The 72,089-nt window shown below is 44.0% G+C and overlaps 1 protein-coding gene across 1 annotated transcript; it reads right to left on the bottom strand.

Moving 5' to 3' along the window:
- Positions 1-43,586: 43,586 nt before the first annotated feature.
- On the bottom strand, positions 43,587-68,115 carry EAPP (E2F associated phosphoprotein). The gene is made up of 7 exons (XM_082275337.1): positions 68,016-68,115; positions 64,145-64,266; positions 61,790-61,971; positions 58,529-58,624; positions 47,200-47,320; positions 45,210-45,323; positions 43,587-44,121 (listed from the first exon to the last, which is right to left on the bottom strand). The coding sequence occupies exons 2-7, from the start codon at positions 64,216-64,218 to the stop codon at positions 43,845-43,847; spliced, it is 864 nt and encodes a 287-aa protein (XP_082131463.1). The 5' UTR covers positions 64,219-64,266; positions 68,016-68,115; the 3' UTR covers positions 43,587-43,844.
- Positions 68,116-72,089: the final 3,974 nt, after the last annotated feature.

Here is a 72,089-nt window from a genome sequence, read left to right as displayed (position 1 = left end):
CACACAATGGGAGGGCTTGGGGCGCACTGCTCTGCGCCCCGGGTCCACCCTCTTCTGAAGCCTATTAGAGCCTCTTGCTCTAATCAGGTGACAAAAAAAAAAAAATCACATTGAACTCCATGTGTCCGTTGCCCCGCATGCAGATTAGGGGGCCGGACGCATGGATAGGGGGGCGGCGCCCCTGCGCCCCCAACACACCGGCCGCCACTGGTTGAGAGCACACTCACTGTTGCAGACAGCTCCTGGTCCAGGCTATGGGTCAGTAGTTGGTGGGACCGGCTTTTGATCATGTGGTCACATGACCGTCAATCCTCCCTGCCCTCTCAGGTGTTTCAAATTGTTTAATAGGAGGCCAGGGGCAGGCAGGAAGGGGTTAAAGTAATAAGCCCCAAGCACAAAAGCATAAGCATGTGCATAAGGTGTCCAACACTGAAAATTGAAATCCAGTCACCCAAAGGACAGTAGCAAGTTGTGCCCCCCCCCCCCCTACCTTTACTTGACATTCTCACGTACAATTGCACAATGCAGGACTGCTGGCACTGGATGGTACATGATGATGCCAGTGAGGTTGAGACAATATATAACGGGTGAAAAATTTCAACTTCATTGCATCACTAAACCAGAAAGGAAGTCATTTGCGCAAGAAATAAGGTAATTCTTTCTGTTTATTCCTTAACTATTAGACAAAACAAGCAATAAAGCCCTGTTAATCATGGGGTCCAATCTACTATTATTTTATAGGGTAACTCCACATTCACAAGAAAAAAAAAATAGCAAACCAAACAAATTATAACATAAACAATTGCTACACACAATTGCCATATTGTAATTTAATGTTTTAAAAAACGACCTTTCATTTTCAATCTACAGTGCTGTAATTTTATGTAAAATGCAATGCAATATGGCTACCCGCTGTTCTCACTCCCCAGATGTATCGTTTCCTGCTTGCGTGATTGGCTTACTGATTTTTCTAGAAGTCTGCACTAAGATACAGATTTTGGACATCCCCTGCAACATAAATGTCTTGTTTGGTGGGATACTCCTGTAGCACACCCTCCGTAGGGACTGCTGATGAACTTCGATTCCCCCACTCCTGCACAGCAAATCTTTAAAAGCACCTAGTCAGAACAGTCTGTGCCATTGTTTTATTAGAGGGTTAATAACTTGGAAAGGGATGGGAGGCTATGGGATGCCCACTTGACTTCAACAAAACTTCAGCAAACTTTAGAGACATCTCCTACATACATCTATATACAGTCTCCTTTACTCTTCTCCTGCACATTGACTTGCTGGCTCCAGCTGAATCACTCTGATTTATCTGACAGGCTCCCAATCAGATTAGCAATAGCCCATTACAGACAGGAATTTGTAGCCCCCTCTTTGTATAGCGCAGTTGAAGTGAAACAGCTTGGAACTTCTCCTCTGTGGCCACTGATCCCTTTACCACCTCTTCAGGCACTGCCAACCCACCTGGCTGCAGCTGCCCCTTTTACTAGCCCTCCAGGCTAACTCTCCACACCAGTCCTCCAGACAGACTCTTCAACAGCCCACTCGGCTGACTCTCAGGAGATCTCTAGGGAAGGGCTACATGTGGCAGTCCCCCCCCCTGCCCCCCCCCCCTTGTAAGTCTCCACAGTGTTGATCTACTTACTCTGTCCTCTCTTGCTCCTATGCCTCCAGGAAAGCTTCCTCCCTTTGTGTTTTTGGCAGAATGCTTACAGCACCCGAGCCCTGCCCCAAGACAGGACCCCCCCCCCCCCCCAAGACTAGGGAGTTCACCTCAAAGACCACCGACAGCCTCCTCAACACTGTATCTCTATCTTCCACCTGACCCTACTGCCAGCCTACCTCTAAGTATTGGCTGAGGCTCCATAAATATTCAAGGCAGCTTCTACTAACCTCCACCCACTAATTCTAAAAGATTCTCCAAATGTCTGGACCAGGGGGAGGCACCAGAGAGCTGCCAGGATGAGTTACCCAGCCCTGAACTTTAGTAAACCCTGACCCGGATTCCTTTGCTCAGATTTAGCCCTGAACTAAACTATATTTTTTCTACTTTCACTTCTAGCACACACTAGACAGGGGTGTCAAACTCAATTTCATCACAGGCTGCTTTAGCTGTATGGTTGCCCTCAAAGGGTCAGTTGTATCGGGATGCACTTTGTACAGAGTGCAAGGTTCAGGAGTGCATTATGTGCAGAGTTCAGGACTACGCTATGTACAGAGTGCAGAGTTCCAGAGTGCACTACGTACAGAGTGCATAGTTAAGGAGAGTGTTATGTATAGAGTGCAGGGTTCAGGAGTGTACTAGGTACAGAGTTCAGGAGGGCGTTATGTTCAGAATGCAGAGTTCAGGAGAGCGCTACGTACAGAGTGCATAGTTCAGGAGGGGGTTATGTACAGAGTGCAGGGTTCAGGAGTGCATTATGTGCAGAGTTCAGGACTATGCTATGTACAGAGTACAAGGTTCAGGAGAGCGCTACGTACAGAGTGCAGGGTTCAGGAGGGCGTTAAGTACAGAGTGCAGGGTCCAGAGGTGCGTTATATACAGAGTTCAGCGTTCAGGGGTGTGCTGTGTACAGAGTGCAGGGTCCAGGGGTGCGTTATGTACAGAGTGCAGTGTTCAGAGAGCTGATGAGGGCTAAACTGTCCCTTGTAAACACAGAAGGCTTCTGTATTTACAAGTGACAGCAGGAAGTTGGAGCGGAGGGTGAGAGCCGGAGGTGGCAAAATGGAGTTTTGGCCATGTTCCAGCTGCAAAACTGGGTGTGAGGGCAACATGACAAGGCCTGGAGGGCCGCAATCGGCCCGCGGGCCTTGTATTTGACATATGTGCACTAGAGGATGCTACGCTCCCAAAGGGAAATCACTTGAAAAGGGATGCAGACCCTGCCACTTTCCTCATCGGAACCCTGCAAGTCACGTGCAACAGCTGATTGAGAATTATAAAACCACTCCAATTAGATTCACTTCACACATGAACAGACAAACAAACAACAATATCTTTGGAAAAAAAAAAAAAAAAGGTAGGAATCTGCAATAAAGTTTTTTAAAATCCCTGAAATGTACAAAGATCACCCAGAAGAGAATGTTTTTTTTTTCTCAACAAAAGTGCTTACTTTTTATTGGCTGACTTGACTTTAACAGGCTCCGTCACTTAGAGTAATAAAGCCAGGGCCGGATTAACATAGGGGCTATTGGAGCTGCAGCACCAGGCCACTCGCTTGAGATAGGCCCACCCAGCCAGCAGCATGAGCCTGATTTCTCCTGTCTATAAACGTCAATGGGACAGGAGAAGCTGTTTGTAAATGTAGGGGTGGCTGACTGCACCGGTGTTGGCTCAGACGGATTATTACAGTGTCACAGAGCACAGTTCCCCCTGCACAAATGGAAGAGGAGAGAGGCTGGATTGGCTCTAACTTCTCCCGCCCCTCTCCCTCTGTGCCCACCCACACCAGTCTGTACAGTGAAGTGAAGGAGCCGTGTGGGCAGGAATATATACACAGAGCAGCCGACAGATACAACATGAATAAGATATGTGTGAGTGACACGCCTCCAGGAACCATCCATTAGTAAGCTCAGTGACTGGACTCCTCCCCTTGCCTCCTTTCTTCTCTCCCTCCCCCTCTTTTTTAACTTTTTCCTCCAGCTTTAGCTTTTAAAACTGCAGCCAAAGTGTTTAGAATTGTGTCATCAGTCTATGGTAGTGCTTAGTCCTTTGTGTGTTTAAGTGGGTTCACACTGGTTTGCCCCATTGCGTGTGTATCCACAGTTTTCCTGCGTTTAAGCCACAGTCTTATTGGTTCCTTTTAGGTTGCATGTTTTTTCTGTATTTTCTGAAAGCACAACAAAATTCCTGCATCCTGCACCTTTGGTACACTTTCAGAAAATGCAGCAAAAACTTGCAACCTAATAGAAATCAATAGGATTGCAGCTAAAACTGCAGGTAAAGCGCAGGAAACTGCGGATACACAAACAATGCGGCCAAACTGCAGCACACTAGTGTGAACCCAAAGGCTTGTACACACTTGCAGCAGGCACTGTCACTAAACTGAAAAGTGACAGGCAGTGAGGAGGTGATATAATACCCCTTTACTGCATGTTTTTACCCCCCAAATGCCAATTCATGCAGGTAATAGTATGGTTTTTGACCTTCTACTAAAGTATAACTAAATGCAATTTTTTTTTTCTAGTTTGTTAATAGAGTGGAGAGGGATTAGATCCTCCTTCAGGTTTCCATCACTGCCTATGTCCCTGTTATGGAGATTTACCCTGTTTGTCTCTATTTGTCCTGTTTACTGTTATCATCAAATGTGGAAGTAAATGAAAACCCTAAACTTTGGGTGTCCCCAGAGCAGGAATAGAGGGGAAATCATCCAATGGGGATACTAGTTCTGGTGAGAACCAGGGATCCCCTTACTTTGGAGGGATTTTCTCTCACTTCCTGTTTGGCTATGGGGCAGGAATTGAAGAGAAATCTCCTCAATGGGACACAGATTGGAAAAAAAGCTGACAAGGGGTATGAGCCTTGTTTCAGACTATTGCAAACACAGACATCGCATGCGATTTGCACCACATTGCTATGCAGATCACATGGGATGTCTGTGCAATGCGAATTCAGCCATACATTTTGTATGGCTAAACTCCCATTGCATTCCCAAGAAAATGCCGCAGGAACCTTTTTTTTTCCCCACACTGGAATCGGATCCCATGCGATCCAATTCCTGTCCAAATTCACAGTTTGCGCTGCGATCTGCAAACCAATCTGGGGGTGTAATTACCTTTGTTTTGACACCAGCAGCTGTTCGCAGAGCGGAGTGTGAACTGCCTGCGGGGAGATGCGATGCAGGAACCCGCACAGGAATGGCGGTGGCTCCCGCATCGCAGTAGTGTAAACCCAGGCTAACCCCTCCTTACTCTATCCAAAATAAAAATAAAAGCTTTCTCTTTGGTTACACTTTAAACCCAGAGACTGGTGGCCTTTTAATATTAGTAGGAATTGTATTGCACATAATATCAGAGATATACAGAGCTTCAGTTTTGGGTGGAGTAATATTTTATTTTCAGTGCCGCACTATATTACATTATTGTTTGATACACAGGATTTAAAATGTCCTTTTAATAGGGTTTACATCTCCCCTACCCTCCTCCTCCCTGTCTCTCTCCCATCTTCTCCCTTATGGCACAATAATAATGGGTATTATGTGGGTACAATGACGTTGGCATGAGTGTGCAGTGTATATAGCGACTAAGATTCTGTTTAAAGTGGAGTTCCACCCAAAAGTGGAACTTCTGCTTTAACCACTTGCCGACTGCCTAACGCCGATCTACGTCGGCAGTCAGCCCCTCACAGGCAAAGTGACGTAGGGCTACGTCACTAGCTTGTGAGGGTCTAGGGAGCGAGCGCGCGCCCCCGGAGGCACGCTCCCGCGTGGTCACGGACCCCCCCGCGCGTGTGACCGGCGTACCCGATGTCCGCCGGGGACTCTGCGATCGGCGGGGGAGAGGGAGAAAGTCAGGCGGCTTGTGTAAACAAGCTGCCTGTCATTCTCCCCTGTGTATGAAGGATGATCATACGGTTCTACTATGTAGAACCGTTGATCACTCTTCATACATCTGAAGCCACAGCCAATCACAGTAGAAAGCACGCCCCTAGGGACACACATAGCCCCTCCCTTTCAAAAAAAGTTAACCCCTTCACTGCCAGTGTATTTTTACAGTAACAGTGCATATGTATAGCACTGATTACTGTAGAAATGTCACTGGTAACCCCAAAAGTGTCAAAAATGTCAGTCAAGGGTCCGATCTGTCCGCCGCAATGTCGCAGTACCGCAAAAAAAAAAAAAAAATCGCAGATCGCCGCCATTACGCGTTAAAAAAAAAACAACAAAAATCTTTCCCTTTGTTAGTAAACGCGATAACTTTTGCGCAAACCAATCAAAATACGCTTTTTGCAGTTTTTTTTTACCAAACATAGGTAGCATAAAACAAATTGGCCGAAAATGTTAAAAAATTTTGATTTTTACATTTTTTTTTGGGGGAATTTCATATAAAAAATGAGGCTATTTTTGCAAAATTCACGCTCTTTTTTTGTTTATAGCGCGTGATCAAAAAAATCGCACAGGTGATCAAATACCACCAAAAGAAAGCTCTGTTTGTGGGAAAAAAAGGACGCCAAATTTGTTTAGATACAGCGTCGCACGACCGCGCAATTGTCCGTTAAAGTCACGCAGTGCCGAATCGCAAAATACCCCCTGGTCAGGAAGGGGTTAAAATCTTCCGGGGCTTAAGTGGTTAAGGCCTCCTGACACCCTGATATGCCAAATTTGGCATGTCCTTTTTTTGGAGGATGCGGGTACCTAGATTTGACAGGTACCCACTCTCACTTCCTTAGCAAAAAATTGTTTGCTTTTTTATTTTATTTCCATAAAAAGGCCCACCAAAATCTTCAGCACCAGGCCCATGATGCTCTTAATCTGGCCCAGAATAAAGCAAGAATAAAAATGACAGCCGAGGAACTAATAACCTAAAAACTAAGGCTAGCCATACATGTTCAATTTTCTTGTACAATTTTCTGTTAAGCCCCATACACACGTACCGATCGTCGGCCGAAAAGCTTCGGCCGACGACCGATCTGCCGATTGTAGGCTTGTTAGTATGATGCCTCCGACAGCCGACAGCGCACATTCGGCCGAAAAGAATCTGTCATGCAAGCATGAAAATTTTTGTATGCCGACACCAGAGCGGCCGATTGTTCGCCAGTCAGTACAGATTTTCGGCCGACAGACCGCAGATTTGCAAGACTGGGCATGCTCAGAAAAGGAAAAACACAGGGAAAGTTAACCATTACATGACATCACTTCTGCAGTCGGCTGTAGTCGGCGGACAAAATTCTTGTGCAGTCTTTTGCACTTTTCAACAGACACCGACAGCCCTGGACAAAAGACGGCCGATCGTTCGCCGACGATCGGTACGTGTGTACGGGGCTTTAGATTTACCAAAAAACATATAATATGAGGTCAAAACTAAACAACACTTTCAATTGTATACAATTAGACAGGCTTTGTACTACATAGTTGAAGGTAAATTTTAAGAAACTTGTACAAAAAAATTGTAAGAAAATTGTACAATGTATGGCCAGCGTAAGTCACAGGTGGCAGCTTCTTTTTCTACTAGGATCTTGCCGGGATCATGTTTGTACATTTTATTGGACACTTTGTGAGCAGATTGTAACAATGACCGATGACTCCCAGTACAAGAAGTCCGATTGTGTGTTTGTGATACAAAGAGTGCAGAATTTCTGCCCATACACTATCTCCCCAAGCAGACACAATCCTAGCAAAAGCACTACCATAAACATCATAAACTAATGAAGGAAGAGAAAGGTTTATTAAGATTGTTTTTCTCCGATCCTTGAAAAATATGGAAATAAAGTAGACTTTATCAGAATGCAGATGGCAGAACGCAGCAGCTTCTAACTGGCAATAATTAAAATCTAATTAAGCAGATCTGTACTTGTTAGGCCTCCCGCCTGCTTTGTGGGGAGGCCGTCATTGTCTTCAAACTGTGGTGCTGATTAGCGGCAATAGCCTCTCATTGAAATTAATTTGAGTTCCTGAGCTTAATTTTGTTCTGTGGAATGACAGGGAGAACAAACACTGTAATGTTTGCCGGCTCACAATCAACAATTGGGAACTTGCAGACAGCACTCTTTATCAGGTGCATTGCTGACTGGATGGACCTGGACAAGTGGCTGTAATTGTACTACTCCGCACTCCAGTGTCTGCGTACTTCTATGCACATCAACTCAAGGACAAGAGATGTGAGGCGGCATTGGCAGAGTGTCATCATATAAAATAACCAGCTGTTACAGGAAACATATATGAACTGAATTTATTCTTTACTTACCTTCTCTTTATAGACTCTCCAACACAACTTGATCCAAATGCTCTGCTAACCTTCACCCTCCCTGATTACAGTCACCTGGGTCTGATCAGTGAACCCTGTCAAGGGCTTTCTAGTAATGGCAGGTAACTATAGAGATAGACAGAGGTTCAGGAGGGAAATATTCTCTATCTTAAAGCGGTTGTAAACCCTAAAACATAAAAAAAAAAAAAAAAAACCTGCAAGACAAAGGCATAATGAGCTAGTATGCATCGCATACTAGCCCATTATGTATTACTTACCTGAGAACGAAGCCCCGACACGGACCCCCGGACATCGCTGCGGGCGCTTCCATGATCCCTCGCCGTCTCTTCCGGGTTCGGCGGCTCCGGCGCGGTGATTGGCCAGAAGAGACGGCTCCGGCGCGATGATTGGCCGGAGCCGCGATGACGTCACTCCCGCGCATGCGCGCGGGAGTGATTTTTCCGGCAAGCTCCCGGCAAGTTAATTGAAGGTCCCCCCGGACCTTCAGAGCGCATGCGCCGCTCGCGCGAGCGGCTGCATGCACTGTAAATATCTCCTAAACCGTGCCGGTTTAGGAGATATTATTTGTACCTGCAGGTAAGCCTTATTATAGGCTTACCTGTAGGTTAAAGTGCCAAAAAGCGGGATACTACCGCTTTAAGGAATGGGTCTGCTTTTATGACAGCATGCATTTTTAACTTGCGCTGTGATATGGCGCAATTCGTTTTTTTAACATGCATTGCTGTGTATTATAACTACTTAAGGACCGGAAAGGTTTTACCCCCTTAAAGACCAGGCCATTTTTTGCATTACTTTAACTGACAATTGCATGGTCGTGCGACACTGTATCCAAATAAAATTGCCCTTTTTTTCCCCACAAATAGAGTTTTCTTTTGGTGGTATTTGATCACCTCTGCGGTTTTTATTTTTTTGCGCTATAAACAAAAAAGAGCGACAATTCTGAAAAAAAAAAAAACTATATTTTTTACTTTCTGCTATAAAACATTCCCAATAAAAAAAAAATTAAAATCCAATTTTTTCATCAGTTTAGGCCAATATGTGTTCTGCCACATATGTTTGGTAAAAAAAAAAATCCTAATGAGCGCAAAAGTTATAGCGTCTACAAACTAGGGGATAGCTTTAGGTCATTTTTCTTTATTTTTTTACTAGTAATCAGCAATTTTTAGCGGGACTGCGACATTGTGGTGGACAGATCGGACACCTGACACTTTTGAGGGGACTAGTGACATTACTACAGTAATCAGTGCTAAAAATATACACTGTTACTAATGTTACTAAGTGCTAATGACACTGGCAGAGAAGGGGTTAACACCAGGGGAGATCAAAGGGTTAAATTGGTCCCTAGGGGATGCTTTCTAACTGTGTGGGGGATGGACTCACTAGATGAACATAGAGATCTGTGTTCCTAAATAGCAGGAACACAGGATTCCTGTGTTCATCTGTGACAGAACGGCGGTCTGCCATGTTTACATCGGCAGTCCGCCGTTCTGTCTCTATAGGGAGTGATCACGGGTGGTCAGTGGACATCGCTTTCGCCGGACCTACTGATTGGCTCCCCCTCTGGCCAATCAGCGCACGTGCACCCCCTCACTGTCTTAAACAAAATGAGGTACAGGTACGTTGCTTCACGTACTAGAGCCGACCTGCCGCAGTAAAAGTGCGGCAGCTGGTCAGCAAGAGATTACACACTGTTTTTTTTTTTTTTAACCTAATCCTTTTACCCTGCACTGCAGCTTGTCAAAGTAGGATGCAGAACACAAAAATGCTACATGTTCTATTTTCATTCAGTGAACATTAATGTACTGCACATTGGTGTGAACTGAAGCCATAGAACATAAGACAATTTTACTTGTCCTTGCATTGGATCAGACTCTTAGCTCTGGTTCACACCAGTGCTGCTTTGAAATCGCATTACTTCAGCGTGATTTCAAATCTGAAGATCAGTGCAATTTGCATCTCCTACTTCATTGCGGCTTGCGACTTCGTTTAACAGAAGTCTATGCAAATTGCAGTGGAATCAGAATAAAAGCAGCGCAGCAACTTTTTTCAAAGTAAGAATGTTCAACTCTAGGTCAATAATCTAGATTTACAGATGTTTATTCCCAGCATATCTGACTATTTATGACTTGGCCATTTACGACAGGGTCTCATCAGCAGTCCTTTGAAGACCCTGCAAAGTAAGTTTATGATGCTTCTATATTGTCTGCTGTTTCCAAATGTGTCTTAAAGCAGAACTTTACCCTAAAATAGAAAGTTCTGCTTTTAAAAGTCCTCCCCTCTCCTCTAACATTATTGGCAGTTTATTTTTATTTTTTTGGGGGGGAAGGGAGGCGAGTGGGTACTGTGATGGCAGTCACTTTGGTTGGGGGGCCTGTGGAACACAGCTTACCTTAGAGAGGTTGGGAAATCCCTCCCTCAGCCTCTTAGGCCCCTCTTATGTGTAAGTCACCCTGTGTCTATTAGGGGCACAGGGTGACCAAGGAAACGATGGACAACTACTTAATGGACACTGAGAATATGGTTTGGATTACTTCAAATGGGACAGTAATATTTATGAACCATATTTCTCAAGAAATATGTGAAGACTATTCCTGGTCTGTTTGATTCTGAATCATTGAAAGAGCTAATCACATTGGCCTCTGTTCCATGTTCTTCAATGTAAGAGATGGACGGTCTGTTTTTGGTGGTCTCCTGCTATTGTCTGTTTAACAAGGTGTGATGTGTTTTATACATAGGATAATGTGTAATGTATTTTGTTTTAGCCTTGTTGCAGTGCTATAACTGTTGAGTTTTTTAACATGTTAATTATAACATTGTCTAGATGTGGATTACCATTCTCCTATTGTTTACGTCCAAATGGCTAGGTAATTAGTTCAGATTAATGATATTTACACAATTTCATCTGCATAGGATAATGTAATCAGGCACCTGACCTGGTGGGGTAATCTGTTCAGGAGGGGGATGTCCTCCTGTGGGGTATATATTGTGTGTGAGTTTGTTCAATAAAGGTTCCAGATCTGATACAAGCTAAGTTCCGGCTAGTTTTGTATGAGGCGCTGTAATATCTGATATCTATGTTCAAGACTGAAGAAAGCGGTATTCCGACGGAAGCCCACAAGCACATTGTGGGGTCGCGGTTCCGTTACAGGTACCTCGTTTTGGCAGGTACTCACTCTCACTTCAGCTGGAATTCCATTGAAAGTTCTGTTTACTGTGGGCAGCCATGGTTGTTACACAGGTTGAACTTCAAACATGTCTGCCCTTGTTTATCCCCATTACATGGTGAATTGATTAGACTAGTTTAGAGAAGATAAGGATTTTTTGTCCTTTCTTTTCAGCTTAGGGGCAGCGACAAAGACAATTCTGCACGTTCATTTATTTCTGGCAAGATCAGCAGGTATTTTCAGTACTTGCTGAAAATATCCTTAGCCAGAAAAAAAAGAAAACGAATGGAGCCAACACATCTAAGGACTGGCAAGCTGCAATATTTTTAATTTTTTTTGTTCAAACTGACAATACATAATACATTCCTTTTGAAATTCTGACATGCCAATTAATGCTGCTCATTCAAGTTCCATAATTTTTCACATAGGTTTTTTTTACATTATAGGTTAGGATATTTTGGCACCTTATTCCTACTGGCATCCAACTGTGATCAGCACTCTTTAGACTTCAGGGAATACAGTGAGGAATAATACATTTCTGAATACTGTAATTTAATAGTTTGTCATTTTTCAGAGCTTAGTTATTGAACAGTAATGAGAAGGTAGTTGCACTACATCAACAATCAAGGACTGACATTGTCTACTTACAATGAAAATCGTGTATCAAGGACTTATCGAATGTATTACAGACAGCATCCCTGATATGTATGAGAGATGCTTGGTGCCCCACTTGAACTAAGCAGGATAATTATTGGTCTACAATTGTCAAGTTTACACAATGAGGATAATAGGGAAGTGCAAAACATTTCAATAACAATAAGCATCGCATTTCAGTGACAATATCTGCCAGCCGAAATGTGTTAACAAAGGAATGGCGGTCCCTTATAGATATTTTAGTCTCAAGGTAACAGAATGTCACAATGATCAGCGCTAACTTCTCTTTAGCTACAACAGTAGACTGTAACATACAAGGATAGGACTTCAGAATGCCACATTACTGTAAATACTTGTTCAAAAGTCGGAATTTGGAGACTTGTGATGTGTGAATGAAGAGATTTATATTGCAATAGTTCTCCTCTTAAGCTAGGATATAGAAATTATGTATCACTTTATATTGTGATTGACATCTGAGATGTTGGGTCAAGTCAAACAATTCAGCTAAAACCAAAGTTGTAGCAAAAACTCAATTTTGTTATATATCCTTTAGTTATGAATAGAATAGAACAGTCGGGGGCAAACAAGATATCAAAATACAGACATCTGTACATCAACAGTGGAAATCTATACAGTATATCCTTTGTGCATCTTGTGGATTCATTGGTGTAATAAAACACCTTTGAATATTACAATTCAATAGGCCCATACACACGTAGCGATTGGCGGCCGAACGATTGGCCGTCTTTTGTCCAGTGCTGTCCTGTCGGTTGAAAAGTGCTAAAGACTGCACACAAATTTTGTCGGCCAACAACAGCTGACTGCAGAAGTGATGTCATGTGATGGTTAACTTTCCGTGTGTTTTTTCTTCTCTGAGCATGCCCAGTCTTGCTCATCTGCTGTTAGTCGGCCGAATTCTGTACTGACTGGCGAACAATCGGCCGTTCTGGTGACGGCCAACAAAAATTTTATAGCCTGCACACCCGATTCTGTGCGGCCAAAAAGTCGCAGTCGGTTGTCGGAAGCATCATACTAACAAGCCGACAATCGTCCGATCATTCGAGCCGAATATTTACGGCCGACATTCGCTACGTGTGTACGGGCCTATAGTTTATTAAAAGTAGCTTGTGGTGGCCTGGCTATGCTTGTGGTATTTCAAAAGAAACACATAGGCTTTCCTACAAACTACATAAAAACACAATAAATCTTACTAAATAAATTAAACTGAAAAAGAGCAGCTAAAACATTTCTGCGAAATCACTAAAAACAGATCAACAAATCAAATAATCAGTGTAGTGCTCCTTTACCAAAAAAAAAAAAGAAATAATAATTTATGTAACGACCCTCATTGTTTTTCATAATCATTAAAGTGAGCACATCAAGTGCAATCTTTTGTTAAACAAAAATTGTGGAATTCCCTTTAAGAACCGTATTTACAGTATAGAAACCCAACAATTGTATCTCACTGGACTTTTTTAAAGATCGCTTTTTTTTTTTTTTTTTGACAGGTGATGTGTACAAAAGGCAGGGACTTAATCAACGCAAACCTATGACCCGCACTTACTGGGAATTCCTCATTCATGGGTGTTTAGCGGGTTACCCACATCTGTCAGCAAAGGGTATACATACGCTGTGTAGTGCATGCAGCTCCAGAATCTAAAGGCGTCACAAAACTGTTATTGCTCGATCTTGTATGGCTGGACGCTAGTTGAACCTACCTTTGAAAAAGTCCAGTGGGACACAATGCGTCAGCAAGGCGGGACCAGTGACATCATCATACTGAAGGGATCTGAAGGGATCAGTCTATCTGAAGGCTTGAGATTGATCTGATTGCTGGAGGTACTGATATAGGCAAATGGAAACAGGGACATCAGTGGCGTACCTAGAGCATTTGGCACCCGGGGCGGATCCTATATCTGGCACCCCCCCCCCCCCCAACTTTAAAATGTAAAAACACCCACAGAAATTTGTAATGTTTTCAAGAATATTTATTGCACAAATTTCACAGCCCCCCATCACAGTGCCCCTTGCCGTCTGCCCCCTCCCCCGTCTCTCTAATCGCAGTTCCTCCTTTTGCACTCTCTGCCTCCCCTGCACAGTCCTACCTTCAGCATAAATAGATAGAGACTGCAGACATGGTACAGGAGATGGTCAGAGACTGCAGACGTGGTACAGGAGATGGTCAGAGACTACAGACTTGATACAGGAGATGGTCAGAGACTACAGACATGATACAGGAGATGCTCAGAGACTACAGACATAATACAGGAGATGGTCAGAGACTGCAGACATGATACAGGAGATGGTCAGAGACTGAGGACATGATACAGGAGATGGTCAGAGACTGAGGACATGATACAGGAGATGGTCAGATATTGCAGACATGATACAGGAGATGATCAGAGACTGCGGACATGATACAAGAGATGGTCAGAGACTGCAGACATGATACAGGAGATGCTCAGTCAGAGACTGCAGACATGATACAGTATATGGTCAGAGACTGCAGACATGATACAGGAGATGGTCAGAGACTGAGGACATGATACAGGAGATGGTCAGAGACTGCAGACATGATACAAGAGATGGTCAGAGACTGCAGACATGATACAGGAGATGGTCAGAGACTGAGGACATGATACAGGAGATGGTCAGAGATTGCAGACATGATACAGGAGATGGTCAGAGACTGCGGACATGATGCAAGAGATGGTCAGAGACTGCAGACATGATACAGGAGATGGTCAGAGACTGCGGACATGATACAGGAGATGCTCAGAGACTGCAGTCATGATACAGGAGATGGTCAGAGACTGCAGACATGATACAGGAGATGGTCAGAGACTGAGGACATGATACAGGAGATGGTCGGAGACTGAGGACATAATACAGGAGATAGTCAGAAACTGAGGACATGATACAGGAGATGGTCAGAGACTGAGGACATGATACAGAAGATGCTCAGAGACTGCAGACATGATACAGGAGATGGTCAGAGACTGCAGACATGATACAAGAGATGGTCAGAGACTGCAGACATGATACAGGAGATGGTCAGAGACTGCAGACATGATACAGGAGATGGTCAGAGACTGCAGACATGATACAGGAGATGGTCAGAGACTGCAGTCATGATACAGGAGATGGTCAGAGACTGAGGACATGATACAGGAGATGGTCAGAGACTGAGGACATGATACAGGAGATGGTCAGAGACTGAGGACATGATACAGGAGATGGTCAGAGACTGCAGTCATGATACAGGAGATGGTCAGGGACTGCAGACATGATTCAGGAGATGGTCAGAGACTGAGGACATGATACAGGAGATGGTCAGAAACTGAGGACATGATACAGGAGATGGTCAGAGACTGAGGACATGATACAGGAGATGGTCAGAGACTGCAGACATGATACAGGAGATGGTCAGAGACTGCAGACATAATACAAGAGATGGTCAGAGACTGCAGACATGATACAGGAGATGGTCAGAGACTGAGGACATGATACAGGAGATGGTCAGAGACTGCAGTCATGATACAGGAGATGGTCAGAGACTGAGGACATGATACAGGAGATGGTCAGAGACTGCAGACATGATACAGGAGATGGTCAGAGACTGCAGACATGATACAGGAGTTGGTCAGAGACTGAGGACATGATAGAAGATAGAAGAGCACTAGGAGGGCCAGAGAGCACAGGCGAAGCAGAGAGCACTGGAGGAGCTGAAGGGCACGGTGGGGGGGGGGCTGGAGAGAATTAAGAGGGGGTTTGGAAAGCATTGCAGGGTTGGTTGGAAGGCGCAGGGGGTGGAGAGCACGGGGGGGGGGGACAGGGAGCACTTGGGGGTGGGCAGGGAAAACCAGGGAGGTGGAGAGCACTGGGGGGACAGGGAGCACTTGGGGGGTGGGCAGAGAAGACCAGGGGGGTGGAGAGCACTGGGGGGGGGACAGGTAGCACTTGAGGGGTGGGCAGGGAAAACCAGGCAGGTGGAGAGCACTGGGGGGGGGGCAGGTAGCACTTGAGGGGTGGGCAGGGAAAACCAGGCAGGTGGACAGCACTGGGGGGGGGACAGGTAGCACTTGGGGGGTGGGCAGAGAAGACCAGGGGGGTGGAGAGCACTGGGGGGGGGACAGGTAGCACTTGAGGGGTGGGCAGGGAAAACCAGGCAGGTGGAGAGCACTGGGGGGGGGGGACAGGTAGCACTTGAGGGGTGGGCAGGGAAAACCAGGCAGGTGGACAGCACTGGGGGGGGGGACAGGTAGCACTTGGGGGGTGGGCAGAGAAAACCAGGGGGGGTGGAGAGCATTGGGGGGGGACAGGTAGCACTTGAGGGGTGGGCAGGGAAAACCAGGCAGGTGGACAGCACTGGGGGGGGGACAGGTAGCACTTGGGGGGTGGGCAGAGAAAACCAGGGGGTGGAGAGCATTGGGGGGGGACAGGTAGCACTTGAGGGGTGGGCAGGGAAAACCAGGGGGGTGGAGGGCACTGAAGGGGACAGGGAGCTAGGGAAAGATGAATTCCTCATATGCAGCTGCCCCATCCCCCTCCTATCCAGCACACACACTTCGGAACTCACCTTCTTCCAGCCGAGGCTGAGGCTGAGGCTCCGCCCCTTCTTCCCGCCTAAGCCCCGCCCCCTTCTCCAGCCGCGGCTCCGCCCCTTATTCCCGCCGCCGTTCCGCCCCCCCCCCCCGCAGCGCTGACTGAAGGAGCTGCCTTCACAGTGATACGGAACACGCCGGGCAGGGCACAACACCGGCTGACACCCCCCAGTGCGTGGCACCCGGGGCGGGCCGCCCCCCCTCTTGGTACGCCACTGAGGGACATTTATACTTTATTTTTGAATAAATGAATGATACACACTATATGTCTTTCCTGTCTTCATGAGATTAACTCTGGATGGTGAAAATGGCCAGAGGAGGGATGATGAGAAGATTTCAGGAGCCGGATTGCAATACAACATATACAGCCCTGGCCAAAAGTTTTGAGAATGATACAAATATTAATTTTCTGTCTCCTGCCTCATTTTCTTATGATGGCAATTTGCATATAAACCAGAATGTTATTAAGAGTAATCAGATGAATTGCAATTAATTGCAAAGTCCCTCTTTGCCATGAAAATTAACTTAACCACTTCAATACAGGGCACTTTCACCTCCTTCCTGCCAAGGCCAATTTTCAGCTTTTAGCGCTGTTGCATTTTGAATGACAATTGCACGGTCATGCAACACTGTACCTAAACCAAATTTATATCATTTTTCCCACAAATAGAGCTTTCTTTTGTTGGTATTTGATCACCGCAAGTTTTTTTGTTTTTTTTTGCTACACAAATAAAAAAAGACGGAAAAGTTAAAAAAAAAAAAAAAAAAATTTTTTTTTTTTTGTTTATGTTATAAAATGTTGTAAATAGATATGTTTTTTCCTGCACTGATGAGGAGGCACTGGTGGGATGGCACTGATGGGGTGGCACTAATATGCAGCACTGATAGGTGGCACTGGTGGGCAATAATGGGCACTGGTAGTTTACAATGATGGGCACTGGTGGGCAGAGATGTATAGTAACGAAGTAGAACTACTTAAGTACTGTACTTAAGTACCGAAATGCAGTATCTGTACTTTCCTAGAGTAGAATTTTTTTCTCCTACTTCTACTTTTACTTCACTACATTTTTTCGATGATTTCGATACTTCTACTCAAGTATTTTTTTTTTTGTGCTGCATAGTTACTCGTTACTTTTAAAAAAATTACCACTGCCAGAACAGTAGATGGCAGGTTGCATAAAGCTCAAAAAAATGTGTATAATGTCATTTGTAAATCAGCGCATACGAAAATAAAGGCTGTGTATAATAAAAGCTGCTATACCAAATCTTTCCAATAAAAAGAAAATATGAAACAAACAAATAAATGGTGCTACAGCGCTTAAAGTGCATCAAGAAACTACTAACAAACACAGGTTAATCATTTGAATAAATCATTTGAAATAATAAAAAACAATATGATGTTCAAACTTTTGACTTCTTTCTTTAATAACTACATAACACAGTACTTGTACTTCTACTTTCAGTACTTGAGTAGAATTTTTTTTTTCAAAACTACTGGTACTTTTTACTTTTTGTACTTAAGTAGCAAATTTTTTGAAAAAACTACTTGCAATACTTAAGTAAAAAAAATGTTGAATACTTTAGTACTTCTACTTAAGTAACTTTTTCTGCGAGCACTTCCACTTCTACTCAAGTCACTTTTTGATCGAGCACTTGTACTTTTACTCAAGTAGAAATTTCGAGTACTTTATACAAGTCTGCTGGTGGGCGGCACTGATAGATGGCAATCATGGGCAGCTCTGATGGGGAGATCACTGAAAGGGTCCCTGAGCCCTAAATGCCATCCCTGGTGGTCATGGGTGGGCATTCCTGGTGGTCATGGGTGGGCATCCCTGGTGGGCATCCCTGGTGGATCTAGTGGCACCCCCCCCCCCCCAAAGGTCTGCAATGGTAATCAATGCTCTGATTACCAGCACAGACCCACCCCCGTCAGGAGAGCCGCAGATCGCAACTAAATCCCTGTTTTTAACGCATACTGTTAGACAGGTCAATTCGGTTGGTCGCTGGCTGGTTGGTAAGTTGTGACTGGAAATCCCCTTGCTTTTTTGATCGCAGATCGGCTCTCCTCTACTCGTGCCTGTCAGGCACAAACTGAGGAAAGCTGATCAACGGCACATAGGATCACAGGTCTCTGTGATCATTTCACAAGTCCCTCCCCATCAGTTAGAAAACACTCCCCTAGGCTCACAAATAACCCTTTGATCACCCCTAGTTTAACCCCCTTTCCTGCCAGTGTCATTATTACAGTAACAGTGCATATTTTTAGCACTGATTACTGCAGTAATGTCACTGGTCCTCCCAAAAGTGTCAAAAATGTCAGTTAGGGGGCCAATCTGTCTGCCGCAATGTCGCAGTCCCGCTAAAAATCGCAGATCGCTGCCATTACTAGTAAAAAAAAAAAAAAAAAATTACATAAATAAATCTTTCTCCTAGTTTGAAGACGCAATAACTTTTGTGCAAACCAATCACAATATGCTTATTGCATTTTTTTTTTAATGAAAAATATGTAGCAGAATACAAATTGGCCTAAAAGGATGAAAAATTTAGATTTTTACATTTTCTGTGGGAATGTTATATAGCAGAATGTGAAAAATATTGTTTTTTTTCAGAACTGTCACTCTTTTTGTTTTTAGCGCAAAAAATAAAAATCGCAGAGGTGATCAAATACCACCAAAAGAAAGCACTATTTGTGGGAAAAAAAGGACATCAAATTTATTTCGGTACAGTGTGCAATTTTCAGTTAAAATAACGCAGTGCCGAATCGCAAAAAAATGGACTGGTCATTAAGAGGGCAAATCCTTCCGGTCCAGAACTGGTTCAATGGTTATCTGCAAGGAAACACGTGCAGTCATCATTGCTTTGCACAAAAAGGGATTCACAGGCAAGGATATTACTGCTACCAAGATTGCACCAAAATAAACCATTTATCTGATAAAGAATCGTAGAGCATGACTCAGTTGGAGGTAACGAAAAAACATATGGGAGGGGAGGTCAAACTCCTGTTTGAGATGGTCAAAGGTTTTGATGGCTCCCTGATGTAACACATGTGAGAGCAAATATATGCCCCTAGAGACTCAAGCAATCGGATCTGGTACCTGCAGGAGTTCAGGCAACAATCTGTTAAACCAAAGTGTGGTATCGTTATGTGGGGCGGTACACTCCATTCTAGTTAGTGCCAGGTCCCAGACTCTCTTATATTGGTATTGAAGACACGTGCAACATGGGGGGTTGGGAGACCCAACCAGACCCCTCAAAAAGGGTGAGGGGTGAGGGACAGGGAGTCAGCGCAAACCAACATATGGCACCTCTGTCTATCCTGTTTGTCAATGTGGTAAAAGTGGGACAACTGAGCAGCTAAGTAGTACAAGGGGAGGTCCGGAACCACCAAACCACCCAAGTAGGAAGAAAGCTTGAGTGTTTTTGAGGAAAGTTTGCACCTGCCAGTGCCCCATATAAATGAGTGCCATATGGACTCCATAACCTTAAAGTATCGCAGGGGTATGTAAACCGGACAGTGCCATAAGACATATGGTACCTTGGGAAGAAGAATCATTTTGATAAGCCCTATGAGACCCATGACACCCAAGGGTAGCCTGGCCCAGACTTGAGTTTTGGCCTTAAAAAGAGCAATAAGGGGTTCCATATTTAAGGAGATAAAGTCCAAGAGCACTCTAGATACGTGAATGCCCTCTAGATACGTGAATGCCCAAGTATTTAACGGCACTGACCCTAAGCAATGGCATGGAGACCTGCTCCATTGTAGATGGAAAAATGTCAATGGGAAGAATTTGGGACTTATCCCAATTAATACGTAGACCAGAGAAATGGCCAGAGTGTTTGATAACATGAAGTGCGGTAGCGAGGGAAGGACCAGCATCAGCGAGATACAGAAGCATATCGTCTGAGTAAAGCCCAACCTTTTCTATCAGGGGACCAACATAAAGACCTATATGAGGGTTGGAACAGTGCCTCTGCCAGAGGTTCAACTGCAAGTGCATAAAACAGAGGGGATATGGGGCACTCCTGGCGTGTCCCCCTGGACAGGGGAAAGACGCCAGAGGTTCAGCCATTCGCCAGCACCAGCGCTCGAGGGGCATTATACAGGATGGTCAGCCATTTGATGAAATGTGAGCCAAACCCAAATTTACGTATACATTGCCATAAATATTGCCACTCGACAGAATCGAAGGCCTTGGCCGCATCAAACGTAACGACCACTCTGGAACCAACCCGATCATGAGCGGTCTGTAAGTTCATAAAAAGACGTCTGGTGCTGTACGCCATGTTCTTAGTTGGCATAAAGCCCGTTTGATCTGGATGAATCCGTGAGAGAATCACCTTGTTAAGGCGAAGTGCAAGAACTTTGGCTAAGATTTTGACATCAGTTTGAAGAAGGGATATGGGTCTGTAAGATTCAGGCTGGAGCAGGTCCTTCCCAGGCTTAGGGATCAATACAATTAGGGCCTCACGCATGGAATCAGGCAGAACCTCTGCTTCGAAGACCGCCTGGTACAGGGCCAGTAATCTAGGTACGAGAACATGAGAAAAGTGGGTATAAAATTCAATGGATAGGCCATCCAGGCCAGGGGCCTTGCAATGTGCAAATCTAGTCAGGGCCAGTTGGATCTTATCAGTAGTGACATGGCCACCTGCCCCCCCCCCCCCCCCGACAGTTCTGGGAGAGAGAGGCCATCTAGAAGCGCGGTCAGCTCATGTGGTTCATAGTCAACCCTGGATAAGTAAGTTTCGTGAAAAAAATTAGCAAACATGCGCGCAATAGTCTCAGCAGTGGTAACAACAGTGCCATCAGGAGCAGCCAGCGTAAAAACAACTGGTGGGTAGGTATCCAGATGGGCTAGATACGCCATCAGCCTGCCCGGTCGCTCCCCATGTTCAAAGATCTTCTGCTTGGCAAAAAAACATTTTATGCCTAGCCCATTCATAACTGAGTTGCTCCGCTATTCTCGTCTGAAGTCTCAGCCTAGCGAGGGCTTCCGGAGAAGGCGCCTTAGCGTTCTGATCCTCCAGAGAAGACAGCTCATTTTGTATTTTATTATATCTTTTCATGTGACAACACTGAAGAACTTACACTTTGCTACAATGTAAAGTAGTGAGTGTACAGCTTGTATAACAGTGTAAATTTGCTGTCCCCTCAAAATAATTCAACACACAGCCATTAATGTCTACACCGCTGCCAACAAAAGTGATTTTACCCCTAAGTATAAAAGTCCAAATTGGGCCCAAAGTGTCAATATTTTGTGTGGCCACCATTTATTTTCCAGCACTGCCTTAACCCTCTTGAACATGGAGTTCACTAGAACTTCACAGTTTACCACTGGAGTCCTCTTCCACTCTTCCATGATGACATCACGGAGCTGGTGGATGTTAGAGACCTTGCGTTCCTCTGCCTTCTGTTTGAGGATGCCCCACAGATGTTCAATAGGGTTTACCATAAAAAGATTTTTCACCAGTTCATGCGCTGACCAGTTAGTCCTTCAGAGTTGGCTGGTAGGTAGTCATATTAAAACAAATAACGTAATTTTTGTAAAATCTTACCTGTAAAATTCCTTTCTCTGAGTCCTCCGACAGTCGCCGCCTCTTCATATTCGTCACAATGGGGGTAATTGACCTTTTCTCCGTAGGAGTAGCTAGGCAACAGAATATGTCAATATTAAAGCTTTTAACATATCCCACCCCCAGGGGGTGGTCCCCTCAGTCAATACCCTCCTACTTCCTGTATCCATACCTCAGTTTTAGTAGAATAGCAGTAGAGTATATAACCAAACCCCAAAAGAGGGGCGGGGGCGGCGACTGTCGGAGGACTCAGAGAAAGGAATTTTACAGGTAAGATTTTACAAAAATTTCGTTTTCCCTTACGTCCTCCGACAGTCGCTGCCTCTTCATATTCGTCACAATGGGGACGTCCCAAAGCAGTGCAAACATGAGGGGTGGGAAACGCAGCCGCGCCCAAGGCAACACAGTCTCCACATCAGAGAAAGGAACCTTACCAAAGGAAGGAAACCAGCTGGGAAGCATGAAAAAAACTTGCTCAACAGGAGCAACAACCCAGGAAAAAACAAATAACCTAGGGATAAAAAACATATCCCAACAGCCAAGGGTCCAAAACAAAGGACCCTAAGGAACCGCTGCACTAAGAACCTTGCGGCCAAAGGAAGCATCTGCCGATGCCTGAACATCCACCTTGTAGAATTTTGTGATTGTGTGAACGGTCGACCAAGTCGCCGCCTTACACACCTGGGCCACAGAAGCCCCATGACGACAGGCCCAAGACGTACTCAGAGATCTGGTAGAGTGCGCCTTCACAGGCATAGGAGGAACTTTCCCCTTCAAAGCATAGGCCTGTTCAACAGTCTGTCTGATCCATTTGGCGATGGTAGAAGCCGACGCCGCCATGCCCTTCCGAGGTCCCTCAGGAAGGACAAACAAAGAATCCGACTTGCGAAAAGATTCAGTCGCTTTTAGGTAAACCCTAAGCGCCCGAACAACATCCAAGGAATGCAAATCCACCTCCTTCGGATGTTTAGGCTTCGCGCAGAGCGAAGGCAAGACAATGTCCTCATTGAGGTGAATATCCGAAATCCTCTTCGGAAGAAAAGAAGGGTTAGGTCGCAAGACCACCTTATCCAAGTGAATGACCAGATACGGAGACCTGCAGGACAAAGCTGCCAGCTCCGACACTCTGCGAGCCTGATCTTCCTGATCTGTTCGAAAGGAGCACGTTGCAACACGGACAAGTCCCAAGGAGGCAGAGGTTCCCTCCTAGGAGGGACCAAGTGCTGCACCCCCTGAACAAAGGTGCTAACCAAGGGGTTAGATGCCACAGGACGTTGAAAAAGAACGGCCAGCGCAGAAATCTGACCCTTGATCGTAGCCAGCGCCAAACGCTGGTCAACACCCGTTTGAAGGAAGGACAACACCCTAGACACCGAGTATGTGCGAGGGGAATACCCCCCGGACTCACACCAGGCAAAATAGGCCTTCCAAGTACGGTAATAGACCTTCCCCGAGGAAGGATCAAAGTGTGAATGACCTCAGGGGAGAGACCCCTATCCCTCAGGACCTCGGTTTCAACAGCCAGGCCGTCAAAGCCAGCGACTGTAAAGCAGGATGGAATATCGGTCCTTGAGACAGGAGATCTTCTCGCAGAGGCAGACGCCACGGAGCGTCGACCGCCAGATTCACGAGGTCTGCGTACCAGGACCGGCGAGGCCAGCCCGGCGCCACAAGAATCACTGTGTGCGGTTCCGAGGTCAACCTGCGAAGGAACCTGGACAGCAGTTGAATCGGTGGAAATGCATACATCAGCCGATACCGATGCCACGGAGCTACCATTGCGTCTGACGCGTCTGCCCGAGGATCGCGCGTCCTTGCCACGAACCTTTCCACCTTGGTGTTCAGACGAGACGCGAACAGGTCTACCTCTGGAAGACCCCACTTCGTGCACAACATCTGGAAGACATCCGGGTGGAGGGACCATTCCCCCTGGTCCAGGGACTGGCGACTCAGATAATCCGCCTGCCAGTTCTCCACCCCCGGAATGTGAACCGCCGATATCGCCGGGACGTGTGTCTCGGCCCAAGACAGAATGTCGGCCACCTCCCGAGCCGCTCGGGCACTCCTGGTGCCCCCTTGGTGGTTGATGTAGGCCACCGCCATGGCATTGTCCGTCTGCACCCGAACCGGACGGCCCTGCAGCCTGTCCGTCCAACGTCGAAGGCAGAGATTTATCGCTCGCAATTCCAGAATGTTGATCGGAAGGGAGGATTCCTCCTCCGACCAAGTTCCCTGGGCGGACAGAACGCCCAGAACACCACCCCAGCCCGACAGGCTGGCATCCGTGGTGACCACCGTCCATGAAAGAGGACGAAAAGACTTGCCCCCCGACACCGCCGGGGACTGGAGCCACCACAGAAGATCCCTTCTGGTGCGATGGCTCAACGAAATCTGGAGATCCAGAGATTGCGGGCGCCCGTCCCACCTGGACAGGATCTCCGCTTGGAGACCCCGCGTGTGAAACTGGGCGAAGGGAATCGCCTCGAAGGTCGAGACCATCAATCCCAGACATCGCATGCACGTCCGGAGGGACGAGCACGGAACGTCCCTGAGGGACCTGACCTCCTCCTGAAGAGTCCTGAGTTTGTCGTCCGGTAGGAAGACCTTCGCCTGGACCAAGTCCAGAATCATTCCTGATAAACTCCACAGACACGACGTGGTTCTGCACTCAGTACTTTATTTTCTCATCCACACTAACTAAACAGGAAGGGGAAATACATCATAGAATAGGAGGGAACACTGAAAAAGATGCAGTAACCGAAATGACCACAACATGGCAGTATATTAAACAACTATATCCCTTGTACATGAAGTTAACAATCTCACTCTCTTCTTAAGATAAAAAAAAAAGAACGGGTGAGTTTGACATAAAACATTGTCACACAAAAATGATTTTCAGAACACAGTAGCATTCAAGTGAGTTTGCGTATTTAAACAAACAAAATAAAAATACCAAGATATATGCTCAATGGACCAGATTTTACAGTTTCCATACACCCTCATACAGCGCTTTAAGAAGCATAAGAGAGGAAGCACCTTTTTTTGTCAAACAGTCAGCAAGTTGTGACTTGGCTGTTGACCAACGCACTTCTTTGATTTTATTAGCATGTATGAGCTCTTTGACACCGCTTATTTCTAATCTTAGTCTCTTCTCTGTGACCTGTTTTGTAGACTTAAGAGCGTCAAACAGGGAATGGTTATCAGTAACACAGATAAGAGGAAGAGCATTAAGATCAGCTTTACCAGTAGTGAGTTCAGAGTAGAGCATAGCCAAGAACATAGCATTGTCAATACCATCTGACATGGCAAGGGTTTCTCCTGCCAGTGTGCTTCTTACCACACGTCTAATTTTTTTAGATTGCCAAAACAGTGGGGAGAACTTTCCTGATTTTTCCATGAGGGCAATTAGAGCCCCGCCCTGTGTACCTCCATCTGGAAGATTGCCCAGTGAAGCATCACTGAATACTACCAAACTCAAATCGTCACTGTTACCCAAGTATTGAAACTTAAGTGTTACCTTCTCTGACTTAAGTTTACGGATCACTTTGTTCACTTCATGTATGGACTGAACAGTAGCATTCTTAATGTTGGATGCTAGGCTATATGTGTCAAACATAACATCTGGTCTTGTTTGTTTAGCAACCCACAGAACCTGTCCTATTTTGGATCTGAGTTGTTCTCTTTCTTTCTCATTCAGTGGGGCCTCTCTCTGTACAGCACGTGTTGCCTGCAAATGAATTGGTTGTAGGTTTTCAATATAACTGTGCTGATGCACCTGTACTACACCACCCACAGTAGCAATGTTCATCCCCACATATGAAAAACTCTCACACTCTTCACGACCCACGTGAAATGCAGATTTAAGCACAGGGATGACATTGGTTACAATATGCTCTGAACCTGCCCAAAAAAAATCATCCACATGGCATGCCAGTACTCCTGTTACCTCAAACTGCTCATTCTGCCAATAAAACACTGCAGGATCAACCCGTGACATTTTACCCCCACTTTTCAGCATGAGTTCTTTGACCTTGTTGTACCAGTAGAGGGAAGCATCTGCAAGTCCATACACACATTTCTTTAGTTTCCACAACACATTGTCCACGCTCGCTTCTGGTGGGGGACGAATGTAAATGTCTCTTGAGAGTTCCATTCCCTGCAAAAAAGCAGACTTAATATCCATAGAGTTCACTTGCCATTTGTTTTGACAAATAACAGCTAACAGGAGCCTGAGTGATTCTGATGCACATGTGGGAGAATCTTTCTGTAATTCATGCATATTGACTTCTTCAAAACCTCTTGCCACAAGGCGGGCTTTGGGAACAACACCACTAGAAGTTTCCTTTAACGTACAGACCCATCTAGTAGAGATACATTTCTGACCTTTGTCTGTGACTTCTTCGTAAACATTATTATTTTGCCAGTTGTCAATCTCTTGCTGTTTAGCAGCATCAAAAGAGATGTCTTTGGTAATAAGTACATCGCCATCGGTGTTCTCACATTCAGTGAGAAGATCATCAACTTGTGACATGTCTAAAGCTTCCTTTTGACCCTCGTTGCCATTTGGTTCTAGATACTGCACATTGTACCAGTTTCTATATTGCCCTTTTGCTTTCCCTGCTCTGCCTAAAACTCTGGCCGTGTGTTTTGTCTCATCATTTCTGTTTGTAAATGTCACTGTCTGACCTGTTTTCAGTTTGACACCCGTGGAACCCACTGTATTAGTAGCTTCCCTCTCATTATTTTGTCTCACATCTTCTCTATCATCTGTTTCTGTGTTTTCATGGATTTGCACTTCTCTATTAACACTCATTTCATCATCTGAATTCTCTGACACATCAGTGTGTATTACATTTTCTTTTTCTGTACTATCTCCAGGAATATCAGGTAGTACAAGTGTATCCCCATCCTGTGCATTAACTTTATTCAGCCTGGACTGGTGTACTCTGACAAGGATACCACCATGTCTGACAAACACTACAGAGCCATCTTGACCGATAACTACAGCAGGACCTTTCCACTCTGTACTGTCTGCTCGTTTGTAGTAAACTCTGTCTCCTGTCTAATACTTTTCATCTGTAGGCCTAAGCTGCTTTCGTAAAGCTCTTTTTATTCTTTCTGAGCATTCCACCTCTGTGAATGCTCTTCTGGAAGCATGCAATGCTGCTAGGTGCTGTCCTACTCTAGTACTCATAGAAGTGCCTTCTAGAGCAGGCAGTTTATTAACCAAAATGGAGGGAAGATTAGGACTGTGACCAAACACCAGCTGGTGTGAACTATAACCATGCACATTAATCATACTGTTCTTGGCCATTAAAGCCCAGTCTAGAGCAGTCTGCCAGCCACACCCATTTTCCCTTTTCACCTTCAGGAGGATCTCAGTCAGAGTCATGTTGTGTCTCTCCAGCAGCCCGTTGCTCCAAGGACTGTATGCCGCTGTGGTCTTCATCTCAATGTTGAATTTTTCTGCCATCTCTCTTATCTCCTCATTATTGAACTCACCACCGTTGTCAGTGTATATCCGTTTTGGGGCACCATGAACACTTATCCACGAGTGAATGAAAGAGTTGACAATTTCAGAGGCTTTCTTTGTTCTCACAATGTTTCCACCGCTGAAGCGTGTGAAATGGTCGATGATGTGGAGGTACCATATGCCAGGTTCCAGCTCATGTAAATCCATTGCCACCGTCTCATTGTACTCTGAGGCTAAAGGCAAACCCACAGCAGGCCTGGGCTTGGTCCTGCTATATCTTTGACATACCTCACAGTCACGGATAATCTCTTGCAGAATAACTGGATAGTCTTTGTCAGTATTTCCAGAGCTGAGGATAAGCCTCTGCAGCCGGTCTGCAGAGGCATGGCCAAACTGTTTGTGAAGCTTCAGGAGAATTTTACGCTTCTCTTTTGTAGACATCTCTGCTGTGATGACAAGAACTTCACTTTCATTGGTGTCCACTTCAGTATTACCATCTCTAATGTCGACACAGTAGTGTCCCGAACTAGTGAGCTCAAGAGGCACTGGTTGCTTGAACATGACAACTTTGTCATTCTCCATGTCTAAAACAGTTCCTGCTCTCTTTAGAGCCATTTTGCTCATCAGTAAAGGGATATCAACAGGAACAACTTCCGTTTCAATGTGACATTTTGTTGGTCCGATCTTAGCGGGAAGCTTTACCTTTCTGTAGGAGTGTACCACCTGACCATCACCAAATCTGAAAGGTCTACAGCTTGAAGATTCTGTTTGCATCAGTTTGTTTATTTGGCTTTGGCTCAGGTCTTTCATGTAACTATCCAGCCACTTTTCACCACAAACAGTACGTGTGCATGCTGTGTCAATGATAGCTGATCCCAGTGATTCAGTTAGGAAGATCTCCGAGTCCGTCATAACTTTTGTAAACAGTGTAATGTTACACTCTTCGACATTTTCATCTTCTGCTAGCTTTACTTCATTTCTCTGATGAGGACAGTCTTTGGCCCAATGGTACGTGCTCTGACAAATTACGCATTTTGTTCGCTTACCATATTTGTTGAGCGGGTTTGTACCTTGCTGTGGCTGCCACTGTCTATTCTGTGACTGGCTGTTGTTCCGTCTGAATTTACCTGGTGGCCTCTGCTCCGTGAAAAACGCCGCATCTTCAGTCAAGCTGCCTCCACTTGCTCCACTGGTTTTTCCTCCGAAAATCCGTTTTAACGCTGACTTCATGGATGCAAATGTTAAATCCGTGCACGCTGTAAGTGCTAGCTGCCTACTCTTCTCTTCAAGACAAGCCGTGTCCAGTAGTTTAAACGCTAACACAGCGTCAGGCAAGGTCATGTTGTATTTCTTCATGCGGTTGTATCTCTGCTCAAAGTCTATGATGTAGTCTGCCATGGACATCGCGCTGTCTTTCGAAATCAAATCGAAATGAGAGTACGCTTCATAAGCGCGGTCTTTTTCTTCTCTCAAGAATACAGAGTCCAGCTTAGCTAACAAGGTTTCCATACCATTGTCTTCATTCAGATCGCTCGCGGGTATTTCCAAAGTGGTCTCTCTGGCTCGCCCCTCGAGCCCTAACACCACCGCTAGTGCCTGCTTCTTCTTGTCCAAATCCGTAACAAGTTTCCAAATACTAATTTCATTTTTCCAGCACTCGTATGGTCTGATTTCGTCAAACTTAGGTGGTACTCTATAGTTGGAAACCATCCTCTGCTACCAATGATAAACTCCACAGACACGACGTGGTTCTGCACTCAGTACTTTATTTTCTCATCCACACTAACTAAACAGGAAGGGGAAATACATCATAGAATAGGAGGGAACACTGAAAAAGATGCAGTAACCGAAATGACCACAAGATGGCAGTATATTAAACAACTATATCCCTTGTACATGAAGTTAACAATTCCCAGGTAGGGAAGACGAACCGACGGAAACAGCGTCGATTTTGGAAAATTTATCGTCCAACCAAACTCCTGCAGAGTCTGCATCGTGACGGACAGGTCCTTCACCAGACCCTGGCTGGTCGCAGACCGAACTAGAATGTCGTCCAGATACCCCAGGACAGAGATGCCCTGGGTTCTCAACAAGGCCAGAACTGGTGCAAGCACCTTGGTGAACACCCGTGGAGCCGAAGCGAGACCAAAAGGCAGCGCCACGAATTGGTAATGATCCTCCGCAATGGCGAATCGAAGGTACCTCTGGTGACCCTCGAAAATCGGGATGTGAAGGTACGCATCCTTCAAGTCGATGGAAGCCATGAATTCCCCTGGAAATAGGGCAGCCACCACCGACCGCAGGGATTCCATGCGGAACTTGCGAACCCGCACAAAGCGGTTCAGAGCCTTTAAGTCCAGAATTGGACGCACCTTGCCCTCCTTCCTGGGCACAGTGAACAGATTGGAATAGAACCCCCGAAATCTGTCCCGATGAGGCACCAGGACCACCACTCCCTGAGCCCGCAGGTCCCGCACCGCCAGGTGCAGATCCCGCAAACGCTCCGAAGACAGTTGAAGATTTGAGGGAAAAAATCTGCTCTCCGGCCGAGAGAGAAACTCGATCTTGTAACCAGACCGAACGATTTCCTGAACCCACCTGTCCCGAACACGGGCCAGCCAGGGTTGAAGAAAACCGAGCAAGCGTCCCCCCACCCCAGAACTGGGTGGGGGCGCCCCTTCAGGCCGCATTGTTATGGGCAGCGGATCCAGACTGACCGGACTTCTGCTTACCTGTCCACGTCTTCTTTTGGCTCTTACCACCCGTGATCCCCTTTATCAGTGTATCCAAGGAATCGCCAAAAAGGCGAGATCCATTATAGGGTAGATTAGCTAAGGTTTTGCGCGAAGATTGGTCCACAGACCAACACTTCAGCCAAATCAGGCGGCGAGACAACACGCCACACTGTGTACACGTGCAGCCAACGGTACTATATCCAAGTCCGCATCACACAAATACATGACACCCTGATGGATTTGATCCACCATATCCAGAGTCGCCCGTGGGGCAGAGTCAGCCACCAGGACGTGCCAAAGCACCTGCGTCCAATTCGCGACAGCCTGAGCTGCCATAAGTGAAGCAAAAATAGCTTTTAGCATAGAACCGGTAACCGAATAAGTATGACGGCCAAGAGACTCCAGCCTCCTGTCCGTGGCATCCCGGAACACCGGGGTGTCCTCAGCAGGGATCGCAGTGGACTTATTCAAAACCGCCACCGCGTGATCCACCGGAGGCGGCACACACCAACGTTCATCAGTAGTGGGTGTGAAAGGATAACGCAGCTTGAACCTACTTGGTACAGCAAAAGGCTTGCGTAAATTGCGCCATTGTTCACTAACAGCGCGCTGAAAATGTTCAGTGCAAGGAAAAACCTGCGATGTCTTGCGTCTTCGCTGCGACCCATAAGAGGCCAGGACAGCAGGAGGACATGGTTCATCCTGCAAACGCAGTGTTTGTTTGATAGAAGCAACCAAGTCATCCATGAGTGCAAGCTCTTTAGACGAGCCAGGGGGAGAATTATCAACCCCTTCAACCTCAGCCTCCACCTCAGACCCCACAAGATCCAGGGAGGAACGGGACCCCGACAAGGAGACCCCAGCCACAGCAGCCCCATCACCATCACCCTCTGAATCAGAGGAAATTGAAACTCTGGGCCGTTTTGTGGATTGAGCAGCCACAAGCATTTGCACCTGAGCAGCAAGGTTAGCCACAACAGTAGCCAAATCACCCCCTGGGGGGGAAACAGCAGCCCCTTGGCCTCCCACCAGAGTGAGAGGAAATTTGCTTTCCTGAGAATCCATGCCCCCAAAAGTTTGCAGAAGAATAAAGGGTAACTGCCCCTTTAAAAGCGCGGCGAGCGCAGCCCAATGCACTCACACACCAGCACAAAGCCGACCCCTACAGGGAAAAGTACAAACTCAGGCAAGGATAACAGGGATAGAGAGGATAAAACCTGGAGAGACCACCGCTGCTGCTGCCTCGATCGGTGCGCCCAGGGAAAAGGAAGTGATGCAACACAGGGCGCTCTGTTAAAGCCTATGGAAGGCTACAGAAAAATGGCCGCCCGCAGTGCTAGCATGAGGCCGGAGCGATCGCCGCCACAATGGCGGTGCTTGGCGCCGAAAACGCCGCTCCCCACACACAGTGAAAACCACAGTACACGTGCAGTATAATAAAACAATGGCGGACCGCAGCAGCGGTCGCCGCAAGTGTGCATAACACGATCCAATCATGCCCCGCAGCACACAGCCTGTCACACAGTAAAAAAACAGCACGCAGTCTGACACAGAAACAGTGCAGCATAGCCCCCCTCCTTGCAGCCCACAGAATGCAGCCAAGACAGATAGGGAGTCCTTTAGTGTGAACAGAGGCAGGGTTACACAGTCCCAGACTGACACCCCCCAAACAGACAGGTCCCCACACAGATACACTTACCTCCTAAATGGCGTGGGGAACCCGCACAAGCGATCAAGCCACTGCACATGGGACAGGGAGAGTCGCAGTCAGGACGCAGGAGAACTGCGGTGTGAAACCGCATGGCGTCCAGTGAGGTAGCCACCTCACCATAGCATCCCTGCAGCGAACAGGGATGGGTCGTTCACTGTGCCAGGAAAAATACCTGACTGAACGCTCGATGGCAGGCTGGGAAGCCACTGACCCACAACCTGCGACCAGGGGGGCCAGCCCGAGACCCAGCCCGCATGATCCTCTTCATCAGAAGACCTAACTAATGCTGACAAAAGTAACAGCTAAGTAAAGAGAGAGAAAAAAAACTCAAATAAAATCAAAAAAGAAGAGAAAGGCTGAGACAAAATGCCCCAGCATAGAGACATGCAGCTACTCCTGACAAGCTAGACAATGAAACTGAGGTATGGATACAGGAAGTAGGAGGGTATTGACTGAGGGGACCACCCCCTGGGGGTGGGATATGTTAAAAGCTTTAATATTGACATATTCTGTTGCCTAGCTACTCCTACGGAGCAAAGGTCAATTACCCCCATTGTGACGAATATGAAGAGGCGGCGACTGCCGGAGGACGTAAGAGAAATAAAAACTTTCCTGATGCCAGGTCGTTGCAGCTCTCCTCGATTTCACTGGGTGGCGGACGAAAGCTCTGTACAAAAATTCAAAGGAAGACAAGCACACAGCCGCCCTAGCATAATAATGTTTTTAGTGTAGACATAAAACAAGACTTGAGTAATAGTTGCACTCACATTTTCCCAGACGATATGGGCATGTACATGTAGTCCGATTCTCCTCTCCTAGATGGCCCTTTCAAGTAGCACGGAGCTCGATTGCTACTCCTGTGATATCCGCTAATGGATCCAAGTCCTCCTCATACGGGGGCCCCGGGGTACTCGGCGGGGTGTGCATGCGCCCGAACTAGTCGACACAGTCACTGTAGGCAGGGACGCCACAGCTTACCCAGAAGGCTACGGATGATAGGGAGGGAGGAGTGGGTCAGCTGTACGTCCCATGTCCATTGCTATGACAACGCGTTTCGGAGGCATGGCCTCCTTCCTCAGGTCACGCCCACACGGCTTATCGACCATATTATATATCCCCAATAACCCCTCCTTAGCCCCTCCTCTTAAATGGGCCATACCCGGAGAGGATTAGTCACATTCACAAACAGTTTAAAGGGCTAAAAGCAACCTAAATATCCATCAGAAATACATTATATATAATTCTCATGATTACCAAATTTTATAAAAACATGTAAAAAAAACATTTATAAGCATTTATAAGAAACCTAGAGTTCATTTAAAAATAAAACAATAAATCCTACCAATTGACGATATAATTGCTGCAAACAATCCACTATCTCACACAGTGTAAATAAGATTAATAAACAAAATTGCTGCGCAATAGATGTAGATAGGAAATTATAAATAATAGTGATAAATAGTGTAAATAAAATAATATGAATATAATGTGCCCACTGTGTTATCATAAAAAAGATGTTATCCGAATAGTGCCAAAAACTGGCCAAGTGTCAGTGTGTATTAACCTCTTATAAAGTGCCAATAGTGCCGACTAAACCACTACTGATAAATAAATAAATAAATACAAAGTTCATAATGTGCAGAAAAACAGTTCTTGTTGAATCGGTGTAAATAGATGGATCCAAATCCTCCAAAAGTGACAATAGTTCAAATTAGTGCAGAATGACAAGGTCACATGAAGTGACCTGTGCTTCCAAAGTGCCAAGGTGATGAAGTGTCACAGCAAACCGTGCACCCCCTTGTGGAGTGCCCACTGCGATTAAGCAATAGTCAAAAAAACGCTTAATGGGATCTCCTTAATGCTCCCAGATAAGGCTCCTTTAACACATTGGCTCCTTCCGCAAGCTTTCAGGTATAAAGGCAATGCAAGGAAAATAGCCTCCTTGGACACAACATTTTGGAGGAACTACTTATAGGGGGGGTGGAACCAGGTAATGTGGTGTCGACCCCCTTTAACAATGAGATTATTCACGCCAGTTTTCGCCCAAAATAGACCTTCTATCCACATTATGCAAAAAATGAAAATATTAAAACTTACTACTCGATGGTGTACGCGGACTTCAATAAGTTAAGTACCTACCCTAAGGGGAAAGTTAGTACATACAACCTATCCAAGGAGGAAAGAGTAGCCTTGAATGGTTTAATTAAAGAAGAAAAATTATGGCGTGATTCGGATTGCCGATAAAGGGGGTGATATAGTGATCCAAACTAAAACAGATTATTTGAAAGAAACATATAGATTACTATCGGATAGTACCACTTATGACGTTTTGGAGAATGACCCCCTCCCTGGATTTAAAGTGGAACTATAGGAATTGGTAAATCAAGCCTTTGACAAAAAAATTACCAATAAATATGAAAACTCCTTTTTTACCAATAATTATTTTAAGAAGCCGTATTTTTACCACATACCTAAGATCCATAAAGTCCCGAGTTTCCCACCAGGGGGACCCATAGTGTCCAGTATGGAAGGCATCACCAGTAGGTTATCCCAATTTGTGGATCTTTTTTTTCTTCACCCTCTGGTGACGTGCCTTCCGGCATACATTAGGGATTCTTCCCAGGTATTGGATACCCTACAGAAATATAGGTGGGAACCCGGGTTTCTGTGGTTATCCTTAGATGTATGTTCATTGTATACATCCATTCCTCATGAAGGTGGACTAAGAGCCGTGGAAAATGTTTTTGTCAGAAGCGGAGTACATGCACTCTCTTCAATTTATTTGTCAATGTACTAGATTTGCTTTGGAGAGGAACTATTTCCAATTTGATGGCTCCTTCTATAGACAGATATCTGGCACAGCTATGGGTGCGCCCTGCTATGCCAATCTGTTTATGGGCTTCTGGGAGAAATATAACATCTGGACCAAGAACCCGTTTGCCCAAAATCTCGTATACTATGGATGATATATATCGATGATGAGCTCATCATCTGGAGTGGTTCCTTAGATACAGTGGATAGTTTTGTATCCTACTGTAATGCCAATACATTTTGAATTAATTCACACATGCTGTGGACACACATTCCTTGTTTTTTTTTGGATCTTGAGTTATCTTGGAATGAAGAGGGCAAGATATTTTCCAAAACACACTTTAAGGAGACTGCGGGCAACTCCTACCTACACCGAAGGAGATGTCATCTTCCCAGGTGGAAGGATAATATCCCTTAAAGCCGGTTGCGTAAATTCATGGAAAAGGGGTATGAAAGAGAACATAATCAGAAGGCTAGATAGATTGGTACAGGGATGGCTGGGAGAGTACTAAGCCCAGTGGATTGGCCAGAGGGCCCAGTGATGTAATATTTATCACTGGTTTCAATGACCAACACTGTTACCCAGATGTTATCCGAATAGAAGGCCATCCAGAAACATTGACCCATCCTGGAGCAGGATTCTGCCCTTAGTCGAATACTCCCTAAGAGGCCCAAGGTTGTATTCAGATGAGCAAATAATGTCAAGAGCATGGTGGCACCAAGTAGAATTAAAGACAAACAGCGACAGGTTAAAGATATCCCTATGTTCCTTAATATGACAGGTTTGTACAGATGCAAACTTAGTAGATGTAAGGCCTGTACATTTATGGACCATGGGAAAAAGATGTTTTCTTTGAGGGAAGGACGGTCCTTCAAAATCCAGCAGTTTATCTGCTGTAGTACATAGTAGTTTATGGTTTGAGGTGCCCATGTGGATTGCTCTATGTGGGGGAGGACAGTTCGGGCCATGCATTCCAGGTTCGGGGAGCATTGTCGCTACAGAGCAAAAAAAGGATAAACAGTGTTCCGTGGCATTTTTGTGAGGCACATGGGGGTAGTACGGAAGGCCTTGAGCTTTTTGGCATTGAAGCCATATCCATATCGCTTCCGGAAGGGGAGAGGTTCTCACGGCTATGCAGGCGAGAGACCTTCTGGATTTTTTCCCTCAATTCCATGTCCCCTGAGTGATTAAATGAAGAATTAGAGGTCAATACTCTCATCTAAGGTTCAGCTTTTTAGGTAAAGAAGAAAAGAAAAAGGAAAAGAAAACATTTTGTAATTCAATTTTTTAATTCATTTTTTTTTTTTTTTGTGATATTGTAAAGGTTTAAATTAACTCTAAATTTCTTATAAATGCTTATAAATGTTTTTCACATGTTTTTATAAAATGGTAATCATGAGAATCATATATAATGTATTTCTGGTGGATATTTAGTTTGCTTTTAGCCTTTTAAACAACTGTTTGTGAATGTGACCAATCCTCTCCAGGTATTGCCCCTTCAAGAAGAGGGGCTAAGGAGGGGTTATTGAGGGATATATAATATGGTTGATAAGCAGTGTGGGTGTGACCTGAGGAAGAAGGCCACGCCTCAGAAACACATTGTAATAGCAACGGACGTGGGAGGTACAGCTGACCACTTCTCCCTCCCCATCATCTGTAGTCTTCTGGGTAAGCCGCGGCAGCCCTGCCTACAGTGACTGTGTCGGCTAGTTTGAAGAGTAAAGAGAAGGCGCCACTCAGTGAAGCAGTAATAACAAATTTATTAAGCTCATATCAAGACTTACATAAAAGCAAATAGTGGAGCGTCATGACCCGGCGTCCTTCCTAATTCCCCGTGTACCCGTTGTGGAAGCTGCCAGCAGCCTAAACCAATCCGGGGGCTGAATCAGAGTGTGGCTGCGGCAAACCGCATACCTCACAGAAGGACAGTGTGGCTGTAGACGAGGAATGTGAAAAAACAAAAATTAAAACCCGCGCTACACAACGTGAAAATTTAAGAATAAATGCAATAATGGGCAGCTGCTGCAGACACTAAGAAAGTCTTAGGAAAAATGATGAAAAACGAATTTATGCAGCGCTAGCTCAAATAAAGTGTAAAGTGCTGTGATATAAATACAATATTCAATATTTTATAAAGTGCACACTGTATGATCAAATATACAAAAAAGTGCTATGTGCTAAAAAAATCTCTAAGCAATAACAAATAAATATATAGATAAATATATTAGTGCACAATAAACAAAATAGGTGGTTAGAAATAGTCCAAATAAATATTCAGTGCTTGAAAAGAGTCCTTAAAGTGATCCAATTAAGGTGCCAAGGTGCCAAATAATTAAGGTGCTTGCAGAGTGATATGGTGCCCCTCAAGGTTCCCCACTCACCAGATTGCAGATAATAATAGACCTTCAAAATTATTGCACATTGCCCGGGATCTTTACAGGACCAGAACTTCTCCTATGTAGCCTTGGAACTTTTGTATATTTGATCATACAGTGTGCACTTTATAAAATATTGAATATTGTATTTATATCACAGCACTTTACACTTTATTTGAGCTAGCGCTGCATAAATTCGTTTTTCATGTAGACGAGGAATGGTCGGTTACCGGTTTCAGAGCATGCTCACAACAGCTCCTTCTTCAGACCAATAGCGGTTCGCCGCATCTCACCTATCAAGACTGTCTGGAACAAAGGACCCATCCCCCAGCAAGAGCGCCCATTCTTTTTCCTTTTGCAAGTGTCGGCTAGTTTGGGCACATGCGCACCCTGCCAAGTAGGCCAGGGCCCCGTGTGAGGAGGACTTGGATCCATTAGCGGATATCACAGGAGCAGCGATCGAGCTCCATGCTACTTGAAGGGGCCATCTTGGAGAGGAGAAGGAGAATACTACATGTACATGCCCATACCATCCGGGAAAATGTGAGTGAAACTATTACTCAAGTATTGTTTTATGTCTACAATAAAAATATTATTATGCTAGGGCGGCTGTGTGCTTGTCTTCCTTTGAATTTTTTTTCAATAGAGTTTAGATCTGGAGACATGCTTGGGCAGTCCATCACCTTTACCCTCAGCTTCCTAAGCAAGGCAGTGGTCATCTTGGAGGTGTGTTTGGGGTCATTATCATGTTGGAATCCTGCCCTGCGGCCCAGTCTACGAAGGGAGGGGATCATGCTCTGCTTCAGTATGTCACAATACATGTTGGCATTCATGGTTCCCTCAATGAACTGTAGCTCCCTAGTGCTGGCAGCACTCATGCAGCCCCAGACCATGGCACTCCCACCACCATGCTTGACTGTAGGCAAGACACACTTGTCTTTGTACTTCTCACCTGGTTGCCGCCACACACGCTTGACACCATCTGAACCAAATAGGTTTATCTTGGTCTCATCAGAGCACAGGACATGGTTCCAGTAATCCACGTCCTTAGTCAGCTTGTCTTCAGCAAACTGTTTGCGGGCTTTCTTCTGCATCATCTCTAGAAGAGGCTTCCTTCTGGGATGACAACCATGCAGACCAATTTGATGCAGTGTGCGGCGTTTGGTCTGAGCACTGACAGGCTGACCCCCACCCTTCAACCTCTGCAGCAATGCTGGCAGCACTCATATGTCTGTTTCCCAAAGACAGCCTCTTGATATGATGCTGAGCATGTGCACTTACTTCTTTGGTTGACCATGGCAAGGCCTGTGCTGAGTGTACCGTCTTGTTAAACCACTGTATGGTCTTGGCCACTGTGCTGCAGCTCAGTTTCAGGGTCTTGGCAATCTTATAGCCTAGGCCATCTTCATGTAGAGCAACACAATTTGTTTTTAGATCCTCACAGAGTTCTTTGCCATGAGGTGCCATGTTGAACTTCCAGTGACCAGTATGAGTGAGAGCCATAACACCAAATTTAACACACCTGCTCCCCATTCACACCTGAGACCTTGTAACACTAACAAGTCTCATGACACCGGGGAGGGAAAATGGGTAATTGGGCCCAATTTGGACATTTTCACTTAGGGGTGCAATCACTTTTGTTACCAGCGGTTTAGACAATAATGGCTGTGTTGAGTTATTTTGAGGGGACAGCAAATTTACAGTTATATAAACTATACACTCACTATTTTATATTGCAGCAAAGTGTCATTTCTTCAGTGTTGTCAAATAAAAAGATATAATAAAATATTTACAAAAAATGTGAGGGGTGTACTCACTTGTGAGATACTGTATACACAATTGTTGGGTGTGTGTGTGTGTATATATATATATATATTATGAATCTTAAAGGAAACTACACAATCTTTGTTAAACATAGGATTGCACTTTGTTGGATGAGCATGTGGTCACTTCAATGATTATGAAATACAATAAGGGGTTGTTACACAAACTAGAAAGTTTTGGTTAAATGGAGCACTACACTGATTCAGAGACAGCATGTTCACTTGCTGCCTAATATATTCCACCCACTTACAGATGCCATTGTAATAATAAGAGATAATCAATGTTATTCACTTAACCGGTCAATGGTCATAAGAGGATGGCTGATTGGTGTATAATTACTATTACTGCTTACAAAGAGTACAGTTGGAAATCATGCCTCATCGTGGGTATCATTCAAGTGTCTTATGGGTAAATTGCAGGTTCTGATTTTAGCCTAAAGAAAAAATAAATAAAAAGTACAGGCGGAGCAGAATTTCATTGGTGTTGCTTTATAGAATTTTCTTATGTATAGGCAGAAAAATGATCTAAAGAACACCTGTCACCACAGACTACAAATGCCCAGCTCTTAAGTGTATGTGAAGCCAAGACTTTTTTTTTGTCCTTCAGGGGAGATTTTCCTTTCACTTTCTACTCTGGGGATGCAACAGAAAACAAGAGGAAATCCCTCCAAACAGAGTTATTATCTACATAAGTTGTCAAAGGAACAGGTGTCCCCGTTGGAGCATTTTTCTTCACCTTTTGCTGTGATAACTCACCATTTTTGTTTTTCACCTTTCTGTCATGGTGAATATGGTCACAGGGACAGAGGGTTAACCTATCTAGTAGAGACAAAAGGGTCCAACCCTTCACTACTCAATCAAAAAAAAAAAAATTGCCTTTACATACACTTTAACCAATTGTTAAAAGGCCTCCACACTTGTGCTGTGGGCATCTCTCAGTGGGACAACATCCCTGCTATAAATTACGGCTTGTAAAGCTCATGACATAACTTTTGTTGAGACTGGATCACAGAGGTGCTAATTCAATCCCATGGTGATTGTGAAAGCTATACTTTTTGTAGAATGTATCCAATTATCCTGGTATTCTCTCACTGGGAAAGTTTTGACTTGCAATGGCCATTGCCATTTGTGATGTAGCAAGCACGTTTGGATTACACTGTCATTTGTTGGTGTTCTCATTTACAAACAACCTAACAATTTTGAAATGACGAAATTGCAATTAAAAGAGAATTATTGGAATTGTTTTGTTTAAAATCATACTTACCTAGGTGGTGGCAGCATCGGTCTAATTCTGCATTTGTCCCAGCTCTACCACTGAGAACTGAGCGATCAAACATTACCGTTCGCTCGGTTCTCACAGCTCCCTGAGCAGACAGTCACTGGCTCTCTGCTCTGCCCCCCCCCCCCCCACACACACACACGTTTACTGAAGCGCCAGGCTGTGGAGGGGCAGGAGCAGCCAGCTCAGGCTGAGAGGCTGAGCTGGGTGCCGGTCCAGGCATGTGGGCGGATCCAGACCATATGGTCACAATCCTACCTGAGCATGGAGTGGCTCCGTGACATCAACTGAAAATGGGTCACATGAGTGCAGAACGAACTGCGCTCCTGTGATCCACAGAAGTACAGTCAAAAGAGCTTCACCAATCGGTGTGAACTGATTGGCCACTTTTGAGTTCTGTTTGCAACCCAACTAAAATAGGTCTGCCAGTAAAGTGTCCTCAGGCACTGCTCCCAGAAAATGATGTATAGACTGTGCACAAATGTGGCGTCTTCTGACCGGGGATTTCATTATAGTCAGCACCCATGACACAATCATATCACATTACAGTATACATCAGGACCTCAGTATTTCTTGACTACACCAGCCAGGGCTTATCCAAGGACACTGAAATAGTAGAAAATATTGCTCAAAACGTACTTTTAGTGGGTGACAGCCCACCTAGGTTTTAACTAACAATTATAAGCGTACAAAAGTTGTCCAACCAAGTGTAGAGCATCATGGTTATTACAACAGAAGTCAGGAGGGCCATTTCATACATATGAACTGCTGAGGGGTCACTGTGGACCTGAATATTATTATGGACTAACATACATCAGGCTTCAGCACAGCTGAATATCAAATCTTAATGTAATAATCTCTAAGAATACAAATAGCACACAAATATGGACAAGCAAATGGAAACATTTTATTGCAATATTACACTGTACATATGCTCAGAAGCGTTCACAGAACAGGAGAGAAATATCTGCACAGATAAAAGGACAGGCTCAGTTACAAATGGATCCAGTCAGTGCCATTGGCTTCTCTTTCCAGACGCTTCCTTTGGTCCCCATTTGTGGAGACGCTTGATAATGGTTTGCACTGCACTTTAAATAGGTAGATAAATCTTTAAAGTCAACATTTTTTTTAAAATAATATACATGTTATACAACTTACCTGCTCTGTGCAGTGTTTTTTGCACAAAGCATACCCAATCCTCCTCTTCTCAGGTTCCCTTTCATGCATAGAAGGTAAAAAACCTTCAGCCTTTACAAACACTTTACCACAGTGACAGAGTATAAAATAATACAGTGTATGCAGAGATTACTTATTGCTGTCATGAAATATGAAGGAGACTGTTTGCCTGATCAGGCAAATCACTGGCCTAGAACAAGTCTGCAAATGAGGAGTATGTTGCATACTTTCTCTGGGTCAGTACTTGCTGAAGCCAGAACATCAGCATGACAGCCAATGACATGGATTCTGTACTTTTATCTATAACTGGATCATACCTCTCACAGTGTGGCAACATAAATGGGTCTCTTTTCCTGCTGTACTGATAGCTGGGATCACAGCTGGCATTTTTCTAAAGTAGTACAAAGAATACTATCCTGCTCACATAGGACTTCACACTCCTGTGAGAGCCATTATACTACCAGGGAAATACTCATTCCAATTATGTCATGAGAGTTCTACCAGTGAACACAGCACAACACCTCTTTACTCCAAATGGTCCAGCTCTTGCATTGTGGAAAAGCCCTATTTGCTGGTGCATATGTAGAACACGTGTGAATTAATGTTTCATCAGAATGGGGCCAGCTTTGTACATACTGCTAATGAATTACTAGTACAGGAATCAAATATGACCTTACTGACACTTTAAAATGAATTATGAATAACAGGGTTGTCTTTAATAGCAGACATGGAAGTTACATTTAAAACAGAAAAAAGGAGTGCAGAACCCAAAGAACAAATATGGATTGCTGTGATTTGAGTCCATTAAAGGGAAAGTAATTGCTAGTGGTTATTGAATATCATATCTGTATTTGTGCTGCCTCACTAAATAGGCTGAAAAATAAAAACTTTTCTTTTGCCCGTGCTCTGACCTAACCAATCCTACTCTCCCCCTTCAACTACTTACTGAGATACAATTGTCGCAGCCGCCAGGGATTGTGTAAAAACTAAAATTTTAACCCGCGCTTGGAACTATCAATGAAAAGTGATCCTGCAGCTGCTGTTCACTAGGTAAATGATGGGAAGTGATGTCTTTGATATCGCCCCTTTGTAGGCGGGCGAAAAGCATTGACGCACTTCCGGCAGACGGCAACCACACAACGTCACTTCCTACATCTTGTGGAACGCACGCCAGCGGCGTTCCCGGAAGGAGACGTGTATCATTTGTTCTATGTGGTTTTATACGCTTTTATATTTAGAAATGTGTGAGTATTTTTAATCTGGCATTTGCATAATAAAATACCCTGCGGGCTTCACTATTCTTGGTCCATTCCCTTCTTTTTGAGTGACTATCGAGGGGGTGACTACATTGGAGGCTGGAGGTTTGCTGACCCATTCACTTTAAAGGCTCATCCATCCTGTTGGTTAATCCTACCAAAGGGCTCATATGTTGGAGGACCACTGCATGTTCCATTAACCATATAGTTCTGATGAGTGGATCCCCAGAAGTGTTTTTTGAAGCACGTTTCCAACGTGTGGAGCACCTCAAGCACTTTATTGAAGTTAGATTTTGAGTGGACTGTTAACCCAATTTTGGCCATTTTTTTTGCACTGCAATATTCATCACTTTTGCACTTTATGCACAAAATCATAGTTTTGGCACCATTGCACTTTTAATTATTCTGTGAAATGATGTTAGTTGTCATTATTGACGTAGCACAATTGCACCTTACATGATTTAATTTATTTATTTATGGATATGCACATTCTTGCAAGCGCTGTCTTTTTTTTTCATTTTACTAGCCTCCAGGGATTGTTTATACCAGCACTGCAAGTCTTCTCTGTCCTCTCCATGTCTGCGCATTAGAGCCCTGCCAGGAGAATACTTCCCCTTTCCTCTCAGTCCTGAGGCCACAGTTGGTGGATCTTTGAAGGGACTGGGTGGGATCAGTTAGGTCAAGGTACAGGGATAAGTGCACTTTGTTTTAAAATGCACTCACTGTTTAAGTGGCAATCTGACACAAATTTTTGAGCAGGCTTTCTTAGTATCAGGAATGCTTAGAACCTAGAAAGAAAAGTATTCATTTTGGTAATAAAAACGGATTAAATTAAAAAAATTAACATATTTAATATAAAACCTAAATCACCTTCACTGCAGCTACATGAACCCTCATAACACAAACAGCTTGAAAATGGAAAGTATCTTTAGGAAGACAGGCTGCTTTAGTAAAGGAGTTCAAAATCTTCCACCAATAAATTGTGTGACTATAATTATCCAATGATGTAAAAAAAGTGTCTAAACATGAGTGGCCATTCAAAGTGAACAGGAATTTGCTTTTCAGATTACAGGATAACTAACATGACTATTCACACAATTTTGTGTATGAAGATCCTCAACTGTTTTTGTAAGGCAGCCTCGGAGTCTTGCTACTCATGTCAACCAGTTGGATGTTCCCTTTCATTCTGATTTAGAAATTGTGAAAAGTCTGACTGGTTGCTATGGACAACAAAAACAGTCTTTCTTCAGACACTTCTAGCCCCAAGGCTCAGTTTGTGCTAGCAGTGACTGGCTAAGACATTGAAGAAATGATACACTTCCTCTTTGTCATAAACTGCTACCTCTGTAGAACATTCATTACATTTCACAGGGTGGTACATTTCTGTTTCTGTATTCTGTGTTCCTGAAGCAGAGTCTGCTAACTGAGCCTTGAATTTCTTGCGATTGCGTCTTCTGTGCTTTGTAGGCTGTTCTGGAAATTTAAGAACTTCATTCTTGTTGACGGTGCAATTCATAACAAACATAGCTCTGTATTGGGTCTTGTAGGACTCATGTCTGCAGAGAGATAAAAGTAAAAGACATTCAGAACACAGTCATTAAGCCTCAAAAGCTTAGCAATGCATTCCTTAACGTTTGCAAGCAATAAAACGTGACTGCTAAAGATATTAAAGTGAACTCGAGCCTTTGCTCACCTGCAGCTGTGTTCAGCCTGCAGAAGCACATCTTCTCCATAAGGCTCAGGGCTATCTTGCTAAGCACAAATGAGGTTATGTGGAAGGGAGGGGAATAAGTCCAGAGAATGTTGCATCAGTACAAACAGTTGGAGAGGAGGGGTAGACAAAAGAAAGCAAGCTGCTGGAGTGTACAAGGAAGAAAATGTCTATATGAGCCACACATCTTTGCAAACTCCAAGTAAGAAATTATAACAGACCCAGCCTGGGCTCCTACCAGGCTATGCCCCCCAACATGTTTCACTCTGCCCCCAGCACTTAATCATGGGGATCCCCATGATTAGTCTCCGGGGGAGGAGTGAAACACGTTGGGGAGTGGCCTGGTTGGTTACACTTTCTTACCTGGAGTTTGCATTGATGTACGGCTCATATGGACATTTTCTCCCCTGAACATTGCTGTCTGGAACCGGGATGAGCTCCGTCCTAGCCTGCTCTCACAGTGGTCGGCTTTATTGATTGGAATTCCTACAGAGCCTGCGCGGCATCCACAATTTCGGTTTGGGGTCACAGCAAGCTGCTGGTGTGTTAGCTATTTAAAAAAAGTGTACAGTACGTACAATTTCTTTCATTTTGGATAGCATGATAATGGATTAGAACCTCCATTGGGAGTGGGACTTAATGTGATCTGGGGCTCTGTACTTACTGTCCTGAGGAAATATTTCCAACAGTTTTATAGTGAGGTATGCAGGGAACATTTTATTGCTATCTGTGTCTTTGGTGCAGCTATCACCTTGTCAACTTGCAAGTAAGTACAGGAATGTGTCTGTAACAGAACCGGAGATAGGATTATAATCCTGATAAGGCTTCAATGACATCATACTCCACCCACAACTAAAATAAAAAGGGGTCATAAGCAGGGAGGTGGCTTTTATCCTGGAAAATTCCTCTACTGATTGCTGATAAATCACTCACCTTTGGCAATCCAAGCAGAGAGTAGTCATGCAGGCTGGGCAATTCAAAATGGCATCACTACTGGGCAAGGTTTGTACCTTGGTTTGCTGCGCATGCGTTTGCCTGTTCCTATACCTAAAATCATAGAACAAAAAAAATATATATTGGTCTCTAATTTACATGGATAATCTATTAAGGGGTATCCGCTTTACTCTCTGCACATTATTTAAACTGGATGCAACCCTCTGCACCAAACAAGCTAAGTACGTGACATATTAGCAACTGAAAGCTCCACTGGATGTCACAAAGCCTGATGTGCTTTATATATGGTTCTGTTCTTTATGGTAAATTATTACAGAACAGCTATGTTTCTGGTCAGAGATCTGGGAGAAAAAAAAACAAACAAGGAAATTAATTGGAACTCCCCCCTTTTGAGAGTTAGGCAGGTCACAGATGGGGTGATTTTCTTTCCTGCAACCCCTGGTTTTAGGTAAGAAAATAAATTGCTTGATTCCCCCATCAACACAGTCAATGCTGATGAAGAATCCCTTCTGCAGAGCTTTTGTGTTCGGTGGGGGGAGCCATCCCAGCCAGGAGAGCACACAGGGATTACTGCTAGCGGCTATAGCCGCTAGCAGTAATCTTATGAGAAATCCGACAGGCTGCTTGTACTCAAGTTGACTGATCAACTTGGGTACACTCAGACTGCCCATAACATGGTTCAAATCTCAGCCGGTCCCTGCTGAGCTGACCAAGATTCAAACTGTCTATGGCCGGCTTTAAATTAACCTTTAACGGGCTTTTAGAAATAGCACAAAGTGTGTAGAGCACACAGCACAGCTGCGAACTTCTGACAAGATCAATGTGGCTTTTTTGCACATATCAAACAGAAAAAAGTTTCTATTTAAAAAAAAAGGTGAATGGATAGAACACTTTTAATAGTTTAATGTGAATAAGGTCCACCCTAAAGACGCTCTCATAAAGTGGAACCTACCACTGCGCCTCAGCACTAAAAGCAAATAAAAAGGAGTGCAATAAGACATACACTTATCAATAAGTAAAATGGTGAGAGACAAATAGCTGTCACTTTAAGAAGGATAAAAATATGTGAGGTGTTTGCCTCCTATTGTTGTACTATTTTATCCAGTTATTAATTTTCGATCACTCTGCACGGGTGTCATTTTGCCATGAGCCACTGTTTACCAGTATAGTTATTTAGGAGGTAAACACATCGCATACTTTTAATAGTTTATTAAATAGACCGAAAGGGGGAAAAAAAGGGAAGTCCTATTGTTAGGGTTTACATACACCTTAAAGCGGAGTTCCGGGCACAAAAAAGATTTTTTTTTTTTTGTGCCCCACCGCTAGGTATGCCGCACCTGAAAAGGAATTGGATAGTTATTTTTTTTTTTTTTGTTTACTCACCTTTTTATTGAAGATCGTAAATACTCACCTATGACAGCTTCCTCCTCCAGCGCCGAGGCTCACCCCGTCACTTCCTGCCTCGCGATGATTCCTGGGAGCTAAACGTCATAGCTCCCAGGAATCAATGCGCCGCACCGGCCCCGCTCGTCATTTCCGGGCGACGCCGCATTCCCCTGCTAAACAGCTTCTGGGCATGCCCAGAAGCTGTTTAGGAATGCGGCGCGGCACCGGAAGTGACGAGAGGGGCCGGTGCAGTGTATTCTGGGACACGAAGACGCGGAAGAAGACAGAGAAGAGGACCGCGCCGGCTTCAGCTGCCCACAACCGAGATGGAAACGCTGTGGAAGAAAATTTCTAAGTAAGTATTTCTTCTAAAAGGTAAGTGCGAACCGGGACAGATCAGAGGCTAGCCATTGTGGAATGTGCTAGCCCTGACTGTCCCGGGGGTATGTTCAGGAAAAAAAGTTTTTCTGCCCGGAACTCCGCTTTAAGCAGCCACCATGTATCCTCTACAGCCAATGGCAGAAGGTGTTATTACACTGGTTGGAAATACACAAACAGCAAAATAGAGTAAGTACACCCTCACCCTCTTCTCTTTGAATCTACCCATTCTTGATCTCGGTCATCCTCATCTGGATCATATAGGAGGTCATCATTGGTTAGTACTTTGTGTCTCTGCTTCTTTCTTTGCTTCTTTCCTTGCTCACCTGGAAAATGAAAATAAGTCACTTTGTTATAATTTAACTAGTTCGGCATTAAAGCAATGTTTTTCACTTTTTTGCACACATGTAAAAATCTTCATTTTGGCCAAAAAAAAAATTACTTAAACCACCAGAACATAGACCAGGGACCCTGTAGAATCAAAAGATAATTGCAATTTTTTTTTATATCGCATGATATTTGTGCACCTGTTTTTTAGTTTTTTAACCACTTTACCGCTGCTCACTGAGCTGCTACTGTGGCAAAGTGGCTCGATACCGTCTGATGACATAGACCTACGTCGGGCGCGGCCACGGCTCCCAGAGCGCGCTCCCACGCGCAGCGGGAGCCGATTCTGGTCGGATTCGGTAGGGAACCGATCAGTCACCAGATACAAACCAATGATTTTTGGTCTGTATCTGGCGATCGGTCCCAGCCAATGGTTAACTCTCCACTGCCTGTGTAATGTAAACACAGGCAGGGGAAGTGATGTCACTGTCCCTTCTGGAGTCCTTTCGGTTCCAGGAGAACACAGAGACACATCAAAAACGTGAGTTTCCACCGACACACCTCACATAGGCACATTTAACCCCTTGATCACCTGTGATCACCCCCTGATCACCCCCAAACCCCTCACAGTGAACACTATATACAGTGGTATACAGATATTTTACTGATCACTGTATAAGTGTCACTTGTGAGCCTAGTTTGCGCTTGCGCTAGGCCCAAATAGGGTTAGGGCACCCGCCACCTATCCCCTAATAAACTTTTAACCCCTTGATCTCCCCCAGTTAACCCCTTCACTCTCTATAACACAGTGCACTAATATATACAGTATATCAGATAACTACTGATCACTGTATTAGTGTCACTTGTGACCCTAATTTGCGCTTGCGCTAAGCCCAAATAGGTTTAGGCTACCCGCCATCTATCCCCTATAAAGGTTTAACCCCTTGATCACCCCCAGTTAACCCCTTCACTCCTCATCACACAGTGCACTAATATATACAGTATATGAGATAACTACTGATCACTGTATTTAGTGTCACTTGTGACCCTAATTTGCGCTAAGCCCAAATAGGTTTAGGCCACCCGCCATCTATCCCCTATAAAGGTTTAACCCCTTCATCTCCCCCAGTTAACCCCTTCACTGCCCTGTCACAGTGTTCACTATATACAGTGACCGTATTCACTATACGGTCACTATATACCGATCACTGTATTAGTGTCACGGGTGACACAACTTAGGCTAGTTAGCGTCAGGGTCCCAATACACCACCGTTATTTAGCGTCAGTTGAGTCAAGTACACTAACACACATACACACACACACCTACATTACTAGTATAGTGCTTGAACAGATCAATATCTGATCTGATCAGAACTATACTAGCTTTCCATAATTTAGTGTTCACAAAACGCAGTGTTTGCACAATCAGCACTGATTCCTGCTAGCACCTGCGTTTAGCCCCCCTGCCCAGACCACCTTACCCAGGCAAGTGTAGTAATCAATAGAATACTGACACTTCCAAAAAACACAAATCACACAAAACCGCTGCGTTAGCAGAGTCAGGCCTGATCTCTGTTAGCACTAGCAGTTTTTTTTTTTGTAGCAACCAAATAGTCCTCGACAACCAGGTGCTTTTATTACCTAGTAGTCACACTACTATACCGGTAAATTTAGGTACTAAAATGACCAAACGTTGGTACAGTGGTGAAGAGGTCTACAGTATAATGGCCATGTCAGATGAGAGCGATGGGGAAGCCTCACTGGCAGAATCAGGGTCAATATACGAACCAGATGACAGCAGTGGCTCCCTGACAGATAGCTCCGACAGAGGGGTCCCTGCTAAGGTCAGGCGTACCCGACCCCATTCTGGAGTTGCTGAGATGTAAGAACCGGGAGTTTCTCGTATGCAGCAGAGTGCCACTACTAGTGCCGCTCACACTTCTCGTAATCTGGCAAGCACGAGCGGCCTAGTACACCCTGGACCTACAACCAGCACTGCAGTATCACCTGGTAGCGTGGCGAGTCACCTAAGTGCAGTTAAAGCTGGTGCGGTGGCTAGCACGAGTAGTGGCCCGCAGCCACCGCGTATCCGAAGACAGGCCCGTAGAGCCCATAGTGCCCTCCCTGAAGCGCTGGCATTTCCTAATTGGCAGCCCATAGATTCCACAGCGCCAGTACTTCCCCCATTCACTGCCCAACCTGGAATCCTCGTGGAGACAGCTGGTTTTAATGCCATTAACTTTTTTGAGCTGTTCTTCAAGGAAGATCTTTTCAGATCTATTGTGGACCAATCAAATTTATACGCTCAACAATTCATCGCCGCCAACCCAAATTTACCCCTTGCCAGACCATTCGGCTGGAATCCTATTACGATTCCCGATTTAAAAAAATTTCTGGGCCTTTCCCTCAACACGGGCATTACAAAAAAGAATGAATTGCTGTTATATTGGTCCACTGACCCAATTCACCAAATGCACGTGTTCTCTGCTGTTATTTCCAGGATTCGATACGAACAAATATTTTGGTTCATGCATTTCAACGACAATGAACTCTGTCGTCCTCAGGGAGACCCTGAATATGATCGGCTCCACAAAATTCGGCCCCTCATAGACCACTTCAATCAGCGGTTTGCAGCCTTGTTTACCCCCCAACAAAATGTCTGCGTTGACGAGTCCCTGATTAAGTTTACTGGCCGCCTTGCTATCAAACAGTACCTCCCCAGCAAGCGTGCCAGATACAGGGTCAAGTTGTATAAGCTGTGTGACAGGGCCACAGGCTATACAGTTAGTTTCCAGGTCTATGAGGGAAAAGATAGCACTGTGCAGCCCCCCAATTGCCCAGACTACATAGGGAGCAGCGGCAAGATAGTTTGGGACTTGGTGTCACCCTTATTCGGAAAGGGGTACCACTTGTATGTGGACAATTTTTATTCAAGCGTGCCACTTTTTAGACACCTCTTTCAATTGCAAATTGGCGCTTGTGGCACTGTGCGATCTAATCGCCGGGGCTGCCCCCAACGGCTAGTAAATGCCCCACTGAGCTTGGGGGAGAGAGCCTGCTTGAGGTGCGATTAATTGCTTGCAGTGAAGTGGAGGGACAAACGGAACGTTTTCGTTCTGTCCTCCATTCACCCAGACACGGCAGTCCAAATTACTACGGTCACCGGTGTGGTTGTTGAGAAGCCCCTCTGTGTCCACGACTATAACCGCAAAATGGGAGGGGTGGACTTCAATGACCAGATGATGGGACCGTACTTAATTGCCCGTAAGGCCAGACGCTGGTACAAAAAAAGTGTCTGTATACATTTTTCAATTGGCTATTTACAACGCTTTTGTCTTATACAAAGCGTCTGCTGGAACATTATCCTTCTTTCAATTCCAAGAAGAGATAATCAGAGCCCTTCTGTATCCAGGTGGTGCTCCTGCCCCAATTCCCCAACCAGATGCAGTGAGCCGGCTGCATGAGAGGGATTTTCCGGAATTCCTCCCGAGTACCCCTACCAAACGATAACCCCAAAAAAGATGCCGTGTCTGCAGCAAGCGCGGATTTAGGCGTGACACCCGGAATTATTGTCCCGACTGTCCTGACCGACCTGGTCTTTGCCACGGTGACTGTTTCCATCGCTACCACACACTAGTGGATTATTAGCGTAGGGTACAGCACGGCACAGTTTAGGGCACATTTACACAGGGTCTCAAAAGATGTTCGATGGCTATCGTCATTTTGAGAGACCCGAACCTGGAACTCGACGTTTGAAGAAAAAAAAAAAAAATACATAAAAGCCAGTAATTTATGTTCTTCTACACTTCCTACTGTATTTTACTGTACTTTGTTTGTTTTTCATTCTTTTGTGACCTGTTTCTCTTGCAGGTACTCGTCGGCTACCACATTGATTTTATATATTCTGACACAAACAGCGTTTGCGCTCAGCATATATGGATACCTTTGCTGGCAGCAGTTGTGGTGATTTTCTGATTTCAGCACTGCAGTTAAAATCCTATTTTGGTATACGTGGATAGTGTCGTGTATACCCATCATTAAATTAAGTGGGTGGATGTTTGGGCGGTTAATGGTGGGTAATACTACACATTTTTCCTGTGCTGATTTCTGATAGGTTCTCTTTTTTTTCGTTCAGCCCACAGGCTGCATGAAAAAAAAAAAAAAAAAAAAAAAAACCTACACTATATGCCAAACAAGGACCAGCAATGTACTGGTGCATTGCTGGACTTTGAGTGGTTATACCAGGATGATGCCTGCAGATTTAGGCATCATCTTGGTATCGTTTTTTACAGCCAGCGGTTGGCTTACATGTAAAAGCAATCCTAGCGGATAATTGGCCGCTAGACTCTTTTTACATGCAGTGGGAGGGGACGACCCCCCCCCCCCCAACCGCCGCCTTCCATGGTTTTTCTCGGGCTCTCCTGTCCCACCGGTTAACCCGAGAGTGCAGTCGTGGTTCAGTTATCTAACCATAGAGCTGATTGGAGATGAGAATGGCTCCAATCATCTCTATGCCCTAAGATATCGGAAGCTACGAGCAATTCATGACTTCTGTTTCGCCAGAAATAAACAGCGCCGTTGGGAAATTGGGAAAGCATTTTTCACACCAATTTTGGTGTGGTCAGATGCGTCAAGGCCAGAGGAAAGATCTAGAGTCTAAAAGACCCCAATTTAAAAAAAAAAAAAAAAGAGTACCTGTCACTACAGATTGCTATCATAGGGGAAATGTAAATTCACTGTGATAATAAAAATGATTAAAAAAAAAAAAAAAATCAAGCCCCCTGTCCCCCCGTGCTTGCGCACAAATGCGCACACAAGCGTTGGTCTAGTGTCATATGTAAACCACAATTGCACCATGCATGTGAGGTATCGCCGCGAACGCCAGGTCGAGGGCAGTAATTCTTGCAGTAGACCTCCTCTAAGTCCAAAGTGGTAACCTGTAAAGACTTTTAAAACCGTACGTAGTTTATTGCCGCTGCACGGGCATGCGCAATTTTTAAAGAATGTCATGTTTGCTGTCTATGTACTCGGCATAAGATCATATTTTAAATTTTACCAAACAATTAGGAATTGCGTTTGGAAAACGTGTGCGCAAATACCGTGTAACAAAAAAAATTGCAACATCAACCATTTTGTTCTTTAGGGCCTCTGCTTTAAAAAAAATATATAATGTTTGGGGGTTCAAAGTAATTTTCTTGTAAAAAAAAAAATATTTTTTCATGTAAAAAAAAAGTCACAGAAAAGGCTTGGTTTTCAAGTGGTTAGAAGAGTGGGTGATGTGTTGCTAAGATTGAGCATAAAATGCCAGGACTGTTCAAACACCCCTCAAATGACCCCTTTTTGGAAAGTAGACACCCAAAGCTATTTGCTGAGAGGCATATTGAGTCCATGGAGTATTTTACATTTTGCCCTAAGTTTCAGGAAAATGACAATTAGTTTTTTTTTTTTTTTTTTTTTTTTTTACACAAAGTTGTCACTAAATAATATATTGCTCACGCATGCCATGGGTATATGTGAAATGAGACCCCAAAATACATTCTGCTGGTTCTCCTGAGTACAGGGATACCCCATGTGTGAGACTTTTTGGCAGTCTAGCCGCGTACAGGACCCGGAAAACCAATCCCCACCTTCAGGCTTTCTAAGAGTGTAAATTGTTGATCTCACTCCTTACTACCTATCACAATTTTGAAGGCCATGAAATGCCAAGATGGCAAACCCCCCCCCCCAAATGACCCCATTTTGCAAAGTAGACACTCCAAGCTATTAGCTTATATTTTGCCACAAGTTTCAGGAAAATTATTATTTTTTTTACACAAAGTTGTCAGTAAATGATATAATGCTCACACATGCCATGGGTATATGTGAAATGACACCCCAAAATACATTCTTCTGCTTCTCCTGAGTACAGGGATACCCCATGTGTGAGACTTTTTGGCAGTCTAGCCGCGTACAGGACCCGGAAAACCAATCCCCACCTTCAGGCTTTCTAAGAGTGTAAATTGTTGATCTCACTCCTTACTACCTATCACAATTTTGAAGGCCATGAAATGCCAAGATGGCAAACCCCCCCCCCCCCCCCCCAAATGACCCCATTTTGCAAAGTAGACACTCCAAGCTATTAGCTTATATTTTGCCACAAGTTTCAGGAAAATTATTATTTTTTTTACACAAAGTTGTCAGTAAATGATATAATGCTCACACATGCCATGGGTATATGTGAAATGACACCCCAAAATACATTCTTCTGCTTCTCCTGAGTACAGGGATACCCCATGTGTGAGACTTTTTGGCAGTCTAGCCGCGTACAGGATCCGGAAAACCAATCCCCACCTTCAGGCTTTCTAAGAGCGTAAATTGTTGATCTCACTCCTTACTACCTATCACAATTTTGAAGGCTATGAAATGCCAAGATGGCACAACCCCCCCCCCCCCAAATGACCCCATTTTGCAAAGTAGACACTCCAAGCTATTTGCTGAGAGGCATGGTGAGTATTTTGCAGCTCTAATTTTTTTTTGGAAAATGAAGAAAAAACAGGAAAATGCATTTTTTTTCCTCTTTTTTCAATTTCCAAAACTTTTTGACAAAAAGTGAGATCTGCAAAACACTCAACATGCCTCGCTGCAAAATAGCTTAGGGTGTCTACTTTCCGAAAAGGGGTCATTTGGGCGGGGGTTGTGCTGTCTTGGCATTTCATGGCCTCTGAAACTGTGATAGGTAGTCAGGAGTAAAATCAACAATTTACGCCCTTGGAAAGCCTGAAAGTGGTGATTGATTTTCGGGGTCTTGTACTCGGAAAGACTGCAAAAAAGTCTCACACATGGGGTATCTCTGTACTCAGGAGAAGTAGCAGAATGTATTTTGGGGTGTCATTTCACATATACCCATGGCATGTGTGAGAAATATATCATTTACTGACAACTTTGTGTAAAAAAACAAAAAAATAATAATAATAATAATATATTTCCTGGAACTTGTGGCAAAATATAAAATATTCCATGGACTCACCATGCCTCTCAGCAAACAGCTTGGGGTGTCTACTTTCCAAAATAGGGTCATTTGGGGGGGGTTTTGTGGTATCTTGACATTTCAGGGCCTCCTAAACTATTATAGGTAGTGAGAAAATGCAATGAAAAATGTACGCCCTTTGAAATTCTGATGGTGGGGATTGGTTTTCGAGGTCCCGTACACAGCTAGGCTCCCAAAAAGTCTCACATATGTGGTATCCTTGTACACAGGAGAAGCAGCAGAATATATTTTGGGGTGTAATTACACATATACCCATGGCATGTGTGAGCAATATATCATTTCAAAGAAAACATTTTTTTTTTTAGTCATTTTTCAAACACCTGTGACAAAAAAATGAAATATTCAATGAGCTCAACATGCCTCTCAGGACATTCCTAAGGATGTCTACTTTCCAAAAAGTGGTAATTTGGGGGGGTTTTGTACTGCCCTGCCATTTTAGCACTTCATGAAATGAGATAGGCAGTCAGAAATTAAAGCTGCGTAAATTTCAGTATTTACACCATAGTTTGTAGACGCTATAACTTTTGCGCAAACCAATAAAAATACGCTCATTGGGATTTTTTTTTGTCAAAGACATGTAGCTAAATACATTTTGGCCAAAAAATATGACATAAATTGAGTATATTGCATATTTTTGAAAAGACAAAATTAAAAATGTCATTTTTTTTCCTCAAAATTTTCGCTCTTTTTTTATTAATATCGCAAAAAATAAAAAGCACAGAGGTGATCAAATACCACCAAAAGAAAGCTCTGTTGGTGGGAAAAAAAGGACGTAAATTTCGTTTGGGTACCACATTGCATGACCGCAGAATTGTCAGTTAAATTCACGCAGTGCAGAGTTGCAAAAAGTGGCCCAGACGTAAGACAGCAAAATCCTCCGGTGGTAAAGTGGTTAAAAACACATTTTCAGAATACAATATAATAAAATGAATTTAGTGCAAACACACACAACATAATACCCATTTTTTGGTAAATCTTATAGGATTTGGTTACGTTGAGTAAATAGATACCAAACACACCAAGTCTGCGTGTGCCTGTGATATTGCCAAAAACGACAGTACCCAAAAAATCTCGTAGGTGATGCTTTTAAAGCCCTTAAAGTTAATCAATTTAGGGTTTACCAGGAGTTTTTGCGCTAGAATGTTCTGCTCTCATTCTGAAGTTCAAGGCGATACCTCACATGTGTAGTGAAATCACGGATTAAATACACATGCACACCTTGCGCATGCCTTTGTGTGTGTGTGTGCAGGGCAACGGGGATTATGGCAAAAAAAAATGTTTTAACACATTTCATTTTTTTTTTGTTTTTTTAATTATTTTTTTTTATTGATTAATTTTTGCTACATTGCTATCAGAAAGGGTTAATAAACCCCCATGTGATAGCATTCAACAGGTACTCTTTATGGAGACATTAAAGGTCCAATAGACCCCACTGTCTCCCCTGCCCTTCACAGCATCTAACCCAGCACAGATCTGCTTGGTTAGATATGTCCCCTTGCTTTACCGGCCAGGAAATTGAGGATCTGAAATCAGAATTGACAAAATCATTGTCACTTCTGGTTTCTTTCAGTACAGGGGAGATCAAAGCATGGATGTCAAGCTGCAACTAACAATTATTTATTTTCATACTCAATTAGTTGGCCGATTAATCGGATAAAAACATGAAAATAAACAAAATGCAGTTTAGGTAATATGTAATTTTAAAAAAAATTAATACTTGAATATCTGTATGTAGTGTTAAAAATAACCAGCTATATGGTAGCTATTAGAGATCGACCGATTATCGGCAACACCGATATACTGGGGGCCGATATGCACTTTCCCCGATTTATCGGAATCGCCCTCTGAGGTTACCGATATTGCCGATATTTAGGGAAAGTGCATGTCCTGGGGTGATGCCTGCAGCTAGAGGCATCACCCTGGTACCGGTGTCCATAGCCGACGGTCGGCTGACTTGTAATGACAACCGATGCGGCTGAGAAGCCACTCGGCTGTCATTACAAGGAGTGGGAGGGGATGTCCCTCCTCCCGGCGCCTTCCACAGCTCACCCGGGTCTCCCGTCCCAACGGGAGACCCGGGCATCCTACCTCCACCGCCGCCACCGAAGAGAAGACCCGGCGTAGCATAAAGATTTGTCCCCATGAAAGCCGGTATCCCTGCCGCAAGTGCGCATGTGCCGGTCTCCATGTAAAAAACCCAGAAGTGATGTCATGACATCACTTCCAGGTACTCAGCGCCGAATTAAAAAAACTGACAGCATTGGCGTTTTCAATGCTTTTCAGTGCCAAGGAGGGGTTTGGTGTCTTTTTAGACCCCCAGATCCCTTACCAGGAGTACCTTTAGAAAAAAAAATGTTTTTTTTACATGTCCGAAAATATCGGCTGATATCGGCCGTGACCGATATCCGATGACCAAAATATCGGTATCGGTATTATAAAAAAAAAAAAAGGATATCGGTCGATCACTAGTAGCTATAACCCTCAAAGTGATTGTAAATGTTTGAATTTTTCTAAAATAACAAAAACATAGCATACTTACCTACCCTGTGCAATAGTTTTCTACAGAGCAGCCCTGATCCTCCCCTTCTGTGGTCCCCTGCCGGCGCTCCTGGCTCCTCCTGCCTTCAGAGTACCCCCATAGCAAGCCGCTTGCTATGAGGGCATATGTACAGGCTTCATCCTGATCTGCCTTGTGTACTTGGCCCTGACCCCCCCCCCCCTGCCTCCTCACAGGCTGTGACTGACAGCATCGGAGTACTGTGAGGAGGTAGCGAGAGAGCAGCGCTGCTTCTCCCGGGCACAGCGCTAGTTTCAGACCGAAATCAGGTAAGTATACAAGGAAGGCTGGGGGTGGGCTGGTCACAGAAGGTATTTTGCCTTAGTGCAAAGAAATGCAATAAGGTAAAAAAGCTTCTGCCTTTAGAATCACTTTAAATCCCTTCCTTGTCCTGCCCAGGACTACAGGTCCCATGATACATTGCTTCTCACACACATTCACAAGTTCTCAGGTGTTTACTGACATGTATGGACAGTATGCTGGGCCGTATGTCTGTTGCACTGTGTATACTGACATGTATACACAGTGCAGCACAAATACAGCTCAGTGCACCATTCATACATGTCAGTATACACAATGCAGCACAAACATTGCGGGTGCGGGCGGGAGTGGAACACAAACATAGATACAGCTCAGTACAGTGTTAATACTAATCCAAGATCTAAAAATAAAATCGAATAATTAAGACCAGGATCTAAAAATAGATCCAGGATCTAAAAAGAGATTGAAGTAGTTGAGAATATAATCTTTTAACTACAAAGTGGTTTATAAAAGTACTTTAGAAAAACAAGGGGTTAAAAAAAAAAAAAAAAACACATAATGGCTTGACAGTCTCTATTAGGTTATCAAAATATAAATAAAATTTTTATAATGTACTTGAGCTGGCAAGATGACTGCTTAGTACAAAATGGCTTTTTCTCAAATGAGAATATTAATCTGAATTTATCTCTTTTTATCTTACATGCACACTTGCGGAAAAAAAAAAAAATAAATAAATCTGATGACTGCTAAAAGATTTGATCTGGAAATGGGGAACTTGTCTGCAAAAAAAAAAAAAAAAAAAAAGGCAGATGGCATGTCTGCAATCATGACCGCAAAATATTTATACCTTTGATTGGTCAAATGATATTTTTTGATACAACCTATTTTATATACGTCATGTTGTGTATTTAATCTGAAACGTGGAAAAATAAATTAGATCAATCTGATTCAAACTCCTTGATTCGGAGTCTGATCTCCCTATGTAGCTGCATATGTCCTGAATCTGGTATCACTGACTAACAGGTTGTCAGGTATCTGAAAGTAAGGCCCCTTTCACACATATGGTCCGATGTCAGTTTTTCAGGCGGACCTGATCAGATGCCCCCCCATGAGCGGAGACGGAGCTGTCATCTGCCTGCTCAGCGGACATTAGTGGATTGATCCCCCGCTGAGCAGAACAGAGTCCATCGGTGGAACGGACAGGTGCAAAAGGACCCTAAAAGATTCCACAACATATTTGACATTTTAAATTTAGAAAAGGACCCTGTGTCTTGACAGATTACAATTAACATGTAGTTATAGCAGACAACCTCTCCAGTGTTCAAGGTATATCCCTGCTAGTGATGCCTTCATCAACATTACCTTCCTCCTCAGAATCAGAGTCAAAATACACATCATCATAATACTGCTTATTGCTGCCCTCTGCTGTTGATGTGGTGGCAGAACTGCTGGATGCACCTAAAACACAATAAACAGTAAACATTTTAAATCTAGAAAAATAAAGAAACACTTTAAAGCTGTGTGTGAAAAACATTTATTTGAAAAGAATAACTTTAGATTTTCTAGCTCAGTTTTGTAACGTAACTAAAAAATGAAAAGCATCATTAGCATCATGTTTCTGATGTAAATAATTGGGAGGACTCCCTACCAGCTGAGTTTAGTACAATGAGGGAATAATGCTCGTAAGAGCTTACATGTCTGGCAGGTGAACCGCTCCAACACTAGCTATCTCATCTATATGCACCACAAGAGCTCCCCTTCCTACGAGGCTGGATTTAAACATGACGGTCTCTCAAATACAGAGGGAAAGAATGTTGCTCTTCATCCACAAGGCCTCCTTGGCCTTCAGATACCAAGAGGAAGGATATAAACTCTTCATAAGATGGTACAGGACGCCAGAGGCACTTTAATTACATGTCCCCCCGGGCCCTGAATACCTGTTGGCGATGCCTGACTTCTGAGGGATCTTTACTCAATATTTTCTGGGAGTGCCCTAAAATAAGGGATTTCTGGACCATGGTGAAGCAAACAATAAAAGGGAGTGTCCCTTGGAGGAAATCCTGCAGCCTTTCTACTACATGATACACCACTTTCAATAGCAAATTTTTGTCTCGCTTATTTGAAACATCTCCTTGATGCAACTTTTAAAAGACTGCATTCCAGCTCTATAAAAAAGTACAGTGCCTCCCAATAAAATGAACTGGCTTGCTCGAATTAATGAGATCCAAGAGATGAAAAACTTTATCATGATGTTAAAGGAGCAAGATGATCAAACTCTCCCTCTCTCCACTCTTGTTACTTATCCCCCCCAAACCTTTTCTCTTTTCTGCTGGGGTGTAGTGTCTCTTTTTTCCCCCTTATATCGGGGGGGAGGGATATCAAACTTAATGAGGAAACCATAAATCTCAGTGGTATGTACAAGAAGCCCTACATGTTGCACATTGTCTACACTGGAACTCAATGCCTTTGTTGTATATACACTATATTGTCAAAAGTATTGTGACACCTGCCATTACACACACATGAACTTAAATGGCATCCCAGTCTTAGTCCGTAGGGTTCAATATGAAGTTGGCCCAACCTTTGCAGCTATAAAAGCCTAAACTCTTCTGGGAAGACTGTTTACAAGGTTTAGGAGTGTGTCTATAGGAATGTTTGACCATTCTTCCAGAAGCGCATTTGTGAATTCAGGCACTGATGTGGACGAATAGGCCGTACTTGCAGTCTCTACTCTAATTAATTTCAAAGGTGTTCTATCATCAGGACTCTGTGCAGGCCAGTCAAGTTTCTCCACCCCAAACTCGCTCATTCATGTCATTATGGACCTTGCTTTATTCACTGGTGCGCGGTCATGCTGGAACAAGAGGGGGCCATCCCCAAACTGTTCCCACAGAGTTGGCAGCATGAAATTGTCCAAAATGTCTTGGTATGACGACGCCTAAAGAGTTACCTTTACTGGTACTTGGGGGCCAAGCTGAACCCCTGAAAAACACCCCACACCATAATCCCCCCTCCACCAAATTATTTGGACCAGTGCACAATGCAAGGTCCATAAAGACATGGATGAGCGAGTTTGGGGTAGAGGAACTTGACTGATCTGCACAGAGTCCTGACCTCAAACCGATAGAACATCTTTAGGATGAATTAGAGCAGAGACTATGAGCCAAACTTCTGGACCACATCCTGCCCATTCTTGCATAATCAATATTTGGAGCTTGTCAGAATTTGTGTTTTTTTTTTTTGTTCACCGGTCTCTTAAGGACTGACCACAGGTTCTCGAAGGGATGTCTGGGGAGTTCCCTGGCCTTGGACCCAAAATTTTGATGTTTTGTTCCCCAAGCCACTTAGTTATTACTTTTGCCTTATGGCAAGGTGCTCCACCATGCTGGAAAAGGCATTGTTCGTCATTGCTGTCAAATTGTGAGCGAGTCTTTGGCTGAAAAGCAACCCCACACATGAATTGTCTCAAGATGCTTTACTGTTGGCATGACACCGGACTGACGGTAATGCTCACCTTTTCTTCTCTGGTCAAGGTTTTTTCCGAATGCCCCAAGGGGCATTCATCAGAGAAAATTACTTTACCCTATTCCTCAGCAGTCCAATCCCTGTAACTTTTGCAGAATATTAGTCTGTTCCTGATGATTTTCCTGGGGAGAAGTGGCTTCTTTGCTGCCCTTCTTGACACCAGGACATTTAACATCTGCCTGCTGCCATTCCTGAGCAAGTCTGCACTGGTGGTGCCCCGATCCCGCAGCTGAATCAACTGTAGGAGACAAGTCCTAGCGCTTGCTGCCCTGAAGCCTTCTTCACAAATGCAGTGGAAATGTTTTCTACGGGATTAAGTTCATTTTCATGGCAAAGAGGGACTTTGCAATTAATTGCAATTCATCTGATCACTCTTCATAACATTCTGAAGTACATGCAAATTGCCGTCATAAAAACTGAGGCAGCAGACTTTGTGAAAATTTATATTTGTGTCATTCTTAAAATTTTTGGCCACGGCTGTAAATGCGGATGAGGCTTTACAGCCGATAATTCACTGGCTAATGAATAGGGGAGGATAAGACTGTAAAGGGGTCTGAATGATAACTTAGGACCAGAAATGTCACCAATATATTCCCTGAGAGATATAAGAAATCAGTGAATGATTCAACCTGCCAACACTGTCCCAAAAATATTTGGCATTAATACAGTGTAAACGTACCTTAGGCCTTGTCAAGGCATAGAAAGTTATGAACAGTATGTTTTCTTTCAAATGTTTTATTACTCAGTCAAGCATTCACTTCTCTTCAAACTACTTTTCAGCCCTGATGAGGAGGAACATTTGGACCCTGAAACATGTTGGCTGTAGCTGACTCTAAATGAAAGTGATTTTCTGGACGTTAAACATATATGTCTGGCAGTTTCTTTGCCTTACACCATTTCAATACCTTGAGTTACAGCCCCCAAACAAGCACGCAGCAAGTGGAATCAGAACTGCTGATCCAAATAACTGATCCCGATTTGTAACTTAAAAAGTACCAAAGAACAAAAAGCAGTACAGCTAGAAGCCTTCTAAAAGGATGGGCCAGCAGTGGCAGTCCGCATATTTTTCTCAGCAGAATTCAGTCAGTCCACACATACCTGTTCCTAGTGGTTGCCAGCTTCCCTCTATTGTCTTCATGGTAGAACTAAGTTCCTTTTCCATCTCCTTCTCAAACTCATCCTCACTGGAGGACTCACTCTCACCAGTCAAATATTCCCGAATAAGCTTACGCTTCTGATCAGGTGTTCCATGTAGGAGCACATCTAACTCATCTTCAGAACTATGTAAAGAGAACATAAAATGTATAGTGATGTCAGCATATACAACCACTTTTTTAACTATACTACTGTTTATTACAGTACAATAAATGAACACAAATCAGTGGCATGATCTTCATATCTTATAAGCCAAACAAGCATTTCAGTTCTTTCATTTTTCCTGACAAGCGGAATCGTGTATTGGCCCCATCATAGAACTTTGGGGCCTCTAGAATTTCCATTATCACTCAACCACCACAATTACAGCGTTTTCCCCTATTCTATTTAGAGCAGGATAAACAATTAACTGAAGCAGTTAGTAGCACTGGAGTGCACTTTGTTACGAACTTTGTCACTTGTTATGAACCTGTGGTGGGGGAAGATATACAAGTTGGTATAGGGAAATCCTAACACTGCAGCATCCAGCAGAACCAAGTATTTAGTGGGAGATTCAACCCAGCACATTCAGAACTAAAACATTAGTTAAGCTTAGTGTAAAAAATATAAGTATGTGTACAACCAAAACTTTACTTTAGTTGTGGATAGAATGGGGTAGGGATTTCCCACTATCCAAGCTTTGCTACAGAGATTTCCCCTTACCTCCCATTCCTGTAACAATAATTTTACCAGACAGGAAGGCTAAATCTTTAACAGCCCACAGACAAAATAAAATCTAAATTTTTTCTGTCTGGCAAAACTGTTGCTCTGTTGACAGAAAGTCTGTCTACCTAGAGTACCAGATAGCAGAGAAATACTGACAGGGGTTCAGATCCTTCCCCACTCTTTTGACATCTTCAAAAAAAAAAAAAAGTTTCTGCTGGACTCACCTTAAAAAAAAAAAACAAAAAAAAAAAACCAAGCAATCATAATAGTTGGGATGGACAAATGTTGCATCATTGTCAGAGGATAAAAGCATTGATTTACAGTAGAAATAAAAAGTTGTTCTGAGAGAGCAAGATATAGCAGCAGTTACCACACTTTCCCATCTTCTCCTATAGATTAGTAAGCTGACCTGTGACAGTGGACACGGAATCAGCTGCTGATTTGTGAAATGTTAGAACCCACATAACTGAAGTATTGTCAGTGGAGTTGAATCAAATTAGGTCTTATGATGATTTTAGTAAAACTGCTTATAAAAAGGTTTTGGGGCTTTGAACTAGAGGGCTGCATTGGGTTTGGGCTCCCGTGGGACCCAATGCAAATCTTGCGGGAGCAAGCAGTTTTACCTCTGCTGGAGGCGGGAGTGGGCGGTCAAAAATGTTTGCGGAGGTACAGTGTGGTACATAGAGTATTACAGCACAGAGACGTTCTGTAAGTAGCCAAAGCTTACTGTATACACATCCAGCAGGCTAAAGTATTAATAATAGAGAAGTTCTGTATGTAGCAGAAGCTACAGTACATATTAGGGCACATCCAGCGGGCTAAAATATTTAATAGGGACGTGATGGCTCCACTGATGTTATGAAATGGTGTTGCTTTAGAAGAGGGGGTAGTCTTATACGGCGAGTATAGAGCAAAACCGCAGGAGTGGACACAAACATTGCAGGTGCGGGCGGAAGTGGAACACAAACATTGCGGGTGCGGGCGGGAGTGGAACACAAACATTGCGGGTGCGGGCGGGAGTGGAACACAAACATTGCGGGTGCGGGCGGTCCTGGTCATACATTCAGCGGGTTTTATAAACCAGTCCTGCGCAGGGCTCTACTTTGAACTAGGTTGCTATTAAAGTAAGGTCTGTCCTCCCTAGTGAAAATCCTTCATAACTTTGGGTAAGGCATCAAAGTAACTCCACATACAAAAGCTCTAGAGAATAAGGTATTTAGATGGCTGTCCTTACATTAGCTCAGAAAAGAATGGATTGATTTAAAGACTAAATATCCTGTTTCCAGATTTTTTCTGTTAAAGTTTTCATTTAAATATAGACAAGGACATACAATATGAGCTCAGATGCTATAGTTGTAGTTACAGTACAGGGAATGTGAGTGCCTGTAGGGCTATAGTCTGTTTCCAGGTTTTTTTTTTTTAATTATATATATTTTTATATATATATGGACCTCCTACACCCCAACATATCCAGATGCCACAACTATCTTCTGGCTCACTGTATTAATAGGATGGTGCCAGTTAAATTTCCGTTCAATACCTAAGCAAAACAATAAGCCTGCATACTGACATACAAAAACAAAGACATCCCACCTGCTATTGGCACGTTCTTCATCACTGGGCTCTTCGATTGGATAAGGATCAAACTCAGGCTGGAACCGGTTCATGATGATACCTAACTGGTATGCAGCATTAGGGTGCTCTGCTACTTTACCCTAAAAGGGAATGATATGTCCCGTCATTAAATGTAAAATATGCATGCTGCTAATGCCAACAGTGGCTGCTGTTCTTATCCACTGGCTTTGTTACTTTTTGGGTCATTTACCCAGAGCGCGGATCAGAAACACCAGACAAAATACAGAAGTCGTTTTCTTATCATGTTATCATCACATTTGTTCCAGGTCGGCAACTTAAAGTGGCATTTAGGTCCTATTTTAAAGAAAGTGAGCAGCAGGGAGGCTCTTTATTACAGAGGAGACATGCCATGTCATTTCTGCAATAAAAAAAAAACAAACTGCCTGCTCACAATCTTCTTTAGAATGAATGTACAGAAGTGCAGCTCAGTGCTTGTGTGACGGGTTGTCTAAACTTTTGCACAGGCGCAGGACTGACATCATCCCTCACCCAGGAGGCTGCACCACACTGCAGAGGTCAATAGCTTGTTTTGTCTGGGGGAGAGGAGAAACGGTTTTTAGTTACATGATCCTCTGCTCCATCATATTCCAGCAGTGGTCTATCCTTCTGCAGTGCTCTGATCTTGATGAAGTCCGGATCCTAGAGAGCAGAGGTGCAGACACTCCAGGGAGGAGCAGAGGATCAGGTAAGTAGAACCTTTTGTAATGTTCCCCGGCCCAGATATAAACAAGCAACTAAAATATAACTAAATAACTTTTTTTAAAGCTTTGGGACAGAGTGAAGAGGAATTAGCACTCCCATCAGTTTTTATTGCTGTCAGTGCACCCCTCCCGAAGGGGATTCACCCTCTCTATTTTCCCGTTTACCATTATCGTTGAAAATGAAAGTAAAGAAAATCACAAATTTTGCGTTGTCCCCAGAAAAGTAATAGAAATAATAATAGTAACAGAGGGGAAATCATCCAATGGGGCCACTCGTTCTGGTGACCTGGGGGTTCCCAAGGGATTACCTTTATTTGCAGGGATTTCCTCTCACTTCCCGTTGGGCCTATGAGACAGGAAGTGAAGGGAAATCTCTGTGATGAGACACAGACAGCCCAAAAAAATCTGAGAGGGGTTTAACCCTCCCTTACTCCATGCTAAATGAAAAAAAAAAAAAATGTTTTGCCTATACTTCTACTTTAACTCATGCAGTGTGCGCACAGTTTCAGTGCAAGTGAGAAGGTTTTCATTGCCTCAAGTTGGGCTTTAGCTTTCCGAAAGTACATAGATCAATGCATGCCAGCACATAACCATTGGAAAAATAATGTATTTTAATGGGAGATGTGTACACCAATGTGCTGCACTGTCCTGAAAAAAAAAGTAGAACGTTTTGTTAACACAATGTGACACAATGCATTTTAAATACAATGTAACACACATAAATGTGAGAGTCAAAACAGTCAGTTGAAGTTTCCGTTACAAAAAAGCTTTAGTGAACTTAAAAAAAAAAAAAAAAATTAAAATTCAGCGCATTTTAAAACACAACTCATTATGCAAATGAATTTCGGCTTTGATCGGGTATCCGATGTAAAAACCCGGAAGCGATGTCATGAAATCACTTCCGGTTACTGGAGCCTTACAGGCGCCAAATTAAAAAAAAAATGGCTGCATTCAAAACAGTCAAAGTTGGTGTTTTGAATTCTTTTAAGTGCAGAGGAGGGGTTTGGGGCATTTTAGACCCCCAGACTCCTCCATAAAGAGTACCTGTCACTGCCTATTACTGACACAAGGGATGTGTACATTCCTTGTGACAGCAATAAAAGTGATACTTTTTTTTTTTTTTTTTTTTAAAGGGACAGTGTAACAATAAATAAGAAAAAAAATGTAAAATCGCCCCGTCCCTCCATGCTCGTGCGCAGAAGCGAACACATATGTAAGTGACGCCCGCATATGTAACCGGTGTTCAAACCACAAGTGAGGTGTCGCCGTGATCGTTAGAGCGAGAGCAATAATTCTAGCACAAGACTTTTCTCTGTAACTCTAAACAATAACCATTTTTTTAAAGCGTTGCCTAAGGCGATTTTTAAGTACCGTAGTTTGTCACCATTCCACAAGTGTGCCCAATTTTAATACAATAGAAATACTGGACGGATCCTCTGCAAACTATGCAATGAAAAACAGGGATATTTATTTCACATATATTGCAATACATGCTTAAGCTCACCAACAGCATCAAAGTAGTCCCTCTTCTGGCCAGTCCTACACTGCCTTGCCACTGCAGATGCTACGATTGATAAGATGTTAACATGGGGCATAAAGACCCAAGGTGGGGGGGGAGAGCAACTAAAGCCCCGTACACACGTACCGATCGTCAGCCGAACGATCGGCCGTCTTTTCTGTTGTCTGTGAAAAGTGAAAAAGACTGCACACGAATTTTGTCGGCCAACAACAGCCGACTGCAGAAGTGATGTCATGTGATGGTTAACTTTCCTTGTCTTTTTTCTTCTCTGAGCATGCCCAGTCTAGCAAATCTGCTGTCTGTCGGCCAAAATCTGTACTGACTGGCGAACAATCGGCCGTTCTGGTGTTGGCCAACAAAAATTTTAATGCCTGCACGACAGATTCTGTTCGGCCGAAAATGTGCTGTCGGAAGCATCATACTAACAAGCCTACAATTGGCCGATCGGTCGTCGGCCGAATATTTACGGCCGACAATCGGTACGTGTGTACGGGCCTTAAGTTCAGATCTGGTCATAGACATAGAAAAGCTATACCTGTGCTCAAATCCCAACAGCTTGTTCACATGTTTGAACTATCAGGTGCCAAAGGGGTGTGACCACATATTAACACTACAAATCCTGGATGGACCCTCTGCACACTGCCACACCCTTTCCAGCAAACTATGCAATGAAAAACAGGGATATTTAGTTACATAGTTCTCAGCTTATGCATGTATTGCAATATATGTGAACTAAATATCCCTGTTTTTCATTGCATAGTTTGCTGGAAAGGGTGTAGCAGTGTGCAGAGGGTCCATCCAGGATTTGTAGTGTTAATATGTGGTCACACCCCTTTGGCACCTGATAGTTCAAATACATGAACAAGCTGCTGGGATTTGAGCACAGGTATATCTCTTTTCAATTTTAAAGCATGACATGTTGGGTATCCATTTACTCGGTGTGACATTATCTTTCACATTATACAAAAATTAGGCTAACTCTACTGTTTTTTTTTTAATTCACGGAAGAGTATTTCTTCCCAAAAAACTGCATTTGAAAGATCGCTGCGCAAATACCGTGTAACATAAAATATTGCACCAATCGCCGTTTTATTCTCTAGGGTCTATCATGTTTGGGGGTTCCAAGTAATTTTCTAACAAAAAAATTACTGATTTAAACTTGTAAGCATCAAATGTCAGAAAAAGGCTTAGGGTTAATTTTGACTTCTGTGCAGGTGTAAATGAAAACTACTGGAATTCGGCACGCGAGTCATTGCCAGAACCAAAACCGTGGCAGAGGTTTTTGGAATGTGGCACAATACAGTAACAAGAGCAAATAACACCAGAAAAGTGTCATGGCAGCTTAACTGAATCCCTCCTTCCATTAAGTGAACGGACTCTGCAGCAGTTTAGGTAATGTGTAGAGAGAAGTGTGTATAGGAGCGATTATCACATCCCAGGACACTCCTATAACTCACTAACACCACACTCCAATACCTATGAACATTATCCTATGGCAGTGTCTGTACAGCTGGAAAAGCCTGCTGAGTCTTCTCAGAGACTCCCCACACAGATATCGTTTGCTCAGCACTGTAACAGCGGCGTAATACCAGTAAATAGAAGACATTACCTACCCGGTGTACGCTCAGCACAAGGAGCAACAACACAGTCGCAGGCTAATGACCCAATGAAACCCGTCGCGTAACATGTGACGTAAGACGAGTACGCCGACGGGGAGCTTGTGGGTGCGCATGCGCTGAGCTCTATGTTAGCGGTTATAGTGTATTATCGTGTTATTATTTTGTACACTACACAAAGTGATCACTGAGCGGGGAACAGGAAGGGTTCCAGTAATAAAATATGTGCGTGAGGTGATTTTCCCCAGAGCTGTCCTATAGAAAACCTCTTAAGGTGTGTGGGAGCTGACATTCAGGTGCATTGGCCCGGACTCTACTAACATGTTTCACCACATGAGTCTCAAAGCTGCAAGCATGCATCCATTGAAGTCAGAATCTCTACCCTACATAGCAAAGCAAGGATAAGAAAGACATTCCTATAGCTTGTGAATCAATTAACTCTCCAAACAATTATGTGCAAATACAAATCAAAGTGCATATACAGGTGTAATAACAGCTTAAATTAAAACAAAATATATCAAAACTTGGAATAAAATCAAATCATATATAGGTGCAATGTCCATAAAACAGCCACCAGGTGTCTCCAACTAAGTGTGAATCTTATAAATTCTACCATTAGGCTGCCCATACATTATACAATTTTCTTCTTCCTGCCCAGGGCAATTCTCAGCTTTCAGCGCTGTCGCACTTTGAATGACAAATGCGCAGGCATGCAATGCTGGACCCAAATTACATTTTTAGCAATTTTTTTTTTAACAAATAGAGCTTTCTTTTGGTGGTATTTATTCCCCACTGGGGTTTTTATTTTTTGCTGAATAAACAAAAAAAGGCTGAAAATTGTGAAAAAAAAATAGTTTTTAAAGTTTGTTATAAAACTTTGCAAACAGGTAATTTTTCAGCTTCATTGATGTGAGCCGATGAGGTGGCAATTATGGGCACTGATAGGCTGCACTGATGGGCACTGACAATGCGGCACTGGTAAGGGGGCACTGAAGGGCACTAATAGGTGGCACTCATGGGCACTGATAGGCACTGGTAGATGACACTGATAGTCAGCACTGATGAGGGGGCACTGACCTGCACTGATGGGCAATGGTAGGTGGCACTCATGGGCACACATGCGGCAGCAGTGGCTCTTCCTGGTCGGGACTGATGTACCTCTGACAGCAGCCAGTGATTGGCTTTATTTTTCTCCTCGCGCTGTCAGCATGAGAAAAAAAAAAAAAGCTGGTTACCGGCCTAGTTTACATCACGCGATCAGCTGTCATTGGCTGACAGCTGATCACGTGGTAAGGGGCCATAAATGGACACCCTCCCGTCAGTTTAGGCCCATGCTGTAGCTGTCTTTCGGCTATAGTGCGGGCATGAAGGGGATAAGGCACACATCCTAGTCACCAGAACAAAAAGACCCCCATTACAGGCAGTCTTACAAGGCAAATAAGAGATACCACTTTCATTGGACCTTGTACCAGGTATAGGGGTCGATTGCAACAGCCACCAGTGTTTAGTGGGCCCTCATAATTCCAATTCATATGGGAAAAGAAAACCAGATGTCTCTCATACTGCAGTATATCAAATTTATTAAACTAGGCGCATAAAATTACACTTACTGTGAAGACGATCAAGTAAGGCCTGTTAAAAAAGCAGGAACGCCAGTTTGTGTTCCACCTGCACTCCAAAAGATGGCAGAAGTGACGTGTCGCGCAAGGCCAACCCAACGCATTTCGTCAGCAACGTCTGACGTCATTGGGGGTCAATAGTCAAGTCCTACAGCTTGCCCCCTTAGGGCTAGTTTACACTAGAGTTGCTCTCTGAATAGCAATCTGCATTAAACTTGCTTTTCAGAGAGCATATGACAGGCAGGGAGAAGGCATTGTATTGCCTCCTCACCCCCTATTTTAACTCCTTAAACCCCACACTAGTGTGCTGCAACTGCATGCCATGACAGCAATAGCAGGGCACCACCATTCAGTTGAATGGGTCACGTTCAGTGGATGGTGCACGGCAATCATTTTTTTCCATGCCGTATGCAAAGCATCATGGCTGTGGCATACGTACTACCCCCTTTCACCCCTACACAACCACCCAACACATACAGTATCTCACAAAAGTAAGTACACCCCTGACATTTTTGTAAATATTTTATTATATCTTTTCATGTGACAACACTGAAGAAATTAAACTTTGCTACAATGTAAAGTAGTGAGTGCACAGCTTGTATAACAGTGTAAATTTGATGTCCCCTCAAAATAACTCAACGCACAGCCATTAATGTCTAAACAGCTGGCAACAAAAGTGAGTACGCCCCTAAGTAAAAATGTCCAAATTAGGCCCAAAGTGTCAATATTTTGTGTGGCCACCATTATTTTCCAGCACTGCTTTAACCCTCTTGGGCATGGAGTTCACCAGAGCTTCACAGGTTGCCACTGAAGTCCTCTTCCACTCCTCCATGACATCATCACAGAGCTGGTGGATGTTAGAGACCTTGCGCTCCTCCACTTTCCGTTTGATGATGCCCCATAGGTGCTAAATAGGGTTTAAGTCTGGAGACATGCTTGGGCAGTCCTTCACCTTTACCCTCTGCTTCTTTAGCAAGGCAGTGGTCATCTTGGAAGTGTGTTTGGGGTCATTATCATGTTGGGATACTGCCCTACGGCCCTATCTACGAAGGGAGGGGATCATGTTCTGCTTCAGTATGTCACAGTACATGTTGGCATTGCATGGTTCCCTCAATGAACTGTAGCTCCCCAGTAACGGCAGCACTTATGCAAGCCCAGACTATAACACTCCCACCACCATGCTTGATTGTAGGCAAGACACACTTGTCTTTGCACTCCTCACCTGGTTGCCATCACACACAATTGACACCACCCGAATGCAGTCCTGGCACTAATACATCTATTTCCCAAAAACAATCTCTGGATATGATGCTGAGCACGTGCACTCAACTTCTTTGGTCAACCATGGCGAGGCCTGTTCTGAGTGGAACCTGTCCTGTTAAACCACTGTATGGTCTTGGCCACCGTACTGCAACTCAGTTTCAGGGTCTTGGCAATCTTCCTTTAGCCTAGGCCATCTTTATGCAGAGCAACAATTCTTTTCTTCAGACCCTCAGAGAGTCCTTTGCAATGAGGTGCCATGTTGAACTCCCAGTGACCAGTATGAGAGAAATTAATTGGGCAAAATTTGGATATTTTCACTTAGGGGTGTACTCACTTTTGTTGCCAGTGGTTTAGACATTAATGGCTGTGTGTTGAGTTATTTTGAGGGGACAGCAAATTTACACTATTATACAAGCTGTACACTCACTACTTTACATTGTAGCAAAGTGTCATTTCTTCAGTGTTGTCACATGAAAAGATATAATAAAATATTTACAAAAATGTGAGGGGTGTACTCACTTTTGTGAGATCCTGTATGTGCGGCAACAAAAGGGTGGGCTTTAATGCCCACACACTGCACATAATGCATCACTGGGCGGTCCAAGTTTATGTACACAAAGACCAAGTTGTCAAAGACAGCTCTCAGTCCTGACTCGAGATCAGTAGTCAGAGGGAGGGCTTCCGATTATGCGACAGTGACAGTGGTCACATGATCGCTGTACCTTTCTCTCCCCCCTCCGGCATTTAAAACTGGTAAAGGGACAGCAGGGCAGGCGGGAAGGGGATAAAGCTGAATTACGGGCACAACATATTTAATATCTCTTGAATGAATTTGGGTAACTTACCTATACAGTCTGCCCTTATTTGTTTTCTTTCCTGCAATAAGCATACAAAGACGCTTGCTATCTCCCTGTGGAAATACAGCTGTTTTCTTGGCCTCCAGGCAGGTTGCCACCTTTGATGACTCTGCAGTCTGGACTTACTGAATGCTAAAGAGTATACAGGTGGTGGAGACACAACTGCAGTGCTGGGGTCAGCCCTGAGGCAGGGAGCTGTCCATAGGGAGATAAGTGATTTTATATGCTTATTGCAGGAAATGAAACACATTTTTAAAAAAATATGATTTTTTTTTCAAGTTAAAGCAGAGCTTCACCCAAAAGGGAAAGTTCTGCTTTAAGGACTCGT

The sequence above is a fragment of the Pelophylax lessonae genome, assembly GCF_965119305.1.
Source record: "Pelophylax lessonae genome assembly, chromosome: 13".
In the NCBI taxonomy this organism is placed as follows: domain Eukaryota; kingdom Metazoa; phylum Chordata; class Amphibia; order Anura; family Ranidae; genus Pelophylax; species Pelophylax lessonae.
This window is presented reverse-complemented; position numbering and strand designations above follow the sequence as displayed.

Bases quoted from the DNA above. Each gene is read 5' to 3' on its own strand.
- EAPP (XM_082275337.1), bottom strand. From the start codon at position 64,218: ATGAACCGGTTCCAGCCTGAGTTTGATCCTTATCCAATCGAAGAGCCC. The intron at 61,972-64,144 runs GTGGGATGTCTT...CTCTTTACATAG, and splicing joins GAAGAACGTGCCAATAGCAG to TTCTGAAGATGAGTTAGATG. The intron at 47,321-58,528 runs GTAATGTTGATG...TTCATTTTCCAG, and splicing joins CTCTGATTCTGAGGAGGAAG to GTGAGCAAGGAAAGAAGCAA.